This window comes from Corvus cornix, chromosome 3 (assembly GCF_000738735.6).
Source record: "Corvus cornix cornix isolate S_Up_H32 chromosome 3, ASM73873v5, whole genome shotgun sequence".
Classification (NCBI taxonomy): Eukaryota; Metazoa; Chordata; class Aves; order Passeriformes; family Corvidae; genus Corvus; species Corvus cornix.
In genome coordinates, this window is record NC_047056.1 from 51,167,231 (window position 1) to 51,239,319 (window position 72,089).

A 72,089-nucleotide genomic window follows, 5' to 3' on the forward strand; every position below is an offset into this window, starting at 1 on the left:
GAAACAAAAGGATGTAATTTCCCTAGAAAGGTGGTGAGAGGAGATAGAAGTCTGAGATTCAAGTATTCCTTGTGCATCAGTGCAGAAGATCGATTTGATCTTATATTCTCTGTATTCAAAAATAACTGTTAAAATTGGTGGATTTCTGAGATCCCAAGGAGTGAATTTTTTGTTCCCTTTGTTCTGATAGGATTTACAGTGCCTGGCAGAATGCCTGCTTCAGCTGAATTGATGCCTAAACCCCACCCATTTCCTCTGTTTCACTGCTTAGCAGTGTCACATTCAGCCAGCTTTGGGAATCTCTTTAGCTGCATATTAATTGCATGCAAGTATGCCATTAGGCATCAGGGCATGTCTGAGTTAGGCATAGTAACACTTTAGTATCTTTGATATTCTGAGCAGAGTAATACTCTGAGAAAGTAACATCCTCTGTGGATAAAAGAGTACAAAGCAGAAAAAGAGTAAGAAAAAAGGAGTTCATTTTCCTCAGGGAAAAAAATAACCTTTGGAGTATCTCCGGTTCCAACTTACAGGTGGAAGTTGGTCTATTTATTAATGATTTGGAAAATGGAAGACCAATGATGTATTAAATTATAAATATGCTTCAAATTAATTTAATTAAGGTTGAAGAAATGTCAACAAACTTAAGGAGCAAAGCTGGCAGCAAAATTGCCACAATGGAAGGATAAAATATGTGCTAGTTTAAAAGTGGTGATCCCTAATTCATTTTCTGCCAAAGGAATCTTGTCACACCTTCGGTTTTGTCATGGATGGCTTTTAAAAATGTCATTGCAATGAAGACAGCATCTCAAATGAGTAATGAGGTACAGATGATAGAATCAGAAAAATTCTGAAAAAATTCAAGAATTAAATGAGTACTAGTAAAGACATGCACTTTTTTCTCATCAGATTTTTAATGGAGAAATTACAGTACTGTTTGATGTGCTCCTATGGACAGTTCACAACCTAGTTTTCATGGTTTAGCAGAACTCCATGGAAACCACAAGAATTTGGTTTGGAATCTCTTGGCCTAAGAAAGCACTAAATATTGAAAGGTACAATTGTAAGTATTTTTACAATTTAATGGTTTCAAAACCCAGTACCTTGGGAAATTTCTCGTGGAGGTGAAGGCTTTTGTGTAGTAAGTGCAGGTGTTCTGATATTAGGCCCACCTTAAAAAAAAAAAAAATTAATGACCTCTTACAGATCCCAGCAGTTATCCACAGATATCCAGGAATACACAGATGATAGAAACAAAAAAAAAGCCCACTAGATCAATAAGGGTTTCTAAAGGAGCTTTTAGTTGAAAACACTGGTGATTAGGATTAGAGCAATTGTACCTAAGCATGTGATAAAGTGTCTTTTGCATTTCATGCCATAGTTATTTTTAGCATCACTACTTTATGTTTTTCAGTTTGAACACAAGCCCTTTGTTTTCACTGAAGTTGGAAAGGAAGACATTCTGGAGTAATTAGAACAGTATGGATCTTTTCAGCTGTAGTGTTCCCTTTATTCTTACTGTTAAAAAAATCAAACCAGTGGACTTCAGAGCCTTGGTGGGTGCCTGGGCTGGGAGAAGCAGCAGGGAAGCAATACACTTAATGTGGCAAAAGGTGAGATAGCAAACTTTTACGTACCCTGGGTACCGTGTATTAATCTCCTGATAACTGCTTTCACATTTGAACCTTCTGTCTCTTATGTGAGATCCAGCAATCTTTGCTTTTTTCTGTTCTGGGAGCAATTTTCTGAATCATTAATTTTCAGTGGCCAGGCTTCAATTAGCTTAATCAGGCATTGATTAGATTTCTCAAGTCCCTGGCATTTATTTTCCACCTTGCCTATATGGTTCCTTGACTCCATTACCTGATTGTTCACTTACTGCATATAAGGTTGATTCCTCTCCATTAACATTCCCTGATGAGAGGTCTCCTTAGCCATCCAGCTAGCCACTTTCATTAGTGATGGCGGCAATTCATGGTGAAGGCCAGCTTCTACTAACCTTGCAAAACAGGATATTTTCTTCTAAGTTGTGTCACAATATCAGCAATTTACTCTTAGATGAAAGTGCTGCTTATGAGCAATTCTGACCCAAAGGAAAAAGAATTTAATCCAAATTTATCTGGAATATATTTCATACTTTGTTTAGAATGTTGTGAAATTATAGAAAATGAGTGAAGCAAACCACTAATTTTTTCAAAGCATACTTAATGCAAATCTAGGTGTTTTTTTTTTTTATTTCTGCTCTTCTTAGTGTCTAGCCTGACATATTAAAATACATTTCCATAGCCAGTACTCCTGCTTCTGAGAGAGCTTGACATAATTTTATAATCAAGGCTGGCATGAGGCACATGTAGGCTCCAAGTCCCCATAGATAGACCCATTCCCTGTTCCTAGATACCAGTTGCTCAGCAGTAACATCTTGTGTGCAGACTCATTCCTCAGGATACATATTTAGGGGAGGTGTGAGCAAGACAGGTGAAGAATGGGACTGGAAGTGAGGGATTGGACAGAGCTGAAAAATGGGACTTCAGACTCAGGTGAATTTTTCTAGGTTGAAAAGCACTTTCTCATCTCTAAATTCTACTGAGGTTGTCATATTGTCTGTGGTCAGATCTGTTCATTTTGTTTTGTTTTTGCAAATTATGTCTTCCAAAGGCACTGTCCTCTTTTTGAAATTCTCTTTTTAAGTTATGTGCCTACATTGCATTGAACTAGACAGACCTGGATGTAAATGAGCTTTTGCCAAAATCAATAGCAGGGAAGTTCTGACAGTACAGTTTTGATTTTAAGAACTTTGTGTAATATATGCTAATTAAAAACTCTAAAAACCAGTTTTATAACAATAAAACAAAACATGGAATCAGATCTTCAAGCATTTTTTTGCTATAAGTTCTTTGAGTTGGAGAGTTGCCAACATTTCCTTTTCTTTGTAGCCAAACTGATGTTGCTTAACTTTAGTTTTGATGAGTCAACTTTTCTGAAAAAAAAGGTCATTCTGCCAGGTAGCTTCTAACCCACTCCAATCTTCACACACTTATAAAATTAAATATATGATTTGTCTTATCACAGTCCTAGGACATATAGGTGCTTTCTAATTTAAATTATAAAGAATAAAAAGGGATCCTTTCAAGGTTTAACATTTATTTTTTTAGAGATTGTTCTCAGAAATATTTTGAGCATCAGCTTTTGGTTAAAATGTTAGCAGAAAAAATTATAAAAAGCAATTAATGATCCCTTTCTTCTTAACAGCTAGTTGCAACAGTGATTAGATTCAGTGTGAGACTGTTCTGAAGTTAATTTCCTCTTTTTGTACTCTTTGTTTTAAAGATTCATTGTGATTTGCTGGATTTTTAGACAAGGAGAGAGATCTCTTGTTTTTCTTATTCACTTCGTTGTTTATGCTCCATGTCCTTATTATGCCCCAAAACTGTAGACATTTATTTAAGAAATATAAAAGGGGGGGAGGGAGGGTTTAATAGGTTTTCTGTCTTGAAATTATTCTAAAATTACATTTTAGGGGATTAAAATCTCACATATATGAGAAATAATCTTTGACTTTCTTAGAACATCCCCCTTCCCCAATTTGAATCTTCCCCTGCCTTTTGAATCAGAAGTCCCCTTCAGCAAAGAAATTTTCATGTGTCTAAGGTTGTCTTCCTATAGAAACTACGGTCTTCTGTGATGAAAAAACACTTTGAAAATATCTGACAGTTCATCTCTGCAATTAGTAATTTTCAATTACTACATTCAGAATGGCAAGGGGAATTAACATATAACTATCTCAGAAATCACATCCAGTATCATCACTCCTTCAGTTTTGGTCATTTCCTGTCTCTGAGGTTTCTGGGCTTATTGGGACCATTTGGGGGGCACCATCAGTTTGGACCTTTATCTTTTCTAACTACTGAAAGCTGCTGCTGATTCACTGCATTACTTGGGCAGTTAATAATGCTCCATGAAGGACTGCTAGAAAGAGGTATTTTGTCAACTGCAGAGGTAATGATGTGGGGCTTGTGTTGCTCCAGAATTGATGGCACAACTCTGACAATCTTGCCAGCTGTCCAAGCATGTCACATTTTCAGTTTTGCAGCTGGAGGTTATTGATAGAGTATGGGTAAATGGCGTGTTCAACAGAGATTTTTCAGGCGTAGCTTTACATGGTTCACCCAGCTGAACCACCCTAGCACAAAGCAAAGGCGAAAATGGTTGTCCTGAGGTGCTTTTTCTTCCTTCTTGCATGGTCTCGGAGGACATTGTTGGGTGCTATACTTCAGCGCACTTTCTGCAGGGCTATTTAAAGAATCAATGTAGAAATCCCTCAACTCCAACATATGCATAAAATAAGGTGCTTGGTGAGGGGAGAAATTATAGTCCTTGGTGGACGGTGCTTGTTAGACACCTTGCCTAGTTCTGGCTAGTCAGAAAAGCTGCAGCACGTGTCCCCTCATTTGTTTTTCCTGCTGATAAGGCAAACAGGCCTATTTATTTCAGATCTTCACCTTGCAACACCTTTTTACCTTCTGAGTGGTCCATGGAAATGTTCCTCCAACAAGCAATATCTTGAGTTCTCAAAACACAGCTTATAATGGCTGCTTGATTTATTGAAGTGGGTTCTTAAGGAAGTCGTATGACATCCTGTTGCTGAAAGCTCAAAGCTTCTGACTAAAGATAAGTTTTTTTTGTTTTAATCAGAGCTGATCTGGATAGCAGGACCAAAATCATAATAACATTCTCATAAAAGTTAATTTCCATTTTTCATCAGAGATTTCTTTCCAATAAAATTTTTTAAAGGCAGAGATTAGACCTATGTAAAATCAGATGCTTAACTAAGTTGCCCAAGACCAGAGCTTAGTTTTTTTTGGATTCTCTCTGCAGTCAAGGGAGAGATATGGGCAAATCTAAAAGGATTTTAATTCTGGTTTATGTGGGCTGGGTTGCACATTGAAGCAATTTGTCTTTCTCCATTGACTATAGACGACAGATACAAGAGCTGAGTAATTTTGGAGCTTCTGAAAATAAGCTTAGATGAAGTGCAGAAATGCAGAGGGAAGAATCTGGACCTAAGCATCTTTACTGCAATGGGAATGGTTTGGCTAGACCTCCAATTGTCCCATACGATCTGCCTCAGGGAATGGACCTGCCATTGGTAGGGAGGTAGTGATGGAACAAGGAATGTGAGCCATCCTCCCTTCAAAGTTGTATGTTGCAGAAATGACCCAGGAAATATTTATGACTATTAAGCAAACCTGCTTCTGCTAGAGAGACAGTTGTGGCTGAAAGGCTTCATCTAACTTAAAGGGTTAGTTTTTGAGAGTTTTATACCTTAATACTTTTTTCTTTCAAGAGAGAAAGAACAAAAGCCAAGAGCTGGTCAAAATCTTAATACCTCCTTATCCCTAAACATTTTGAAGTACCTTGAACACAAAATTTATTGCTGAAATTCAGTGCTGTATAAAACAAGAGGTTTACAGTGTAAGTGCTTCATATACATTAGTTCTTATTTTGTCTTTAAAATAAAACATGCCAGTAAAGTGTTGTGATAACAATACATGTGAGTATTGTAACTATGAGCATTAATGCTCTGAAATAGAAATTAATGCTTACCTTATTAACTGCTTCAGCTTACATTATGATTAGAAAAAGAAGCCATATATTCTTGCTAGAAATGAAAATAAATGTGATACACTTTGTGCAGGATCTAAATGGAAAAATAATTATCAGTTTTAGACAGTGAAGAGTACAGTTGTATATTTTTTTGTATACACACATAAAGAGAATACGCTATATCATGATAGGTGTTTTTTTCAGTGTGAATTTGGGACAGCCACATTATTAATGATTAAAATACAGTGGGTCATCTCTTGCTGGCATGAACAGTACCCTATAACTTTGCACTTTGTACATGAAATATGATGCATGTATTGTGCCAACAGAAAAAATATTTTCAAAGCAGTTCTATTAAAAAAATTGGAAAAAAAATTACTTTATTCTTGTAAACTCTGGTACTTTCCACTTGTATATCTATCCAAAGCCTTTGAGGGAGCCATAAAAAATAACTTTAAAATATTGTGAGTTTGAAATTTGATATTTCAAGAAGTTTTAAGAGCTAAATTAAATCACAAGGACGTCTTGGGAAAGAAAGGGTCTCTCCTTTCAGTTACCTTTACTACTTTACAAGGCTGGAAAAATTTCAGGCTCTAAGTTATGATTTTTATTAATACACAATTTCTCTGGTATAGATATATATATGTATATTGTCTGCCTTTGTCCTTAGAAGGAATTTGTGGAAGCAGAAAATCAAAGATTTTTGGAATTTCTTATTACCCTAAAATATTAAAATAAGTCCCAGAGAGCAGGATCAATGTTCAGAGGTCAAAGATCCTTGATAAAGGTATTTTATTTACACAGTTAGTTTCTCATGTGGCATTTACTGAATGTGCTATTTTGCCAGGTCACTCTACAAAGACGCTAGGTAAATTTATTGGATGGTGAGTGTAGGAATTTCTGCAGATGGAGGAAACATTTCTCCTGGCCGATTGATTTAAAAAGAAAATGGTTTGTCAGTGTGCAAATGCATTTGGAGGAAGAAGGGTAAAGGAATGAATTAGAGGTCAGTCAGGATAATCATAAGTGAATCACACAAATGTGTATGTGTGCTCAGGCTCTGTAGACCTGACTGAGTAATCGTTGTTCTCATGAATATTATGCTGAACTGGGATTTTCCTGAAGAATATTGGAAAATGTTGATTCAGTGAAGCCAAATATTTTTGTAGACACTTGCTTAGTTTCGCCTGGATTTGGCTGGGAATGTTTTCAGGTATTAGGAGAGAATTAGGGTGGCAGGGGCACACCAGCATTTTCACTGGAACAGTGCACTGGCTGAGGCACCTGGCATGGATGTGGGCAAGAGAGTGCAGAGTTACCCCATGGGCCCACCTGGCTGGAGGAGGTGAACCGCTTGCCTTTGCCTGGGGTAATGCCTTTCCCCACCCTGCTGTCACTGCACAAGGAGGCTGTGCTCACTGTGAGTTTTATAAGTAGGACCACTTTTAACAGATTTATGTGGGGTGTTTGGATTTTTTGTTTGTTTGGTTGGTTGTTTTTGTAATCTGGAAAGATATTCTTGACTCAGAAATTTCAGAGAGAGAAAATTCAAGTTTTTTGCAAGCTATCCTTGAAACCCCATATTTGCCTTTAGTCCCATTGCATATTTAAGCTCCTTCACTTAAGAGAGTACTATTTGATAAGTAAACCTCTACCTATCTTCCTTTCAGTGTGTTGCTGCTTCCTTTTGATTCCTCCTTTTGTTTTCTTGTACTTCTGCATTCTGCCACAGATCCTCTGGACCTCCTTTTCCAATACACCTGATTTCCCTAAAACTCCTGATCCAAACACTCCTTAAAAGTCTTTCCTTCTTTTTTCTTTACCTCACTTGTAATTATTCCCTCACACAGCTTTTCTGCGTTGTACAGATGAGTTCCAGTTTTTGTAGCCAGTTCTTATTCCTCACATTTTTCTTTCAGAGGTGTTCTTTTAAGATATCCGTAAAGTTTTAAAGGTTTAAAGGCCAAACTTGAGAGGAAGATCTGGTAAGGGTGTAAGGGACTTTTCTATTCTTTCCTTTACCCCAATTTTTTCTTCTTAAAATATTTTTTCCATTTGCAGCTTCTCTCCATGAATAGCAGTCAGAAGCCCTGGGGCCTGTTCATCCAGTCACCCCTATTCTTACACATTTAGGGTGAAATAGAACGCACTCCAGATACCATCAGCTCCTGCTGTTGGGTAAAAGTCTGACTAATGTTATTTTGATAAAAACCAAAATCCCTTCCCCCCAAGGGATTCTGCATTCATTTTATGCTTTTAAATTGAACAGAAAGGACCCATCATTTCTTTCAGCATCTCCTCCTTCTAGCTGGTCTTTGGAAGGCTGGGAAAGGTGGGGCGTACTGTTGCAGCACCCCTCTTTTTGCATTACCAATTCCCTGTGTCTCTCTTCCTCCCCAGGCGCAGAGAGGAACACAGGCAAACAGTCTATCTGCAAGCTGGTTACCACTGCGAGCAACTACAGCTTTTTGTTTAACTGTATAATTGCTCTCTCGGTGGGTTGTGGGTTTTCTTTTCCTCATCTCCATTTGTTTTTCTTAATAGCTAAGACCAGTACATTTAAATGGTCCTTTTCCTTTTTTTTTTTTTTTTTAAATTTTTCTTTATTTTTAACAAGCATACTGGATGTAACAAGATATGCAGCTAAAAAAATTGATCATATTAAAACTAATTAAAAACTGAAAAGTTTCTGTGCATTCCAAGCACTGGGGGTGGGAGGGGGCGGGGAGGCCTTTGGTCTGAGCACTGGCGTTTCCTGAGCGCAAGCAAATGCCTGACACATGGACTTTGCCGAATTCCAACATGTAGCAAAACAGTGCCTGCATATTTGGCAGGAATCACCACCAGTTCAGGTCAGTGTCTGTTTCAGCAAAAGACGAAGCTCTGCATGTTAACAGAGGAAAATAATTCAGAGGAAAAGGGGAGGAACAACATGTGACATTTTGTAAGAGCAGCACTTGCGTTACCCAAGGCGCACCACTCTCTGTAAACACTTCCTCCGGTGCCAGTGCCTTAGGACGCATTTTTTTCGGATTGGGGTGGGGGAAGGCAGCAGGAGGGGTGAGGGGGAGGTCAGGGCTTTCAAGCTGTTGGGATATGAATGAGCTAGAGTTTTTTCCCCTTTTTTTTTAAAACTTCTTCTTTTTACATATTGAGCGTGATAAGTGTTTTAAGGAGACACCAGTGAATCTGTGGCTGAAAAGATGGGCAAGAAGTGCTCCAGGACACCAAACCCCAAACCAGTGGGAGCGTGGAGAAGAGAAGAGGCAAGGCTGCAGGGAAGGGGGTGCAAGTGATGGGGCTCTGCAGTGCAATCTCACAACACCAGGTTTAGGGGAGGCCAGCTCCTGGGTGGGTGACCCTCTGAAGCCCCAGCACCTCACCTTGTTTCCACCTTGCTGCTCCATAAGCCTATGCCATGAATCTCAGTCACTGGCCCCCGATGTTGGGGTGGGACAACCCCTGTCCACTTAGGGGCATAGTCTGACTTCCCCAGTATGACTCCCCCAATTAATTTAGACACAAACTCGTCTTTTAACCCCTTTCCCAGTAAAAGCAAGAGTAGGTAATTAAGATTTAAAATACTGGGGCATTTTGGTCATTGTCTTCTTACTTCTTTCTTGAATTTCGGCACCTTAAGCTGCCTTTGTTGTTGAGGAACTTGCTATTTCTTCAGAGATGGGGCTGGATCACTTGTTATTGTAACACTTCTTGGTGATAAAGTTCAGTCTAAAAATTAAGCAGCTGCAATGTTGCAGCACAAATTAGTTTAATGTAAGCAGTCAGGAGCAGCTGTTTGGCTCGGGACTCCGCTCTGCCGGTGGGGGAAGGGCGCTGTGATGCTGACAGTGTTTTTTTCTCTACATAAACATTTTCGGCTGTTGCAGCTTTTGTGCCGATCATGTGACAGTGTCCCTAGGCAGATAATTTATTTCTGTAGCTTTCATGAGCAATCATTAACCTTCAGACACTGAGCTTGCTTTCTGCTTTGTGGCATTTGTTATTTTTTTTTTGTATCCTAACTAGTTTAATTCACAGAGTGTCAGGAGAAAATTACAACCAATTTATAATAGACTGTAATGCATAATACTTATGTTTCTATTAAAACAGACCTTGCTTACAAGACCATTCTTACGGCTTAGCTTGTGTTCATGGATCAGAATAATTATTTTCAGTGATGTAAGTGCAGCTGTCATCATGATACTCCCATAGTGTCTTATTCTGAATGCAAAGCCCTTCAGAGTCCTGATTTGGGACCACCCTTTTGAATTCCCCCTTTGCTGGAGACACTGCGAAGTTTATTGAGATGCAACAGGCTTGGGAGAAAGGGCATAGCATTTATTCTGGTGATTGCTATTCTCCCACCATGACTGGCTGCTGAACAGGTATTGACCGCCATAGAAAGTGGGGCTAGGGGAGAGGCAAGGCATTACTGATAACAATTACAGCTCGAATCTGTGCTAACTTAGTCTGGGGTTTCAGAGCAGACTCAGACGACAGGGCTGGATCACAAAGCAGTTGTGACTGTTAGAAAAAGACTTCATTTTCATTCCTGCCCATTTTGTTACAGTAAGGGAAACAATAAATTAGGTGACTTTGTCAAGGTCACTGAAGAAATAAATGTCAGGATAGGAATTTCCCTTTCCCTGATCCTTTTCCCCAAGTCCTGTGCGTTTGTCTAGGGAAGATGACAAAAGAGTGAAAAATACAGAGTCTTGGGCAAAAGAACTAAAAAGTAAGCAATAAAAAAAGTGGGAGGTGAGTGGGGGCGGGGAAGAGAAATCATAAAAAGAGCTGAAAGCCAGGGTGACTGCTGACTTACTGTGAATATCATTTTCCTTCAGATCTGAATGTGATTTTTGCTTTTGTTCACCACCTCCCTGCCTTATCTTAATTCCTTTTTCTAGCTGGTCATTCACTAGTACTGGCAAGTTCATCTTTTTTGTACCAGAGAGCAAGGTATTATGTCTGTATACACCTCTGAATAGGTGTAATCTAGATATGCGTATTCCTTAGTTTATTTTTTATAGCTTGTACCATAGTGGAATCAGACATTTGTGATAGAAGTGCTCCCCACATAATGTTGCAGATATGATGGACAAGACAGACACAGGGTGGAAGGGGACAGAGATGGAGCAATAAAAAGATATTTCCAATGCCCCAAGGAAAAAAAGGGACTTTATTGTAATCTGGTCAATAAAAGAGCAGTACCATCCAGATAGCTCAACTATTGCTTTATTTCCTTAGGACTCAAATGAAACTTTGTCCATCCTATGATTGCCCATTAATTTAAGAAAAAGGCATGTAACTGGAAGAAGACCAAAATATATGCTTAGTCTGAGATGTGACAGTAGTACATGCTGTATCATCTTGTAAAACATACAAATGGGTGGATGGATTTTTGCTGTCAATGTCGAGAAAAATATTGCTTCCTCATTAGTTAAAAATGATGTCTGAAATTGGTGCTTTACTGATGCTAGGTTTCTGTGTGGAAAGATGAATGAATGAGTAGCTCACTGTTTGAAACCTCCATCTTTCAAAATGTTTAATGAAAATGAAGGCACAACATATGGTAAATGTGGACTGAAATCAGGGATGAAAAAGCAGAAGCCTGGGATGCCCACTGAAGGGCAAACAGGACTATGGAGGTGCTTGGTGTTGTGTTACATAGAGAAGTGGGTTACATTTCTGGATGCATTACAGTGATTTAGGAGTTATCATTCCATTGACTTTTGACTAGAGTCAGGATGTAACCGCCTAAGTCAATTCTGAAAATGGGAATTAGATTTCTAAGTAATTTTAAGGTGCTTTTGAAATTTTTAGCTCTAATCCCAGGTTGATTAATTTGTAACAAGGTGATTCATTCGTATCTTTCTTGTCTTCAGAAGCCTGAATGACACATTAGAGATGCACTCTAAAAGCACAGGTAATAGTCAGAGTGCTACCTCAGCGACTTTAAAAGACAATTGATTAATTTGAATTCATGCTTTTATTCACACTTTTAGAGGATTCTGAAATTAGTAATAGCACTTTGGAGCTGCTTGGTTTGAACCGTCGCTTCCATGCCCTTGCCTTCATAAAGGTTTTCCTATTTTTTTCTTTCTTTTTCCTGAAAAGTGTCCCTATCCCTCCCCATTGCTAACAGCAGTGCAGCCCCTCTGGTCACATCAGAAGCAGGAGTTCTAAGATAGTAGCTGATTTGCTGCATGAAATGGCTGAGTAGGCTTAGACAAAACAGTGTCCCGGAACCTGCTGTGAACTTGTCTCTACTAGTTTGCACTGGGAACTACAGGTACTTTTGCTGGAGCTTTTGCTGGAGCCCTATAGTGAGCAATGTTGGGAGGAAGGGCTGGTCAGATAGTTAGTAAGACAAGACTTTCTTACAGTAAATTCAAGGCACCTAACCTGCTAGTTTGTCCAAAACATAAAATAAAATAAAATAAAATAAAATAAAATAAATAAAACTGATCTCTTTGGTATTTCACTGGATTTTGTTAGAATCTTGCTAAGAACATACTGTAGTGTTTTATGAACTTAATTTTTTTTTTTTTGTTATTACTGTCTTAATCTACTGTTGAAAAGCTGAAACTATAGTAGTACTGGTATAGATTTGGTCAAGATATTATATAAATCTATATATACTGCTGCCTTATGTCAGCAACATTATTGCAAAGGTCAATTTGCATTGCTCCTGTAAGCCTCTGTGTTTTAGGGTGTAACTGATGAGACAAAATCCTTTCTGGAGTGAAAGGAAGACTGCCAAGCCTATCTGTGGGACTTCTCGAAAACATTAGTGCTTACCAGAAGCAAATCTAAATATTTGACTTGACTGTACTTTCAGAATCTAAGGATCTGATGATCACAACAACTTCACTTTCACCCCTGGTACAACTGCAACCAAACACACATCTCAAATTAATTTAGGAGGCAATGGCTGGTATTTACTGTTTGGAGTAAGGAAACATGGGTTTGCTTGCATGTCTTCAAGGAGAAAAGCAGAGTAGAGGGACTGAGTGCAATATAAGTTTGATTTACGGACTAATATCCCCAAATTTTGACTGTGGAAATTATTTTGTGGAATGATTTGTTTCATGCAGTTTCAAAATAATCTCCTGAGAGCTAGGAGGTCGCCTAAGTTTTCTCTGCTGCAGGCTGGAGAGAATCATGGTCCCAGGGAGCCCTCCCGCATTTTCCAGTGTCAGCAGTCTCAACCACTACACATCTTTTGATGTAAGGATTCCGAAAAGTCCAAAGGAATACTGGGAACATCTGAGTACCAGGGAAAACATGCCTCTAAGAGTATACTCTAAAGCTCCCTACTCTCAGTCACACAAGAGTAAGAGAAAGGTAAAGCTTCATCACAGTCTGAGCTGCAGCATCTGGACTTTTTTTTCCTAGTCCCTTGTCTGGAAAAAGTGCTGGACATCATTTGGTCCTTGAGGAATGGAGCACTTTACATTGAGAGCAACCCTTGCAGGCACTTCTGGCTCACACTGTTGTTTAGGACATCAAGCACTAAGTTAATGAGTGACAGAGCTTTCCTTCTCTGTGGCCCAGAACTGTAGAGGGTATATCTAGAAGACCTAAATGCTACTGTGAATTTTACCACCATCAGTTCCCTGAACTTGCTTTTTTAAAAATAAACTGATAAAACATGAATGTATTATATAATACTTAAATATATTCTAAAACAGATCCCAGACTGTGCACCATGCTTTCAGGAGAGAATGATAAAGCAGATTGATTTGTGCAGTAATAGACAGAGCTAGGAAATGGTGACAAACACAGGGTGAGAATGTGTATGGAGGATCGTAAACCTGCTCTTTGAGCACTTGAACTGGTTAGTTTCTTTCCCTTGTATTTTTCATTGCTTAAAGAGGGAAAAAACAACAAACACCATCAAAAGGCAAAACCAGAAGACAAAGCCTAACTCAAAACCCTGCAGAGGAAATGAAACCACAAGAACATTTTTCACACTAGCTAGTTTTGAGGGTCTGCCATATACACAGCAAGCCCAAGAAATTCACAGGTGCACTGTATCATTCTCCAGAATGCATTGGGCTTTTTCTCTCTTGAAATACCCTTGTGTTTTAATGTAGTGTTAACCATTTCTTTATATTCACTTTGATTTTTTACCACCTGTAACCCACGCATTCATTTCACTGCCATGCAGCTGACTAGACCCAGAGGCTTCTTTTGTCCCAGAATGTGTATAATGTAGGCAAAGTTGAGCAGAATGAATTTATTTTCACAAGAACAAGGGACAGTCCTTATTTTCACAAGGACTTGTAATTTACAAATCAGTGTTTCATTTGTATGAACTGCAAAACATAAAAGAAGGGAGGAGTTAGCCAGAAACAGGAAGCAAGGATCTAGAAAAGTATTTTGACAGTTATCCCCCCCTGAAAGTTAGCAACACAGAAAAAACAATGGCTTGCTAACCAGGAGCATTGCAGAAGGCTCTGGGGAGACCTCACTGCGGCCTTCCAGTACTTAAAGGTGGCTTGTAAAATAGAGGGAGAATGACTTTTTACAGAGGCAGGTAGAGACAGGAAAAGGGGGAACAGATTTAAACTAAAAGAGGAGAAATTCAGATTAGTTTTTAGGAAGAAATTCTTCACTCAGAGGATAGGGAGGTACTGGAACAGGTTGCCCAGGGAAGCAGTGGGTGCCCCATCCCTTCAAGTGTTCAAGGCCAGGTTGGATGGGGCTGTGAACAACCTGGTCGAGTGGAAGGTGTCCCTGCCCATGGCAGGGGATTGGAACTAGATGGTCTTTAAGGTTCCTTCCTACCCAAACCATTCTATGATTCTATGATTGGATCTTCTGCATAAATTTTAGTTTCTCTTTAGGGTACCTGGCCACAGGTTTAGGAGTCTGGCTACAGGCATGGATATTTTGTCCTATTTTTTAATTTTTCCTCTGGAGAATGGTTGTCAGCTTGAAAGAAGGTGACGTGGCAAGACCAATATCCTTTTATGGAGAATGTGTTTCAAAGACAAGGATAAATCTCTCAGAGAAACAGCAGGAAACATAATTTCATTAGCTCAATTTAAAGTTAACATTAAGCTTCTGAAATGTGTTTATTCATTTGTTTGCTGGCAGTTTGTTTGCACATTCTCCCTGCTTAACAGTGGCTGGAAAACTTGTATGTTTATTCATGTGTTGTCCTCACTGTTTCCTGAGGTAAAAGAAAAATATTTTTCAATAAAGCTTTCATTTTCTTTCCACGTGATTGAATGTTAAAGGAGTTAGATACCTGAGAATGGGTGAAAATAAAGAGGGGCAACATGCATAGTATGAGTTAACAATTTTATTTAAGTGCCTACACAGTTTTCTCTTGCTTCACTGTCTACTTCACATCATCATTGATAATATTTAATTGGCTCTTCTACAAATGCCTTCTCCCAGAGAGAGTGAAATATCCAAAATATAGATAAATGGAGAAAAATCCTCAAAATTTCCCAATTAGGGAAAGTTTCATAGGGAGGTATAAATAGAGCATAATTGAGACTTAAGTGGTACATACCCTGTTGTGACCTTTTGCAGAGAACACATTCACCCCTAGCTAACTATTTGAGCAAAGATATGCCTGGTACTGGTCGTGTAGTAAATAAAAGACATTCCTTCCCTTTAAATGTGAACTACTATGTGATTTGCAGCTCTAGCATGTCAGTTCAGTTTTCTTGGAGGGGAAGAATCTGGTGTCTGTAAGCTGCTTTTTAAGTGCTTAAGTGGATTTGAGAAGCGGGCAGCCATGTACTTGGGGAAAAAAAAGGTATCCCTGAAGAAAAAAATTGATTTTCAGATTTCCCATTCAGAATTTAAAGGCAATTCTCTTCATGTGCTCAGTATGTAGTAAAAATAGGACCTATTACAGCCAGTTGCTACTCTTGAGTTTACATCCAGTTTCTTCTCCGGACCTCAGATTTAGCCCAGTATCTGCCTTGGTAAAGAAATATGTATGTGAAATGAAATGATGGAACTTGATGTAATACAGAAATAGTCCAACCAAGTACAACTAGAAATAAGGGGATGAAAGTGAACAAAGAAAAATCCATGCTGATAATGAGGAAAAATTTCATAGCAGTGAGGTCTGTTAGTCTGCTGAATGGTCTCCCAAGGGAACAAGTTGAACCCTCATTGCTTTAGTTATTTTTAAAATGAACAAAACAGTCAAAATCCTTGCAAGGAGACACTCTTAATTAACAAGAAGACAGGAAAAATGACCTAATGGGTCTTTTTTTCCATCTCCACTGTTCATGACTATTATTGTAGGCAAAACCAGGTTTGGCAATAAAATTATGGATTTCCAATTTTCACTGCAATTTTGCAGCAGTCTTATTCCATAATAATAGCGGTACTTTCCCACTTTTCATTTCTCTCTATAAACTTTTGTGTCACTTTTCCTTCAAAGAGGGCTATTTTGTGGCCCTCTGACTAAAAACAGCTGTCAGGTAGCCTAATTTACTTTAAATAATACTGCTTGTAAGTATAAGATAAATATTTGGACCTTGTGCCTCCTAATTTTCATCAAGAACTCTTCAGTCAGACCTAAAGTCCAGGGTAGCAGTACTGGGAAAAATGTCACTGCCTGTATCTATGGGTCACCCTATGAAATAAGGGGCTGCATATACAGCCAGGTGTTGGGCTTTTGTTGATTTCCACAAACATAAATTATGAAGGCATGATATGCAGCACATATCTGTGATCAGTAGTTAGGGCTCCTTATGTGATTTCAGCACTTTTCTTCTTTCCATCGAAACCGGTCTTTGACCTGGAGTGTTTTCACACTAGCAAGAGGTCCAGGCAAAGGTGATTCCTGCTCCTCTGTCCAGGCATCTCCAGTACCCATCAACGCCCTTGTTCCCAGAAACCCCACATAGTCTTGTATGGTGAACTGGCTCAAACAACTGGCAACTCAGCAAAAATAACAGGTAAGAAATAGTGCAAGGAGAGTAGCAATTGCACATGGTCCTCTACGGGCTTGCTTCTCAGCAGCTGTTTTTTTTTTTCAGATGATAGTGACACAAATTTCAGTGGTTAATACTGATGTCAAAACTGAAGTAAGGCCATAATGAGTCAGGTCCTGCTTCTTTGAAATGCTGTGCAAATATCTGCCTGTTGCTCTTCCCAGCAGCCAGCAAGCTCTGCAACCTTATTGCTGCTTTATCAGAAGACAGATTGATAGAAAGTGAAATGCAGGAAGATCTGATTGTTATGTTGCAGTCATACAGCAAGGATGGGCAAAGGGCATCAAAGTCCATATTTCATAATCAGCCCCAGGTAAACCTGTGAGTAGTATGACCAAGATGACCAGAGTATAAAATAGAGAGAGACATGGTGCTAATGTATATTTATTAGTGATTTACTGAGATGAACGTTCATCCCAAGAGTTAATCCAGGAATATCCAAACCACTGTAATTATCCCTGCACAAAGGCTCTCTATTATTTGCCTGTTAAGTAACAAAGCCTTTTCATTACCTGGCACTGACATAACTTTAGCTGCAGTGGTAGGTAGGCAGTGAACTAGCTTCCCCTGTTTGTGGGGGATGGGATGTCATGGGATGAAGCCCTCCCCCGTCCCTGCGAGCTCTAGCAGGATACAAACGGGATGGCCAAACTCTTCTTTGAATAAAAATGGCTATCATTGCTAGTATGCCAAGTTTTGTGTACCACAAACAGCTGAAATCTTATGAACTGTACAAAAAGAACAAAGGAGCAAATTCCTGTCACACACAAAAATGAAAACGTAGAAGCACTGCCCACAGGAAAGTAACTGTATTAAAATTGGGAAAGGATCCAAAATCTGTAGTAGCTCTCTAATCTGCAACACAAGAGCAAGGATTTTCATTATGTTTTGCATTCCACATGCGCCTTTGCTTAGGAGCTCTTATGCAATTGTTGATGCAGTAAAACCATTGTGTTCATAATGATTTCAAAGATGTGGATGCTTCCAGGGTTTGACCTATTTTACCACTCATGCATTATACACTGGGTAAAACTACTCTCATAAGGCAGAGTCATTAGTACTTAAAATGTATCTGTCTACTGCTGTCCCTTTTCTCTGCAAGGCTGCTGATTTTTTTACAATTCTAAATCAATTATTCTTTATTAAATAATTTATGTTTACATGCATCAATGGAAACTGCCCGTGCACATTTTAAGGCAGAGCTCAGTGTATAAAAATAAATTAAGGCAGAAATCAGTGTATAAACTGTTACTAGCCCATAGCAAATACTTCTGTTAGGGGTTCTTTAACCAAAGTCTAAATAGTCCTTTTCAATTTGCGGTGTTTTTTACTTTGGAGATAAAAACCCACATACCTGTGGTCATTAGTTCCAGACCAACAGTACAACTCAGGTTTTTGCAGGCTCAGATTGAGCAAAATTCCTAATCCCATGCTTTGCTTTCAGTGGGATGAAGTCTTCCCTAGTTAAGCATGTTTGAGACCTATTAATGTCCACAGGTCTCAAACTTTGCTCTGCAAAGTGAGGTGCAAACAACTTCTTGAACATCAGTTTAATGCTTCAGGATTTTTCCATGTGCCAGACTGCAGAATTTGTGTGCTGTAATCATCATTGCAAGGACAAACCTTCCTGTTTCTTTTTGAAAAAAGAATTAATATCTGATCACCAAGCAGAGGAGTTCATGGCTTATTTTCTTTTGATCCCCTGAGCCATCCTGTCTGGTACTGCCAGCATGCTTGAACTATGAAGACAGCACTGATTTCTCCAGTCTCTATCATGGATTGCCACAGTAAGAACAGGCCCGGGACAAATGTATTCTCCCACTGCTGAAGTGCTACCACAGGTAAGGCATACAGCTTGTATGGGAGATGATCTCCAGAGGTCCCTTCCAACCCTAACAATTCTGTGATTCTGTGAGATGATGGCTAGGCTCAGACCAAACTTTTGTTTGCAGCGGTGGGGGAAGCTGGTGGATACCACCCTTCCCCCCTCCCTCCTCCACAGGGATCTTGTTTTCTGTGGGTCAGTCTTCCCCTTTCTCCACAAAAACTGGATTAATCTCTCTGAAGCAGCTGCACAACAAAAGCTTAAATGTCTGCCCAGAAAATCTTTCCACTGTACCAGCTGCACTAGTGATACTAGGGCAGAGATCTTCCCTTTACCTGCTGGGCAGAGAGAGGCTCGTCACCATCATGTCACTCCTTTTGACTTGTCTGACATTTTTGAAACCATTGTGAGGGAGATGCCAATGCACTGCTGAAGATGACCCATCTGCTGGTTACTTTGGCACTAGCACAGAGACCAGAGCTGCTCCCAGGGGTGAATTCAGGGCAGGACCAAGGGTTTTCCCACTTCCCAATTGTAGTTTTACACCTCGTCTCTGGGCTGAGGTGGATGTTGTTTCTCTGAATCTGGGTTCATGAGTGCTTTGGGGCTGAAGTGTGGTCTCTAATGAGAAGTTAAATGAAACCTTTGCTGTTTCTGTGACCTCCAAAAATAGGAGCAAAGTGAAAACAGAGGCAAGAGTCAATCAGCCAGTGATTACATTAAAGAAAATGGTTCTCTGCGGAAAGCATGAAAGAGAAAACAGACTGGGTGCTGGGATTGAAGTAAGGAAAACAAGACTTGTGGGGTTTTGAGGTCTTTTACTTTACTTTTAATCCTTTCATAGTGTATTTTAAATTCATAAATAATGGAATAAAAAAGACACCAACAAAACTCAGCTAAATGATCTTGAGCCCTCAAGCCTCAATCAAAAAATAAACACTATAATGCTTTTAAAAGGAATTAGTAATGCACAATTATAGTATTCCATGTTTAAAAATAAAGCTGTTGAATAAATGAACAATACCATGGCTGAAAAGTATTTCAGCTGAAGAGTGAAATCCCTGCAGAGAGTGATCTGTGAGATTCTGCAGGAAATCTGCATTACAATACACCATTTCCATTTCCAGGGAGGGACTCACAGAAGGACACATGGAGGAGAAAAAAGAAATGAAAAAGCCCCAGTCCTTTATGCCTAGGTTGTAGGGGGCCTTGGCCCATCATTCTCATGCTAAACAGTTACTTCTTCTACAGGTACCCAACTTAAATGGGAATATTTTTTGAAAGAATAGTGAATGTGAAAAAGGCTAACAGAATTGGTTCTTAGGTTAAAGAAAGCTGTCTCCATAGCTCACTTAGATACAGCAGACATGAGTTTACTTCTCTGTCTTCCTGAAAATTAAGTAAGGAGTGTGTCTGAAGCACTGGGCTACTCTGCTGCTCTTTGTCTTCTGCCCCCCATTCCAACTAGTCCATCTCTTGTTACTAATTAAATATCTTTGCAGTGGAGGAAAGGTTTCAAGCTAGATCATTAGCCCACTAGTCAACCAGCTTATGAGGAATGTGAGATGCCAGGGTCCTAAGGCTGTTCCAGGGACAATCACAATCTGGTGTTGCTCTTCTCCAGTACAGGGGACTACCAATAGTGTCCTTTAGGCTTGGGTCTTCTGTCTAATTTAGCAGCTTGGGAAATGGCCGTGCAGGGACTTGGATACACAAAGTATTATGTCCTGGCTGACTGCCCCATCTGAGGGCTAGGGTGCAATGGGCTAGCCTCACTTGTGTGTGGAAAAATTTACACAAGGCTAGTTTCCTTTTGCTGTAGAGTGGGAAAATTTGTGAAATCTTGGTTAAATTTGTGGGGTAGGAAAAAGGGAAAGCCAGCAAGTGGAAGAAAAAAGAAATAAAATTCCTGGCTTCTAGTCCCCGGGTTACTAAGGCAGCCATAGTAGAGTGTGACTGGGTCACTGGCATTAGCATGTTCACATGGTTACTTTGGTGGAGAGCAGCAGTAAACACACAGTGCTGTCTGCACCATGCCTAGCAGGCAGAGAAAGCGTTTTGGCAGATGGAAAGAATGGCCCCATCAGCTGCCTAAATCTGTTTGTTGCAGTCTGTACTATAACTAATACAATGGGCTGCTATCCTCTTTGTGGCAGATGAAGACAGTCTTGAAGACAAGTAGATGCCATGTGTCTGTCTCCTTAGCATTTCATTACACACAGAGTGTCTTCTGCTTGGGCATATATTGAAAGGAAGAGAAACCAAGAAGCAATCAGCATCTGATTATTTCTGCTAATCAGAAGTTTGTGGTGATTCCAAAGAGACCCAAAATTTGCCCCTGACCTCTACTCCTGGAAAGCATTGACTGTCATCTTTTGCTTATAATTTATTGTGGCTCTGCATTATACTAAAATATAATCTAATTAGGGATAGAATAATTTGAAATTTCTGCATTTGTACAGACACAAATACCTGCCTTCATACATAGATTTAGCCACATTTAATGTATGTGCATTATGTCTATGGATTTGTGTATTTATGTTTACGTGAGTGTGTGTATGAAGGCAAACATTTCAAATACGTGTGTATGTGAGGAGGCAGTTTTAAAAGCATACCTTACATGGTATAAAATATACTGCTACATAAATCACAGGAAGAATTCCATCTCTAAATTAAAGTACACTCCAGAAAGAGCAATTATTGCTTCTAAAATGTTTCTGTTAAATTCATGAGACACCATACAATTTTATTCATGTTATCATCTATGGTTGCCTGAAAGTGTAAAAAAAAAACCTTAGCCACTAGCAGGAAAATGTGCAAAATACTGTCAAAGGAGTGGCAAAGGTCGTTTCTATTGCCTGCCTTTTTATGTGTTCCATTTTTGTCTTTTTTTTTTCTCATTGCAGTTTGTTTGTGTACATTGCAAAACTTTAATGGAAGAAAATATGAGGGGGCAAAATAAATATAAAGAAACAGACTGCTGTTCAACAGTGCTGAGCTGGTATTTCCATGAATGATGTTAGACTCGTGTTTAGAATAGAAATTCGGAAAGTCGACAAACAGAAGGTTGCAGCAATGCTTTTCTCCTTTTCTCCTTTTCTCCTTTTCTCCTTTTCTCCTTTTCTCCTTTTCCCTATCTTTTACAATTGACACATTTTAAAATTAACATGTATTTCTGTGTAGTTTGATAAATGTGTTATCATTAAACACAGCAGTACTGATTCTGTGAAGCACAGAAAGAAGAGGCCATGGAACAGCTGGACCATTTTCTTTGGTTCTGTAGATGGCCCATTGCTCTGTGCCTGGGATTTTGTCTGTGCAGGTTCTAATTCCAAACTCACTTGCTTAACCCCTGCAGCAATAGTGGCTGATTAGGGTTTAACACAGCAATAACAACATTTCCATATGCAGGTGCCTGACATCAGGCATGAAAGCTTCATTTCAGATCCCTAAGAAAAGGTACCATTTTCCAGAGATGGCAGCAAGCATTTGCAGTTTTTGTTGAATTCAGTTGTATCAGGATGTCCTTCATCTCTCTGAGAAGGAGAAGCCCTTAACTCTGGGTAATCAGTTGAAATAATATCTTGATCCTCTCAGCAAAGTGTCTTAAATTCAGACGAGCTTTTCTTGTTCAGAATCAGGAATAGCAAAGTGTATAAATAAATGCTGAGGTAAAAGGCAAGACTGAATATAATCAGATACTTAAGTGCTTTGCAGTATAAGGGCACATCTTAAGTATTTGCTTGAGTCAGTCCCTAATTGTCTGTTATGCCTGCCTTAAAATGAGATTTACAAGTGTTCTGGCAAGGTTTAAACACGGTGTAGTTTCATTTCTATAACTACTTCTTTACTTTTTTTGCTAAAAATTTGCTTTCTCCCTTCTTACTGTAACACTCCTTCAAGCGCTAAAGAAAACTCCGTGTGAAGTATGAGCACAGTCCTTGAATCAACAATTTATTCTTTGAGATAAGGAAAAACATTATAATTAAAATGTGATGGATAAGCTGACCTCTGTAAAAAACCTAAACTGTTCCTGTTTCCACTTAACAATAGGTGATGGTGCAGGTTTTTCACCCCTCACAAGAGTCTGCATAGTTGCAAACCTACAAAAGTGAAAAATGGTGTAGAAACAGTGATATTACAGATAGAGGCTGCACCTCCTGTGCAGATGCAGAAATGACACCAACCAGAGTTTGTGTGAAAACCAGGCAAGTGTTTCTCCAGAGGTCACTGCAGAAGTGGGGTGAAATGGTAGCTGAAACAAGGGTGTTACTGGACAGTGCTTGAGTGCCAGGCAGTCTCAGCTGTACCACCAGGACCACAGCACAGAGAGGTAACAAGGTGTTGTATGCAAATATTTCCATCAAGAAGGTAGAAATTCCTGAAATCTCCATATGTTGAATAATCTTAGGAAAATTCCAGCATAATTTGTCACATCAGAAACTTTAAACTTACAGAGTTTTCAGATGTTTAGACTAACTGGACACTAGGACCTCTAGGCCCCTTTTACAGCCAAGAACAAAACACTGACACTCCAAGCCAGTAATATAAATTGCTTGTCTAGTAACAACAGTGTATTTCAAGCATTTTCGTATTTATTTCACTTACAGAGAAGCTTAGATCTGGGCAGAGAACCTATTCCCAGCCCTTTGAAACTATTTATGGTTGCAATTGTTTTTCCTGTTGGAACAAACCCAACATACTTTTAATTTTTTTCATGGAGAGAAAGCACATCACTGAACTGTTAAGAGCCTGCTCATAGTGAGTTAAATCAGGTACCCTACAGAACTCAGTATGGATTATTTGGGCTGGAATTTGTGTGTTTGAGTTCTGGACAATCCATGTATGAACTTGTGGAACTGATGTATTCTGTCTCCAGTGTTTTTATGATTAAAAAGAGAGGGAGAAAATTATACCTCTGAAAATCACTGTTTGCAAATAATGTCCCAAAATGAGTTGAATCCCTGTAGTGGAGACTACCACATACCACTCAAACTGTTTTGTCTACCCAAATTTCTGGCTTAACTGCCCACCTGCCTAGCCAGCAAATGTGACAGGCACATTTCATCACTGATGTAGAATTAAGGTATCAGAAACTCCACATTTGATTTTACCTGGTCCTGGACTGAGCGCAACTCTGATTTCTGACATGAACAAAGTCCCAGATTCCTTAAATTAACATTGGCTTCTGACTCAGACACTCCTACCTTCTCCCTGACCTGCAAACACTGGCCTAGGCCAGCCAACTCCCCTTCCTACCAATATACCTATAAGCATACATCTAAAAAAAAAAAAAAAAAATTTCTCTGTTTGCCCCCCAGTAAAATAGTTTTGTCAGTCTGCATTTCTCAGGCCTTTATGAAAGGGACTTTCTTTTAACTGTGACTTGTGCAAGCAACTACATGCATAATTTCTGTTCAATGAACGGTAAAAACAATGCTAAAATTAAAACATTCTTTTTGTCAGCATATGTAGCTGGAATGCTGAAGGCTGTTCTGGTAGGGAGAGATCTTGCACACATTTATTTATCTGGTTAAACTTTGTGGCTCATTTTTAAAGCCAGCAACTTCTCAACCCCAAGCAGCAGAGCACAAGTAAAGGCAGATGGTCGAATGAAGCAGAAAGACTGACTATAAAAAGCTCAGCCTTCCAATAATGTTGCTGCCTCCCAGTTTTTTTATACAAATCTCTCCATTTTGCCTTCCAGAGCCTCACAATTAAAATTCTATTCTGCCTGTCTAATCAAGACAGCAAATCTATTGAATTGCATAATGCTGGGGATAATCAAGGAAGGATGTGACATGAATCCATTTTTCTTTACAGGTAGAAAATGAAATATTTTCTCTCTTCCCCTGAAAACAGATGGGTGGCTGAGGAATTTTTATTTGGCCTATCTTCTCCCTCTTGTTCCTTTCTACCTTTGGCACCAGCCATTCACTGCTGAGTAGATCTGCTCATCAGGGACCACCGGCATGGGGGCAAAGAGGTTTAAGTGGTGACAGTGCCTTAGTGGTGTGGGACAGGCACTGCATGTGGCTCTAGATGCAAGTGGATTTAAGTGGCAGTGTTAATCTCCTCGCTGCCCACCCCTTTACTTTAAGGTTATTTTTCCAGTAGCCAGGAGAACTGAATAAAACGTGTATTTGCTCCCTAGTTGCTGTAGCTAAACCCTGTTTATTTATGTACTCTGAAATCCCTCTTGCACCTCCTGTAATTAATGTTTACATCCTTTAGGGCTGGTCTGGGCTCTTGAGAAGAAAACAGGGGCTTGCAGGATTTGATCCTGCAGTCTGTGGGTTCTCACACTTGGTTAAGTGACCAAATGTAACTCTGGAGCGAGGGCACGTCACTCCCTCTCAGCTGTTTGAAGAGGAGCTGTGTGAGCTGTGCAGTGACTGAAATTAGCACGTAGCTTCCTATCCACCAGTAAATCCCTGAGCATCACGGTGAACAGGCAGACTACTTTTGGTGTAAAGTCAGAGAGGGAATCAACCCAACTGAGCTGAATTGGTTTGTAACCCAATCACACTTAATTTGGTTACAGGAAAAACAAGACCCATGGAGTTTCAACCTTGTTCCTGTGCAACATCAGGAATCTGATTTGTGCCGATCTCATAATCAGGCGCAGACAACAAGGAAAACAAGTCCTTGCAGTGGTTTCTTTACTGAGTCTAACAAACCACATCTGATAAGCTATATAATTTGCTACAGCAATTTGTGCCAAAAATAAAAGGCACAGTCCTACAGTGCAGCACGTTTCTGAGAAAAACAGAACCCCACCTCTTGCCTTTGCAGCATCTTTCTCTATCTTTTGCTCTCTCAGTGAGCCTGAGCAGATGCCGTCCATCCTGAATGACTGTCTCTGTGCTGCTGTGGAGTACTTTGGTTGCCCTGGTCCCCAAACTGATTTTGTCTCCTTTCTTCTCTGCAGGATGATCCAAGGTGATAGCACTAGTAGGATTAGGAAATGTTGACAGTACCTTGATGACTTGAACAGAGAAGGTTTTTTTTTCTTGACTGAGTGTCCCTGACTATAGGGAAGGAAGCTGAAGATCTAAATCATCAAGTAATAAACTACACAACTTTTTCTAAAAGAACCCAGGCTTTTTTTGTTGTTGTTGATTTGACAGTTATTCTAATCTTGCAAGAAATGTGTCTCTTTTTAGTTCAGTGACCAGAAAAGGAACTGGTTCTTCATGTATATTTTACATATCAGGCCCCTAATGGAGAAAAAATTCCTATTTTTTTGGGGGGTTTGCTGTTTCTTTGGCCTGTTGCTTGCAGAGAGAGAGAGGGAAAGAAAAAAAAGCAAACAATACAAAGTTCTGAAGAATGCAAGCTGTCAGCTATGCTGTGAAATAACTTGGAGGTTAAATGTGAATCACTGCAGTATGTTTTCTAATTTGGATTTTGCCAAGGTTACCTTAAAAACCTTAATGCTTTTTGCAGTGTTTACAGCAAAAACTGCAGATGTGCTTCTTGGTTATTAAAGGGAAAGCATATGAGAGGGAGGTGGACTAAGAGGAAAGGAGAATGAAAGGTCAATGATTTTAATTCTACCTTGCTGAATTCAAAGTTTGAAGGGATATACTTGCTTGAAAGGTCATGCTATGGAAGGTAAGCACCCTGAAAGTAGTGTGTTTGGGGTTGTACAGTGGAAATAAACAACAAGGTAACTTGCCGGGATGTTTGCGTGTCAAAGGTGACAAAAAAGCTGCCTTTCTTTTCAAAGCCTCTCAGCCCTCTGCAAACTCACTGGGATCAGGACTGGAGTTTAAAGGCAACACACTGGTGTTTGCTTTAACTCCTTAGACTCGATCCAGAAGCCAGAAAGATTTCACTCCTTACTGAAAGCAACTAAAGGAGAAAGCAGCAGGCTTCGTATCAGAGCAGTACTTGAAACTTTCAATGTTTGTGAGTTCAGTGAGTTCACACTATGTTCCCTTAAATATGAAAATTCTAGAAAAACAAATGCTGGGCACGAAGATCTGAAATGCTGACTTCAATCAGGAAAATCCTTCTGATGATAATTTTGAGGCTAAATATATCATACTTTGGTTCTTTGCTTGCCCATAACCTGGCAAAACAGATTCCAAACATGACTATTGCCTCTGAGCACTACTACAACACAACAGTGGATACTGATAATGTTATTTATTCTTCAGTTAAAGTTACCTGGAAGAAGTGAGATCCTTCAAGTCATGTATCAAGAAAGTTTTCCTTTAACAACCACCCCTCCTCTCTGCCCCCCGGCCAATTCTTGCATGGTTCATTAATATATTTTAACTATATAGCAGTACTGGAAGGAAGGAAAGTTCTTACAGGCAAGGACGATGGAGGCGTACAGCAGAATAAGTGACTTATACAAGGTCATTCAGGAAACCTGATGCTGTGCCAAGAACAGAGTGTAAGTTCCTTGAGTTCTAGTTAAGCTCTTTGTCCATTTACCCATCCTCCTGCCTGCTTGCCTAAGCCAAATAAACAGTGACAGCCACACACACACACACACACACACACACGTGCACCTACGTACATGTGCACACATTACAAGACAGTATTCCTGCAAACAAGCTCGAATGTTTGGAAGCAGCAGGCAGAGCGTGCTTGTGCACCTTTAGTTTAAGCAGCCCTGTCTGTACCCATTCTAATGCATGGTGCTTAAACAAACTCAACAGTTTAAAATTGCAGCCCTTTGAGCATATGGACAATGCAATCTTCGAAAGGATTTTCATCTGGCAACATCTTGTGGAATACGGTTCATCCCAGAAATAAAGCGCACGGGGTTTTAAGTTCCTTCCCCCAAGTGCATGGGAAACAAGGGCTTTTGAAGGAATCATCACCAGAGTATTTTAACCTGAGAAACAGCTGATTTAGCCCTTGCCTCATTGTCAGAAATCTTTACTTGAGGCTGAAAAGTACCACGAGCATTGTTAGCCTGAACCATTATAGTCTGGCAGGCACAAGCAATGGTAAACAGGATTGTATAATGGTGTCAGCAGCTTTAGGAGTTAGCTGGTGCTACTCAGTCTATATTTAATCCTGCAGTGAGTCTGACTCTCTGATTAGGCTCTACTTCTGCATCCCAGAAAACAGCTGAAATATTGTCTCCTGCCTTAAATGAGAGGAGGATCAGGCTTTAAAGAAAGGGGCTCTTATTTTTTGCAAAGCTGTACTCAATGAGCATGTTTTGGAAATACATCAGCATGACCTTTCAGCAATGTGCCAAAAAATGGGAAAAAAAGGGAAAGACTTTGGGAACTGCCAACCAGGAAACATTGTTTTGTTTGTTTAAAAAAGAAAACCAGAAACCCGTCCAAGAATTTTTGTGTAAGTTAGAGGCTAAGTCACTCTCCTTTATAATCACTCATCTTTTTCTGGATACTGTATTTTCAGTGAGGGTAGATAAAATCTGGCAACATGCTCATTGGCTCTGTGTTTGGATTCAGTCCCCTTGACACTCATCTGCCTCCATAAACTTTCATCTCCTAAACTCAAAGCAAGTTCACCCAGGAAAGGAAAAAGAGGGAAGGGGGCTGGGGCGAGGGCTGGCGAACGGCACAATAAAAATCCGAATCGCAGCTTTTGCCATTTCTCAATGAAGAAAACATTAGCAATGGCCAAGAAGTGCAATAAAATGCCATAAATCACCCAGCTTTTATTTCCTGTATGGGAGCTCTACATAAAGATGAATTTCTGGCAATTTCTAGATACACACAGGTTTTGCAAGTGTGATTATTTCATCAGGTTGTGTTGCACTGAGTAATTCCATAACATGCTCAGAGAGTGAACTGAAGAGAGACTGAAAGGTGAAAAATTACATACACTACTTCTTCCCCCTGCTCCCTTCCCCCTGTGCTGGCTGTTTTGCAGCATAAGCCTTCCATGCATCATCAGCTCTCTACAAGCAATGGAAACCCCCTCCCTAGAAGTCAGAGGCCTTGCGCAAAGCCATAGGATTTGGCTATCCCAAATGCACTCTGGTGCATTTCTTATTCTCCTCCTCCCCGCTGTTTACATTCCAGCTCATTTCTCATTTTCCATGGGAAAGAAGGAGATACTAGCAGGTATAACAAGGGGCCCTTTAAATGTTTCCTGATTCCTGCTTGCTAATGGGACCCTGAAACTGTGTTTTACAAAGGTTCTCACATAATGTACTTTTGATAGCAGCATAACTTTTATTGAAGTTTTGTTAAAGTGGGGAAAAAAGTTAAAAATAAATTACAAATTCTTTTAATGCTAATTGCTAATGTAAAGTGGAATAATTGCCACTTTGTTAAATATAAGCAAGTGTGACACACCCAGTCTTCCAGTTTTACTTGAAGCTTGGTAATTTTTCTTAGTTGACTGTTCAAAGGGATACTGTCACTTGGTTTAGACCCCAATTTAATTCACTTTAAGGCTTATTTTAATTTCATAGGTAATTAGAGATACTTTTCTTCATGTTAAACATACCTGATCTCACAGAATGATAAAAAAATCCCCAAACAGCCAATGTTTAAATGGGACATATTAAAACACCTCCCCACATTTTATGCCCCTTCTAGCTTCACCAGTTAGCTAGGAAGCACTGAACCAAATTCTGCCTCAGTGACACATATGCAGCTAGCCTCGCCCTGACTTTAATGAGTTTTGTGCCTACATCTAAGGGCAGAATTTGACCCATTTTTTCCCAGGGTGGTAAGGGGCTCAGATGCATCTTCCTTCTCCTATTTTGCTTTGCTGATGGATGAGTGCGGTGCACCAGCACAAACAATCGTGGTATAGATCCTAAACATAAATGCGATGTTAATTTCAAGGTCTATTAGCAACACCACGAAAAAAATAAATGTTTGACAGGACAAAATCTGCAGGGGAAAAGAAAACATTATTCTCAAGCTTCAGGGAGGTTATTATTACAAACAATGGAGAATCGATAAATTATATTTAACACTATTAAAGGCAGTTGACAGTGTTCCTTTGAGTGAGCACATCGAGGTCCTGAACATCGTGTGACTGCTGCCCGAGTGCCCAGAGCTTGCTAACTCACCATCGGGTCACGTTGGGAACACTCTGCACAGCATTTGTGGAAGAGCTGCTGGAAGTGCACTGTGCTGAGCACACACACACACACAGACACACACACAGACACACACACACACACACACACACACACACACATCAATAAGCTGAAACACAGTCTCTTTTTTTCCCCCTGAGCTTGTTATGCTTAATTTCTGAGTTGGTGAAGTGGGCTGGTGCGCACTCTCAGGGTTGTTTTTTGTTTCATTTGAAAGCAAGTGGAAAGGCAAAAGCAAACAGGGTTTTGGCTACGAAAGGATGACCTTCCTTGTAAAGAATTTAAGTCTTTTTAACTTCAGAGGGGAATGAGGCAGGAATGCTGTTTGTATCTGAACACTAACATGGTGAAGGGGAGTGGGGGGAGGGAAGTGGCATCTTCTTCCTATCACTTCGGTGTTTTCAAAGATCCCCATTTCCCAGAAGTACTTCTGTAGCAGGATAATATAATTATTAGCAGCTGTTAAAACAAACAACAAACAAAAACAAAAAGCACAGGCCAGGACTGGCATGTCTGCACATGCCTGAATGCTCTGACCGTTACACTGAGAACTCAAAAGAGGCCCCTTTCCCCACTCCACCGCTCGGATTCAGGCCTGGTGGAGCCGGAGCGTGGAACAGCAGGGCGAAAACTGCAGCCAGAGGCATTTATTTTCATCCATTCATGTTATGAATGCTGAACACTCCTCCATTTGATGAGTGGAGCATTGATTCTTTTGCTTCTCGAACATGCTCTCCCATAAACAAAGGGCAGAAGAGATGACTTATTTCAGATTTAGAGAAACACAGGGAACAAATGAAACAACAGAAGGAACCAATGCAAAAACTGCCATGGTTCTAAAGAGGAATATGGGGAGAGGCGGAGAGACAGAGAGAGAAAGAGGTTAAATGATTGTTTGGTCTGGTGGCTTTAAAATCTGACAAGTGGTAGGATTTCTGATCACATCTTTTGTTGTCATGTGGCTCTTTCCAGGGATTGTGGGGGGTGGGATGCAAATCTTTCTCTCTTTCCCTTTTTAACAAGAGCCTTCAGGGCCTCAAATTCTGGCTAAAAGTTTATAAACGTGATCCTGGGAATCTGTAAAATCCAAAAGCAAATAAAAGCATTCCCATGCGAATTGTTTATTAAAATCACATGATTTTTAAGTAGCTCTCATGATTCCTTGGGCCAGTTTCACGATTCTGAATGATCAAGGCTGGTAGTATAAATTCTACCTGCTTCCTGGGACTACTTTTTCTGATTAGCTGGCTCTAGGCAGGTACTTGGTCTGCAAATTCCTGTTCGGATTCCTCCATTCATTTATTAACAAGGAAGAAGGATACAGGTAGAGTGTCAGCCCTATGAATATGAATGCCCTGCTTGACTGATCCGAGTGGCAGGCACCAAAAGCAGCGACTTACAGCAATTTAAAACGTGACTGCCTCCAACAGTGCGCACCCTCCCTCTCTCCCTCTCTCCCTCTCTCCCTCTCTCCCTCTCTCCCTCTCTCCCTCTCTCCCTCCTTCGAGGAGCCCATGCCCAGAACAGCGATCGGTGTGTTAGTGCAGAGCCGCCCTTTATTTAAGCTGCGGGCTGCAGTGGCTGAGGCACGGGCATATGTTTGGGTTGTGCTGCCGGAGCTCCAGGGGAAGGCAGGCAACATCTGGCCCAGGGGCAGGGCGGGCAGGAGGGTTTGAAACCGCTGTAGCAGAATGCACCGGCTCTCATCCCTCAGTCTGCAGCTAAAATGAAATGCAAAATGGCACATATCGCATGCATGTCCCCTTTGTCTGGGAGGGAGAGATTTCTCTCTTTAAAGGGGCAGTACGCAAAAGCAGCGAGGTTTCTGATGCTGCTAAGCTTGCTGGTATCTTTCCAGGCCGGATAATAATTGGCAAATGTCAAAGTCTTAAACAATATTTAGCGGTAATTAAAAATGTGACTAAACCCTGAAGGTTGGAATTAAATCCAGACAAATCCCTTTAATGTACTGGGCCGGACCTGCTGTAAGTATTTATGAAACTTTGCAGCTTGGACCCCTCTCCACTGATAATGACGGTCAGTCTTGTTATCATGGACCTCTTCCTTTGTCCTTCCCTTGCCTGCCAGGCAAAGAAGCTCTGCCGCTTACATTTTCTTCTTGACCCTCCTTGTCCTTTTCTCAAGTGCCTCTTATGTTGGTTAGATAAAAGGTAGCAGTGTTCTAAAACGCTGCCTCTGTAGTTTTGCTATGTAAAATGACATTCATTCTGAAGAGTGGTAAGAAAATAATGATCTCATTAGACGAGAGTTTAGCTGCGTAGTGGTTCCTCTCTGTAGTGGAGATTAAATAGCAGCTAACTACAAACAATAGGCATTTAAACAAAGAGCCAGCATCAAAGTTATTATCTCTCTTTCTGCCCCTCAAGAACATCATCAGAAATTGATCCTCTCACCACTGCACATTTTCATCAAAGGTCCTGAATTTTAAGCTTGAAACACTAATTGTTTTGTGCATGTGTGTGTGTGCTCATGTGTGTTCTAAACTGGTTCCTCAGGTTGGTGTTCTTAACTAATTATTGGTGACATTTCACTTTTTTGGTCATGAACTTCCTCAATTGTTGTTTTTTTTCCTTTCTTCCTCAGAAAGAAGGAATACAAATCCTGTCTCAAAAAAGAGAGTTGAATGGCAGAAATAAAGGAAATAATAGTGCAAACAGCTTTCTCTCTTCTGCGTATGAGGAATGCTAGGAGCATGTGGCCACTGCACATTTGGGAAATGGAATAGAAGAGACGGTTCAGAGTTGCAAATGCTGCCCAGGCTGTAATCAGAATAAGAGAAGGATGGGAATGATGAACCTGGGATTTCCAGTTTCATGTTGCATCTAGGAGAATGTTAAAGTGGAATTGCAAGACAAGAAGCAAGGAAGCCTTGAAAATAAACAGCCACCCCTCTCTCCTCCGACCCAACACCCTCCACCTCCTCGGGTGGTACATAATTTGTTTCCTTTCTGAAATGAGAACCTACTTTCCTTGGTTGATGTCTGCTCACAGCAGAATATCCTCTCTTTACACTCATGCAGCTTTTGAGCTGTGGAAGTGGAGAAAAGCAAACCATACAGGAACATGTTGTTTGAAACTGGAGCTGTCTGGTTGCTGCTCATGCTGTTGCAATTGCTGCCATGCAACGCCACTGAGGGGCCCCTGTTTCAGGGATGGCAACAAGTAAGGGAGTGGGGTATAGTGATGATTATGATGCTGGTTCATATATGCATACATGCAGCAAACCCCAAGTTGTTTGTTTTGTGGTTGACTCAAGATCAAGCATATATTCTACGTAATTTAGGAAAGAACAGCTTGTGAGAAACGCTCACTGTAGTGCATGAAAATGCTTCATTTTTTCAAACATCTTTGTTCAATGTGAAGAACCAGATTCATGAAGACCCTAAATACAGAGCTGTCACTGTTTTTTTTAAGGGCAGATGTAAGCAGTCACCTACGTTCTTCATGACCTCCAAATGCCAGTTATATCTCTAGGAAATCTGAAAGAAAAATGCCAGGCTTTTTGTTTGAGATTTCCTGTGAAAAGTGAAAACTGAAGCAATAGCTTAGTTAAAGCCTCAGTCTAGTTTGGGTTGGTCTGATCTGAGCTGATTTCTTTTTTGGAACTATTCTCTTTGCCATGGAGAACATTGTAAAGTATGTATTTTTCTTTCCTTGAAAGTACACTTTTATTGAAAGAGACTTTTTTGTCTTTTAAATGAAAAACATTTTGACCAAGTCAGCTAGGGACATAAAAGTGCCCAAATACTAGCGAGTCTAAATTCCTGACCTCTGATCTGGAGAAGTTACTGAATGCATAATGTTGAAGAATAGCAAAAAGGGAAGAAATGTAATAAAAGATAATAGCAGTGACCTCTACTACCCACATGCAATCGAGAAAGAAGTTATCTAAGGACATTGTAACACTCACAGAAGCAGCTAAAAAGAAAGCAGGAAGAAAGAGAAAACAAATTATGATTAAATGGCAAAGTTCAAAATGCTGCTTGAGGTAAGCAAGATCCCCTGGAAAAAGGAGAGAGAGAGCAGGAATGAAGCCAAAAGTAAAGACTGCAAGCTATGATAAGGAAAAAGAAGATGAAAATTCTGAAGAATGGCAATTACTTGGTAATAAGGGTTATTTAAATATGTGAGATACCGTAAGCCTGTCCGTCCACAAGATTTCAAGGATGTGAGGAAAGCAATTAAGGGGAACAGGGTTCTTCCAGAGAGTTTTGACAACTCCTTTGACTGCCAGCAGGGTAGATGGTACAGAGGAATTCAGTGAATTTGTGGAAGAGTCAAATTAATTTCACAGTGGTCTTGTGCAAGAGTGCACAAAAGCATTGCCTTGCACAGCAATGCCAGGCCGTCTGTGTGACCTACCTGCTGTTGTGGCTGGAAACACTTCTTCCAGAGCTGGTGACAACCTGCAGGATGAGGACTTGCGTGGATGGGCTGGATCTGTGGGAGCTGCCTCTGCTATTTCCGAAGGTTTTTTCTCATGCTGTTACAAGCCTCTGGGAGTTCAGCTCCGCTGCTTGCCCTGCCTCTCTGGGGAGCAAAGCAGTCAGGACAGCACTGGCTAATGAACAGAGCACAACAGCAGGAGGCCTTCCACCCAGGTTTATTCATTGTGGCCCCAGGTTTTACTTAGCAAAACTCCTTCACTCACAAAACAAGTTTAATGCTCTCTCTGATACAGTGTATGGCTACTGTACCTTGACTTTCAATTACATTAAATCCTATTATAATCACTTTCTTTATAACAAATCCTCTTTAACACCTGAAAAGCTCAGTTCCCATGGGTGCAGTGCTGTGTTCTTGAAATAAAAAACAGTGGAATTCTAATGGAAATGCATTAACTGGGAGAATACTTTGAAAATGTGCCTGGCATGAAAGGCCTTCAGCACGCAGCTTACATTCAAATAGCAGTGGAGAAAAAAAATTCCCAGAGCCAAGCACTTGTACACCAGCTGCCTTAAGATAGTGTCTGAATCACTGTGTTATCACACTAAAACATCTTGTATGGAAAATCATCACTATCCAAAGACAGGTCAAGTACAGGTTATCTAAGTACTATTATTATAGAACTGAATGTTTTCCATCAAAACAGGAGCAAGAATTTGAAGAGATTTACGGTGATGGCCAAGAGGCTCAGTGATATAGTTGATAAACCATGGAGCTTCTTTGCGACTTTTTTATTTGTTGTTGCTGCTTTTTTTTTCTGGCTGTCAGGAAGGCACCAAGAGTAGTATGCCATGTTCTGTTAACAATTCTTTTCATGGTTCTACACTTCCTGGAAAAATAAAAGATTTTGTGCATGATTCACATGATGTTTTTCTTATTTAAAAGTACCCTGCTGTTTTCTATTAAAATGAGAAATAATGACTCAGTTTCACTTCATTGGGGGAGATAGAGAGAGAGGGAAAGAATATTTCTAATACAGATGCAAAGCTGGTACCTCCATCCAAACAACTGGGTCTTTCTCAAAGCATATTAGATACAGCTTGAAAAGGAAATGCTCACTCAGGGGTTCTAGGGGATAGCAAGTGACATGAATGATGTGAATAATTCATGTCTTTAGGGTACCATACACATCTTGGTCTGTTTCCCATGTTAGTGCAGTTTGCTGAGAGGACCTGAAAACCTGAACTACATCTTTATGCTTACAAGCTACATATGGGGTTCTCTCACGCACACTGGCCAAACACTGAAGAATAGACAACACCTCTGCATACAGTTTTTTGCAGTAGAAAAATCCTCGACCCTGTTCTTATTCTGAGTACTGGTTCATACCTTTGCTTTCTTGGTACTCTCCCTAAGTGGGGAATACATTGCAGAGACACTGTTTGTAGTAAATGTTTCCTTGTGTAGATCTTGCTTGTGAAATAATTTAACTTGCACTTTAACTTACATGACTCCTCTTGGTACATACATACCTTCTTTAAACGCCACCAGATCTGGTTGCATTTTGACCAAAATTCTAGCAGTGGTGCTGGTAAATGCTGTTCTGAGCAGGGAGGACTACTCACATGGTCCTTCTAGACCACATCAGCAGCAAAAAATGGAATAATGATCATGGTTTTCCAGTGTAGGTAGCTGCCTTCTGAACTAGAACTCTGTTTTGGTGATAGTGGGGCCCTATGTCAGGTTATGATGCCTGTGAGCCTGCACCCTGAGGGGTTGGAGTCTGTCATTAAGCATGTGCACAATCTTCTCCTTTATTTTCAAGCTCGGGACACAACAGTGTATACAGGCAGGTTCTGCTGCTAGAATATGGCAAAATATGATGGCTTTGTTGAATGGTGAATGTGCACTGACATAAGGCAATACTCTCTTCCAAAGGAAAAAAAGCCATTATTTTTTTCTGTATAGAAATCTTTTTATATATTATTGTGTGTATAATTCTCCAGAAGTACCATACTTCTTCTTGCAAAGTGGGGCTAAAAAATTGTCTGAATTTTGTGGAAATGTTATGTAACTGTACTCTTTCTTTAAATAGTACATTTTATTCATACTGCTTACTTTCTCATCAGTAGGAAAAAAAATATTTTCCTAGCACAAAAGGTAATTTCCAAAGGACTGTAATTAGTTCATGAAAACTCTTCCTTTTGTCATGTCTCCTCAGCTGAAATGGAAAAAAGGATGGACCTTTTTCTTTGTTAAAACAAAAACATAGCATATGAGGTAAGGGAGCCTAAAGGAATCATATGACAATTTATGTCTTAGGTCTACAGAAAATGATATTGCAGCAGTACTGTAGATTCATGACTTCTCACTTTGATTGCCAACTTTTGGAAAACCTAGAAGTGGCAACTGTCATCTATTTCTTTGCTCATCTCTCCTGAGAGAGAGCCTGGAGCCTTATGAAAAAGAGGTATAGTTCAAGTGCTAATGGGGAGATAAGAAGGAAGCTATAAAAGCCCTAATACTGCAAGGTGACTCTAGCACAGTCACATACACTTTTGATCTCTGAGGATCACCTGAGCTCACCATCTTTTTTTGGTCCCAATCAGGAGGAAAGGGATACTAACATAAGGAAAAAGACTGGCAGAGATTTGGGTAAAATGAAAGGAGAGAGATGAGGAAAGAAGAAAATAGAAAAGGTAGACATTGAAGGCAGTGGATAATAAAGAATGGCACCTAAATAGAATGGTCTGACAGAAAGCATATTTACAAAAATAATTGTGATAATTTCATTTTGGGTGGTGTTTTTTACACTGTGTAAAAAGTTCATAAATTTTAGCAATAGTCAAATACAAGAAGAAAAGAAAGAAATGATGGGAATAAGCGGAATTAAAATCTTCTCACCCTCTCACACTCATCTTTCTTGTGTGTTCTTATTATGAAGCACTGCCAATAAGTGATTTATAATAATAATAAACACATGATGCAACCATTTCTGCTGCATCCCATAGATTATGGTCATGGACGAAGAAGGGAGAAAAATCTTCTGAACAAAGGTTCTTATTTACTTAAAGATATAGCTAATCCTGAAGTCATAAAAAATGATACTGTAAATAAATTTGGGGCCTATAAATAGAATGCAATTTTAAAGGCTTACTTAAATAGGCTCAAACCACAAAATAGAAGTTTATTGAAATATGGTTTTAAGTAGAAGTTTATTTGAGTAGGCACAAGCCATAAATTTCAAATCCAGATTTAGAAACCCCCAAATTTTAGGAGTGTTTGGAGCTATGGTTTTTGTTTCATCCCATTGTACTGGAGGTTACTTTTCATTTCGATTTGGGTTCACATTTCACATGCATCCAAAATCTGGAGCTTGATTATGTGCTCTGGTTAAAAACTATAACTAAAGAATGAACAAGAACCTCTCTATTTTTGCCTCTATTCTAATCAAATACTATGATTTTCTTTTGTAGTTCTGTTGTTCTGTTAACAAGCATTTTTAACCTGAGGTTTTTCAATGAGCGTAAAGACATTGACCATTAAGTTAATGAAACTAGTGAAACAATAAAAAACAATATAAGGTATTACTAAACGTGCATCTAAGTAGACTGAGAATACTGTATGGTTTATTACTTGAGGAGCAACGTGGGATACTGTAACTAAAATCTGTTTCATAATTCATATACACAAGAGGATAGACTTAGGGTTGCAAATGGTGTAACTCAGCATAAATTTAATGGAACTATGCCAATTTATAGCAGGAGGCTCTCTGCATCTCAGAGGGGTTGACTTTTGCTTCTGGAAAAAATTATCAATGCGGTACCAGTGTCTCCCACTGCAGCTGGCACGGAGGGGCTAGGTGGCAAAAAGCTGGCGTTGCCCCTGGTGGGAGCTGGCTCTGACAGCGAGCAATGGCCATTCTTTGACTAAAGGGTTGTCCCTGTGGGTCTAGAGAAGAGATGGGGTTTGATATTCTCTGAAGTAAGAAAGGCAAGAAAGATGCTGCTAGATAAGCGTGTTGCCAAAGGTGCAGCACCCCAGCATTGGTCTGCCTGGTTTCTTGGCTGGGAAGATGGGCACAGCGAAGAAACAGTGGTGTAAGGAGGGTAAGGTAAATGTAGAAGTAAGCGGCAAAGTGATGTGTGACTGGAGCTTTCCTGGCTTTCCTGATGAATCATGATGCTTTGGGGAAGCAGAACAGCCCATGTGAAATATAGGATCATGTTCACAGGGAACTGCAAGTGCCTTTCCGGCTGCAAAACAGGCGGCTGCTCTAGCAAGTAAAGAAATGCCTCTTAAGAAATGACACCAGGTTGCTCTTTGGACTCAGTTCTGGTTTGCAGCAGCAAAGTGTGCTACAGGGTCCTTAAGTGAAAGCCTGACTGTGGTGAAACCCATGAGTTTTTTGTTATGACCTGCAGCATAGCGGGGATTTTAGCCTTTGGACAAACATGCTCTGAAAAAGTAATGTTAAAAAAAATAAAGTCTAGGTCCTCTGAGATTGGAAGTGCTTAAATACCCTTACTAAGATTACACTATTCTGCCCTTTGAATACTTTGCTTACAGCTTTGTAGGTGGCCTGACTACACATGAGAGTTGGAAATCAGAGTGGAGGGCAGACAGTATTAGCAGGTATTTGTTGATTATAACAAAATAAACTAAGGGAAATGCAGAAAAATATCTTAATTTTTCTCAAACTACATGGCCATCCTTACTGGACTTCTCATAGACTCCTTGAAATTTTACTTGTGTAGTTCAGTATTTAGCCATGTCTGTCTTCAAGTCAAGAAGAGTAAAAAGATCTTTTTCTTACCGTTCCATTAATTCTTTAACACCTGCTCAAATGCATGATTCTCCAGGCTGTAGCATGCTCAGAGATGAGAGCCTGCAGGATAAATACTAGCTAATACACTAGAAATAATGCAGTATCCCTGTGGAAGCAGAATTAAGTATTTGATTTTGGCTGGGTGTATAGTGAGGCTGTTAGGAAGAAAAAAAGAAGAAAAAAAAAGGGGATTGCAGAACAGTGATATAGTGTTTAGAAATTTTATATACCTTCTTGTGTAGCTTCTGTAGGGCTGCTGGAGACCTAAAGGAAGCTCAGTTCAATTAATACAAGGCGGCCAAATCTTTTCAAACAGCAGATAGCCTTTGAGTTTCAGAAATGTATCTTATGCTTTTGGCAAAGGTTGATGAGCCATATATATTCCTTGTGTGTTCAACATGAGGATCAGGCTAAAATTAACCCCATTCTGAGGCAGAAGGTAGGCAACTTGACACTGTGATCCATTATGCTAAAGAGAAATGTTTCTGTCTAAACCCAGAGGTAAACTGCACAGACAAGGAGTCATTGAAATGAATTATGTGGCCAATCTTTTTAGGCCTAGGTCAGAAGCAGAGATATCTCTCTCTATTTCTGTTCCTCCACCTCCTAAGTACATTTAGCCTTTACACTATTAGACTTCCCTGGGCCCTTTTTTGAAAATGTCACCTGCTCCACAAATTCCAGCATTTTGTATTTTTAGATGCTGGGGTCAGGATGAGTGCAAAAATAATGACATTTCTGCCCTTACAAGTAATTCCTTCATTTTATTGCTTGTAGGAATGAGCCATAATGCAGAGTGAAGGAAAACTGCTTAACCATTTTAACCTCTCACAGTCTGAGAGAGAAATTACAAAGAAAAGGATACTCTTCCTAACCTCGTAATCCTCCTTGTACCTACCACCTTCATGAAGAAGTCCCTTCCTGATGTGCTTTTGAAGCTACTTGCATGGTGGACAATGGGAGACTGTATTGTAAGGTATTTTGTTTCTCTAACCATTCTGGGAAGCAGCTTTGCCAGAAACTCAGCTGATCTGATACTCTTATTTCTCCAATCACAATTTTTTTTTGTTTTAAATTTCATTTAGCTCTTACTATTTTTTCCCTTCAGAGCAAGGTCAAATGCTTGTTCTAGGCTCTCTTTCTGTCTTTGAATTAAGATCCTTTTCTCCCCCTCTGCCCCCCTTAATGTGCAAGGCTATGTCACCACTCCTGAACAAGGACGTGAAGCTGTTTTACGTGGAATCGATTATCACTGGCAGACCCCAACACACCATTTTCAAATGGGAAGATCTGGCTAAAATTTTTTTTCTTTCAGGACAAGTCCTGCTGCTGAGTCCACAGTAATTTCCATTTTATGTGGGGGGATATTTTCTCAAATTAACATCAACTTTCAAAACATAAATAAAAAACCCCCTTAACAACCCATTTTTCACTTTTTAACTAGAAGGTCCATTATATTTGAGACCCGGCCATAAGTGTGATAAGAGCTTCTCAGTGTAGTCACATTTTAAGGTTTGGGCTGTAACACTGCTAACACCTCCTCTTACACACTTCAAGGCAAATCATCCAATTTCCGTTCTGTTAAGTGTGAAGAATTTTACACGTCCAGAGATAGAAACAAAGGTATTGAATGCAACATATACATGCTCCTTAAAAAAAAAAAATTCTCATTAATTCTGGTCTTCAGTGCTTAATTGTCTCAAAATGGTGTTTTCTCTTCCTGCCTTTCACCAGCTGAGATTGCTTTGAAATACAAAGAGCAAGACTATCAAAGGGAAAAGACAATCTCACAGAGGTATTCTCAGAAACAGTGTATTAAACTGAATCTTCTGGGAATGCATTTTTAAAAGAGGATCTGATTTACCATAAGGCTGCCTTGCAGTGGTTAGACTGGTGTAGTTTTCCTCAGGGGAATACATTCAAGTGTGGTGGTGGGGTAAAGAAAAGCATGTGTTTTTTATTAAGAACTTTTAGCCCTTTACCATTTCTGTAAGGAAACACCACCACAGATGATAACTGAGCAAAGGAAAGATCGTATTTTAAGTGAATTCCTATGCAATCAGTGATGATTTTTCATGCCTTTTCATCACTTTTATTAGTATTTTAGAGGAGCAATAAAGAATATATAGCTATTAAATCCATGAAACCCTCCACAAACCCTCTGATGCAAAAAAGAAAGAAAAACAATCTAAACCATTCATTATAATTTCAACGTTTGTCAAAAACATGATTTAAAAATAGAAAGGAAGGAGAAATTACGTGTTGATCTATATTTAGTGTAATCAGGCTTTTGAATGAAGTTTTGAGGCCCATATTTTCATAATTGTGTGTGTGCAACTGATTGGAATTTTATGGCAGGCAAGCTTTCCTTGAGGGAGGGAGATAGATTACTGAGTCAATATTTGAGGACTCTTTTGTTTTGCTTTGTTTTAATGTTATTGAAAAGTCTGGGTGGCAGCCATGATAAGTGCTTTACAGCTCACAGATTATAAAAAAAAAAAAGAACTAATTATAAAAAAAAGAAAAAGCAATCAATTGATTGCACATGGCTGGTAGAGGAGAGCAGCGGTTTAAAATATTTGTCGTGTGTGCTTTACATCCATGGAAATACCATATGAAGCTGTACTAATGATCAGGATAATTTACTTGAGAAGAGACTTCTGGATCAAGTTAGTTTGTATTAGAAATTCAGACCTCCTTTGAATGCTACCTGTGAGCCATTCAGTGAAATGAAGAGGCAGGGGAAGAAGGCTGTTGTGCTGTCTGCTAAATACTAATAAACAACAAAGCAGAAAGTTTTGCTCAGCACTTAAAAGATTTTAAAGTATACTTCTCCTGTGCTAAAAACATCCTTGGTATCTCAACAGCTTTGTGTAATTCTTAAGAATCTATTGAAAAAAAGAGAGAGTATATCTTTATGTATCATTACCCACTTCTATCCGTATATAGGTAAGTTTATTCCAGCAGGATGCAGGTGACCCTTAGACCACTACTGCCTACATACAATATTTTCAGAATTCTGGGAAACACATTAAGAACTTACACTTCTGGAAACAATACTCCTCTGTCAAATCTCGTAAAGCAATACAAACCTGAGAGATTCCATAAACTTTGCAAGTTTTGTACAGCCATGCTTCTTGAAAAAGGCAACTCCCCTGTTGCTCTTGGCTCTGAGTAAACTTTTTGACTTGTCTTTTGCCATGCACTTGGAATAAAATGAATCCTTCAGCTTAATGAGATATTGTCAGTTAAAGAGACTAGATTTTATTCTTTTTTTATTTCTTCTAAATGCTTTGCAGAACCAAACATTAATTAAAGTATGTGGATGCACATATGTGCCCACATATACACGCACACACTTATGCAGGTGTAGTCCTAAAATGGAGCAGCATTTTATCTCTAAAATATCAACTAAGTATTTTTTTTTTTAATATATGTAAAATGAATCCACCTACTATTTGAAAAACTTGACTTCAAATGTTGTGTTTGATATTTTTGGTGTTTCCAACCCTCTGTGTTTCCCAGAGTGGAGTTGTGTAATCTCACTAGAGAAAACATAAAAGACATACAAACTGGACTTCATAAGTATGAAGTAGCCTAAATCAATTGGTGCTTTAAGAAAAGTAGCCTTATTACCTTGTTGTTTCTCTGTCCTCTCATACAAAACAATTTTGTGCCAGACTGAACACTGGATAATTTGTGTTAAAAATTTTTGCAGAGTCATAATTTCTGGTTTATTCTCATGTTAGTTTAAGCTATTCATAATATTAATATCAATACTATCTAGATCTTTTTTGAATCCTTAATTGAAGGGTCTGAGAGATCATAAAAAAGAAGAGAAAATGCTAAGCATATGTGTTCCTGATTTTAAAGCTAGGAAGCAGAGACAAAGTAGAGAAAAGTCATTTTCTCGGTGTCTCTCATGAGGCCAGTGGCAGAAAGGGGTACAAAATCCAGATTTGCCAAGAACCAATATGACATGGTATCCACTTTTCAGAGATTAAAAAGCATTCTCTCCTATCATGGGTGATACCATAAACACTCTTCCTCAGGCTACTTGTCTGCCAAGCATGCACAAGAATGATTTTTCTCTTGTTTATTATCACTCAATCTATTTTTGCCCCTGAAAGTAAGCACAAGAGACCCATGCTAAATTTCACATCTCAGAATCAGACATTTTTGCACGAGCTGTGTTACCACCTTTTTTTATTTTTACAGTGAGACTATATCCTTTGTTCTTCCATTCCTCATAAAACTGACAAAAACATTTCCATCAGAATTTCTTTTTAAGAATTGCCTGAGGCACAATATAATAATGAAAAATTGAAAGTAGCCATAAGACTGAATGTTTGGAGAAATCGTATCGACGACACTGGTGTCTTAAATGCAACATGCCTAGACATGGTTGGTTTTGGGGGCCACTTAGGAAGGCAGTCAAATTCATGGCCAAGAGCAGTGTTAGGGATACCCTGCAGTATTCCCAACAGCCTGTGTCCGAGGTGCAGCTGGCTGAGGTTTTCTCCCCAATAACAGGATGTTTCTTCTGGTCTTATTTCTTGATAGCTGCCCTGCATCTCATGGTTAAGGACTTACATGAATTAAGAACTGAAAATATATAGGTGGACAGCACTTTAATTTCATTGGGGCAGGTGGCAGATCACTTGAGAATTACGCTGAGATGGTAACTGCTACCATTAAACCAGACTATTGGAGGTAATAATGATCCAGCAATAAAGTGCTGACTGTAACAAAAAATCCAAAAACCCCCAAAACAAATAAAAAACTCTGTGACTGTTACATCTTTTAAAGGTCCATGTGGTTTTCTTTGTCAGATATCTGTGAAATAGAGCAGATATGGCATGATGTCTTGGCAGCAAGCTTTGGTGTGGTCTAGGGAAAAGATGGAACTGGAATTTTGGCATCAAAGAAGTTTTGCCTGTATAGTGGAAGAGCTTGCTTTCTCCTCTTCAGCTTTTGGAGATGACTGGAAGAGTGAGAAGGTTACAAACACTTCACCTGTGTTTCTCTGGCTGTGGAGTAACAGCAAGGGGAATCTGGACTTGATGTCTTATATCTTCATGTTTTTCTTACTTTTTTCAGGGCAAATTCAGTTCCAGTGGTGTCATCACCTGGCTTAATGATGACTTTGCAGTCATCTGACTTGTTACATTCGGATAAAATTCACCGCCCTTCCAGCCGTATCCTGCCATGAGCTGCATGCCATTGACTTCAATGGGAATTCCGTATATGAAACAATGACTGGAAATGCCTGTAGAATTGCATATAGTGACACTATATCCCATGAAAGCAGCACAGAACAATAGCCAAAGTTCTTCCTAGGCAATAAAATTATATCTAATTTCTTTACTTTTTCTCCTCCCCGCATCCTGGGAAGCTTCCACAGCATGAGATGTAAATTTTGGGGCTGTTAATTTCTGACATCCCTTTTCGTTGAACAAGATCTTAAAAATATGCCACGACTTAACCATTCTACTGACAAAGTATCCAGTGAAGAAGCTTTTCATAAAAAAAATAGAGACAACTGACATTTGGTTCTGTAATTTTTTTATTGTAAAAAAGGAAATTAAACAGTTTTCTTTTACTAAAATTAAACAATGAGCCCTAACAACAGGAATGATACTGGCCTTGATCCAACGCCCTCTGAAGTTAATGCAGAAGCTTGCATTGGTTCCAGTGGTCTTTGGGTCAGACCAATTTTGAATTAAAGACAAAACATTAGCTTTGTTACAGAAGTGTATGTATCCTCATTTTCTGGGTATCACACACCTGCTGTTCACATAGTGCACCTATTTTTACCTGTTTAATCTTCTTCAGGTGAGACACAATTGGAATAAAAGAAACACCTGAACCTCCACACATAGCATGTATGAATATTATACCAAAGATCAAAGAATTAACAAATTTAATGCTTCCTTAGATGTTTCTTAGCTATGTAAAGCGATTATTTTTCTTGTTCTGGGTAGGGGATTTCCCGCTTCTGCAAGTACCTGGGCAGGGATTTCTCCCTAAAAGTTCTTGTAGGATAAAGAGGTGTCTCCCTCCAATTGCCCCCTTTTTCTCCCACATACTCTCAAGCCCAAGGCCTTATCTGAGGAACCAGAGTATTTTTAGCCATTTTCTTAGCCAGCCCCAAGCTGCCCATGACAAACAGGACTCCTAAGACTGGTATATTGCTCACAAATGTGTCAGCAAAGTGCTCATTTACAGACTCCAGAATTTTTTCATTAATATGCCCACTTATTTGGGAAGGGTTTTCAAAATATTTGTTCCCTTTACAATGAGTGTGGCACTGTGAGATGACAGTTTCCTCCACATAAGTTCAGATCAAATTACCCCACCCAAATAAACCAATAGCAAATGTGACTCCAACAGCCAAAACAGGTTTTCCTCTCTCATAGGGGAAAGCATCCATATTTTAAGTTTGCATTGCATCCTATCAGATAATGTTAGACCTTATAATCTAATGCAGTACTTACAATACCCATAAATCACTCAATCTGACATAAATGCAGAGAATATTCATTCTTTTCTTTGAGCAGAATGCAATCATGCCTTCATACTGCCTTAAAACCAGTGAGGAATCATATCCAATAACTATCCCAATTATCTCTCAGCACAATGTTTTCCACCTGCAAGGAATGATTATGTGTCAGTAATGATGATAAAGTCCTTAAAGAGATGTTGATGCCTCATGGAAAAATTTGAAAGACATATTGTTTAGAGAGTTCTGCTTACAGACTGCATCACATCTATCTGATGTATTTCTTTTCCCTATTTTTTATTACTAAGGACATATGCATAAAGAGATATTGTGTGTCAGGGAAATAATCATTATATAGCTAAAGTAGAAACTGGCAATCATGTGTGTTCTATTCTTGTTTTGACAGAGACTTCACAATGACCTTGGGGAAGTTTTGTAACTGTTCTCTGTCCTACTCCAGTGTGGAGACAATGCCTGTATGAGGCTGAATGTTAAGTCATGGCAAGATGTTCCATACTGTTAGATGGAATGTGCCAGGAAAGGGTTAGAGCATGTTCTTGCCATTTATACCACAAGTCATAGTTCTCTTCCTATTGAGCCTAAATGCAGAAAGGAACCTGTCCATTACTGTTTTAGGTGCCATAATAGAAAATGTACTGAAAAAATTGCAATTTAAGTAGTAAAAATCAAGGAAAAAAGGGACGGAGAAGACAGTGATGTTGAGAGGGGACAGTCTTTTATCGAAGTTACAATAGTTTTATGTATCAAAATATGGAAAAGAATCTGTATTTCATGTTTTGGTTGTTATCTCTATATGGGCAGATAGAAATAGGGCTGTCCTAATCCCACTGAGGCTCCACCCTGCCAGAAATGTTAGATTATTGCACTTGGTGGAGCCTGGTGCTATGTGAATGTGGCTGGATGGCTTTTAGACAGGAGCTATCAGAGGAGCTTTGGTCTCTCTGTGTGAACAATTCTGGGTCTCACAACAAAAAGTGTTTGCTAAATCACAGTCCCTCTGACTGCGGGAGGTGGTGAACGTGCTTGTGTTGCAGAATTCAACTGATTTGCAGACCTCACCAACATTCACTCAAAATCTGCTTTCCTAGCAGCAGCATTCTGAGTGTGTTTTAATGAGCTGTACCTCCTGAAAAACAAGAAAAGTACCAGAAACATATTGCTTTCAATTTCCTCCCTCTTTTCCTCCCTGTGTTTTTTTTCTCTCTCTCTCCTGGATCTCTTTGAAGAAACTCTCATCTTGTTATTGAAGCGTTTTCTAAAACACAGGCTCCAAATTTCAGGGTTCTCTTCATCTGTTTCCATCTTTAAAGCAACACGAACATCTTTATACTAAATATCAGTTTTCACGATGACCAAATGCTAATATCCACAAACAAAATTTTCAGAAGCCAGACTCTCACAGAAAAAAGTTTTAACCACCTACAGATCCCAGTAAATTTATCAGGGTTAACAGTGACTGCCATTTCTATACAGAAAATCACCTCTCTGCACAGGTCTGTGTTTGAGTTTGCAGGACCTGCTGTGGGCAGACAGGGGAAAGTTATGGTTCGTTGCAGAGTCCCTTCAGCTTGTTATTGACAGTCCGACAAGTGAACCACAAAGGTTTACATAATCACTTGGACTTTTAATTACATCCCTGTACTGAATTAGCTTCCCTAATTTTTGCATTTATCTATCTCGTTTTAATTGACAGTGCTTCTTGATCTGGCTGTCATCATGCAAACTGTGTTGTTAAATGGTTTTAATAACTTCCTGCATGTGCAGCAAGTAGTATCTAGCATACGTTAAGGGACACATGTCAATCATAATTGACTTACACTTAGATTTCATTGCCTGTGTGGGTTTCAATCAGATCCTTAATGCTACTTGAGTTTTTTTTTTTTTGTGGTTACACTTTAATGCTTTTTTCTAAACCTTCCAGAACAATGTCCTTTCCTGGCGGGTGATACATCGAAACCACAAGTGCCAGAGGGTAAAAACCTGCCATTGAAAAGCATGAAGATATGAATGACAGATTGTTCGCTCAACTTGCACATTCAAAAATATCTAATTTGTCCTTACCAGAGTGAAATGGTTGCTTTGATATAATTGTGGTCTCTTGTAAGATGTTAATCCATAGTGTTGAAGCCATTATAATTCTAGTTCAGATGTGCATATTTTTAAAAAGAATTATTAAAAAAGGTCATTTTAAATACTCAGGCACTGCCTTTTTTATGTTAATAATGTTTGGTTTAATTTCGAAAAAATGTAGGAATATGTCACTATAGGAAACTTTTGGATTTAGTAAATCTGCTAGCTACAAAATTCCTTTTTAAAGAAGTAAAATTCCTTGTAATCCAACTCTAGCAAACTTGTTATTTTCCAGAGGATGTTAGCATTCATGAAATGTATTGGATTTACAATTCTAGAACATCTGTTTGCTCAAAAGAAAGCATTAGTGTAAACAGTAAAGAGGTCTTCATATTGCTCTGCTAATATTTTGGCCTCAGTTTGAAGTAACTGTCTAGTTTCAATTTGCTCATGTCCACTGTCTGCTTAAACTCCCAGATGCAATTAATTGTTATTTTCATTATTTATGATCTTTATACCTGTTCATTAGGAGATGTAGGGAGTCACAATCAAATTTATGTTGTTCAGTCATTCTTTTAGACAAACAAAGACCAGCAATCCAGTTTCATCTGCAGCCAAAGCATTTCCTGTCTGTTAACCCTATTTCATTATCAATCCCCTTCTGCACAGCATCATGTGTTTATTCTCAAAGCTTTCTGAGCACTCGTATGAAATATAAATATCTAACATCAATTTTCAAGTAATGTGAAAATGTTAGAAGGACTATTAAAAATGTTGGGAATAATATTTGAAGAAATTGATCCTCTGTCTTCTCCAGTGTCCATCTTCCTAACATCATAGGGCCTAATTTTTTTCTCACCTGTTAGAAACTATTTAAAAGGTATAGCCCACTACAAATGTTATCACCAAGAAAAAACCAGAAATTTTAACACTTTATAGAGGAAGCACAAATCAACACTTTAAATGTGAATATGTATCATGGTAATGATAAAACTCCAGAGGTTTGAACTGAGATCTGTTAGGATTGCTCCAGCTTCAATAAGCAGAGAAACTGAAAGCATCTTTCCAACACATATTGAACAAATGCCAGAGGAAGGAGGTCCCACACCAAGCTGGGAAAGCACTCAAATGTTTATCTTCAGGACATCAAAACTCTCAGCCTAAGTACTGTCTGTAAGAAATTATGTGATAACGTTTGCATTGCTCAATAGTACTGAAGGAAATCAGACAAACTGTTGAACCTTAAAAATGGATAAACTGTGAGGGAAGGATGCTTTAATTTTACATTATCTTAGTCAGAATCTGAAGATGCAATACATTAACATCTGATTGTGGAAGCAGGCAAAAGCAAAGAGAAATATGATTTGTCCTACATTTGAATCGGTCTCAGAAACGGGGTGGAAAAGTTGCCAACAACATTTTATGTTATATGTATTGATGTACACCAGAGAAGCTGCCTGTCAGGCAGTGCACAATGTAAATAAAAACAAGGGCAACAGGCGTATTCAGAAAGATGAAGTAAAAGAAGACAAGAAAGGAATGATGCTATAATGCTGAGAATTATAATTTCAGCATACCAGCAAACTAGTTCCTCAAAATCTATTTGTAGGATGAAAAAATTTTTAAGATGAGCTGGTATGAGAGCAGACTTTCTGGGTGTTTAGGAAAACTCCTTCCAAACTTGAGGGGAACCTTGGGTGCAGCACTCAGAGCCAAGGATGGCAAGGAAGAGCCTTGAGAAGAATAAAGAAATACTTTCTATTGCAGCAACAGAGAAGATGCTGTTGAAAAGATACAAAAAAGAAATTAGTATTTGGCAGAATCAGTTGATTAGGATGGTCCATGTGTACAGACAAAAGATGATGTGTATGGAGAAGAGATCTACACAGGAAATGCTACTTGGGAGCTGTGGAACACCACATTGGGATGTCTAGAGAAAGGTGCATGACATGGATCTTTCTTAGAGTACACAGGAATAAAAAATTGTGATATTTGGGATTAGAAAGAAGAATACATACCAAAGGTGACATAAAGCTAAATAAGGAGCACGTTAAAAGATAGAAAAGGGAGGCTGTTCTGGCTTGAGTCAAGCACACTGCTATTAGGGGGTGGCTCTGCTCTCTGCGTTCAACCTAAGGAGTGATACACTCCTCTCTTCTTGCACATTATATAGGAGCCCAGCTACACTTCAGACCAGTCTTTCCTTTTAGGTCAGTTCTTAGCTTGCTTTCTGAGTAAATGCTTTGCTAGCAACAGGCCAAGTTGAATCTGAGAATTGGATCCAGCACATATTGTATGTAAGGTTAATACCTGTTATGAGATTTCTACTGTACAAAAAAGGAGTAATAATAACAATAATAATAAAAAACCCCAAATGCCACCAAACTGAGCAGTATGATAACCTTAACTCTAAAATAGCTTCATACTGTGGCCTTAGGCAAAATGCTGAAATTTAGATTCCTCTATTTTCATATGTCAAACACGAATTCAGGTAAAATAGACTTTGTACATATTCAAGATATTAGAATCATAAACTCACCATGAAACAGTGAACAAGTTTCACTACCTTAGAAGTATACTGACTGACAGGATATAATCCAAATATACATTTTACTCTGTGTGCTCTAATTGTTACTGTAAACTTATGGCATTAATGTATTGAGAGCACTGTGTACTGCATTTCCCATGCTAAGTATGCAATCATGTAACTTAGGTATGAGATTCGCATGTGTCTTCTGAAATCACTTAAGAAATTGTAAACTAATCATATATTTTCTCTTTAACTGAAGCAGCACCATTCAAAATCTTTGGAAAACGGTGTGGTGACTTATAACTGACTCCCATTCTTATTTTTTTTGAAATAAAGCAGTAACACTAATTCCTCAAGGAAGCTAGCAATCAAGTACGTTGCAGAAACAACGTCCTAAAGACTATGATGTTTCTGTCTGCTCAGAATTTGCACCACAGAATTTATGCTACTGCAGAAAAGTTTGTGTTTATGATAGGTTGAAAACAAATTTCTGATGTTTGAAAGTGCAGCTGTGACCTGGGACCTTGGCTTAAATGAGGACGAGTCTCAGCTTCAAAACATGGAACATATCTTAGATTTAGATACAGGAGAGATTTCCAGAAATTCAGATCTTAGCCTCTAGAACTAGCAAATGGAACAGATGGATCCATGCTTTAAGTCAGTGTTTGGGAGAATACAGCATCGGTTATCACAGAGGACAACACAGGGTCACTGGTTCCCTCAAAGTTTATAAGTGTTATATCCTTAAAGGATATAGATATATTTCTTTTCTCAATGGCTCCCTTACCTGCAACATTTATAGTTCAAAAAAAAGTAGAGTGGGTTTTTTTAGGTAATGAAACAATTCAGAGGGTGCATTTGTATGAGCAGCATGTTTTTCAATCAATTAATTAGCAGTTAATTAGAGGTAGGAAAAGATACAAAGGAAAGAAATGATCAAAGGCAGGAGGGAGGTCAGTATAGCCAAAGGGAGCCAGTATGGAAAAATTCTGAGCATCACTAAACCAGCATCACTAGGACAGCTGGTCCCTGGTTGTTTTATTTACTCACTGACCACTTATTTTGTTAAATTTTCCTATGGATTCTTCAGATTGATGAAAAATTGACCACAGTTGTGCCTGTCATGTCTATCTCAGAACTAGCTCACATCTGCAAGCTCTTCTTGGTTTATGCAGACTGAGTTAAATTACTTTTTCAATTGTATTTCAATGAGAAGTTTTTTCTTTCAAGTCAGTGCTCAACAGTGATTGATGGAAGGATGTAGGGAAACATTGGCTTTTCTCAGGATATACTGTAGATGACCTTATATCCTATGTCCTTGTTTCATTTGAAAAGAATAATTACTAATCAATAGTGAAGGGTTAGGTGACACAGTAGGTTAATTTACTAGCCTTTTGCCTCTGGAGAGGTGAATTCTGGCTTAGGTCACTTGTAAAATGGGTTTGGTGGTTTCAGCCTTGTCCCTGGTGGATGTCTGGCTATATCACAGAAAACAAGCTTGAGTTTGATATGTGTTAGGTGCCTGGCAGTTTCTGCTTAGGGAGATCTCAGGGCTCAAGCTGTGGGATCCAGGTGTGGGCAGGACAGGCACAGGCTGACATCTGCAAGAGGAAATGCAGCCCAATGCCGCAGTCCACCTGAGGCAGAGTTTCCAATCCTCCAGCAGAGTTTGGGGCATGACTCCCACTGCAGCCAGGTACATGCATACTTCTAAAGACATGAGCTTCTCTCTCTCCCTGTAGCTGCTGGAGTCTTACAGGGAATGCCTTTCAGGACATGCCTTTATAAAACCATGCTCGCAGTTACCTTTTTCTCAAAATTACCCATCCAAGAAGCTGCTTTCAGTTTGTGCTTCAGGAAAGTTCATTATGAGAGTTTTATGAGTAAAAATATCTTATCTGTTTATAAATTGGGAAAATAATATTGTTTCAGCCATTTTGTAAAAAATATTACATGTCTTTGCTCAGCAGCTCCAGATCTTTCATTATTTGAATGAGCATCTTGACATTTTGCAGGAGGCTACCCTGGTTGCTTACATTATATAAAACCTTATATGATTCTTAGTATGAGGGCTGCTTTAACCTTGATAGCCTGTTGAAACTTATTTTTTTCTTAAAGTGTAACTTTGATTGCAGTCTTTAGTATAATTTAGATTTTTAATGCTCATACTTGGTCTGTCAGTGAAGTGTCTGATTTCACAGAGGGTTCAGAAGGGGAGCTGAGAAAGATTCTGTGGTTTTTTGCTGTGCTCAGAGTGCTCACCTTATTTTAGTGATCTGGCCCATTGAACTGCAGAAGGTGGGAAAGGAAGAGTGAAGGAGGTTAGGAACTGCAGGCAGAGAAGAGGCCTCTTGTTCAGCACTCACAGTTGCATTTAGAGTTGAGTAGAACTATAATTTCAGTATATAAAGAACTGTAAAATACATGATGTATTGATGGTTCATGTTGGGCACAGAAAACTAATGGACAATTTTGACAATTTTGGACTTCCTCTCCTTTTTCTTCTGCTGTAAGACAGACTCTTAATACTCATTCTTCCCTTCAGGACATTGTAAAGATTGGTGCTTGAGAAGGATTTAGACATGACTGCGAGTAACCTAATGAGGAATTGGAAGGGATGAATAATTTTATAATCACTGCAGGTTTTGATAGGCATTAAATAAGTTCAAATAACCAATAAGGAAGCTGAAATGAAAATTTGAATAATCACCCATTTAGAGACTGTGCCAGGGGAGGTCTCATGGGGAGTAAAGTGTGTGAACATGAGTGAAGACAATCATACTACATATACAAAAGAGGATAATGAAGGCTGGGTAGACAGTCTTAATTCTGGCATTCCCTAATCCATGTAAGAGTAAATGTGGAGTCCTTTCACATAGCTTTTTTGTTTAATAATATTGGCATGATGCATAATAGTCCAGACATAGCTGGTGCTGTGTGTCTAGGTTGAGTTACCAATTGTCATCTGAATTTTCTTGTTACCTCCCCAAAGAAAGAGGCTGACTGTAGCACACAGTAATGCTATCACTGCCTATATCTGCCCTGGTGGGAGCTGCTTGTGTAGGCACAACACCCTGCTGGAACCTGTACACTGAATTAGTCTTTCCATGGGAATGAGGAGGCAACTTGGAAAATAATTTCTTAAAGGGCTAAATGCCTCAGGCTTCATGGAGATGTTCCAAAGGGACTTCCCCACTGACACCATTTTGATTTGACCCCATGGTTCATTTTCTAAGCTACGAAGGCTTTTTAAAAAGTAAATTTCTAACACATATTTCCAATTTGTAATATATACTTATTAGGTTTGCCATGTCATGCATTTTAATTGTGAGTTCTAACTGACTGGTTTAACGATACTTCGCAAAGTAAACTCAACGTGTAGGTCATAAGTTCAGAATGAATGAATCCCTGGATGTTTACCAAACACCAAAATTAAATTACATTCTTAATTGTTTTGCAAATACTTTGGCCTAACTAATTAAATAGGAATGACTTTCTGTGTTGCTATAGTGCAAGGAATATTAAAGTCTTTAGGACTCATTTCAAATTAGCAAACTCAACTACTTTCATTGTACACTATGTAGTCAACTAGCACTTCAAAAATAGCAAACCCCGTATCCTCCCAGAACAGACAAACTAAAAAACCAATAATATGTTACAACTTCAGTTGTAAGAAATACCTCTTGAGGACAATTATTAGACTGAGCATTTTCAGTGTTACTAAATTTCCACCTTTCCTACTTTCCCTAAGAATTTTTAGGGAGTTTTCCAGAGTATCCTAATGAGTTCCTAGACTAGGAAGAATATGTGTTAAGAAGTATTTTCTCTTTGTCTTGCTCCCTGATTCTTTACCAAATCAGTGAGACATAGACCTTGGAACACATGGGTGGGAAGGTAATTCAAAAAATAAGTCTAGCAGTTTGTGCTGGAACAGCTGAGGTTGTATTGTGTCTTGATCTCTTCCAGACATGAACTTCAGCTTCATGTACTAGTTCCCTGTCCAAGAAATGTGTTTCTCTCTCAAGACTAACAGTTTCTTTGCTCTGGGGTAATAAGGACAGGGCTGTGAACAGGGATACTCATGTAGGTGAGCCAGGCTATTCTGCAAAGGTTTCTGAAACCTTGAATTGGACTGTGCTCATCAGAGAGCAAGAACAACAAGAGCTGTGTATTCTCTGTGAGCTGCGATGCTGAGCAAGTGGACTTCTCCTTCTCAACTCTGTATAGCCTTTTGGTAGAAGACTCGTTCAATCCCTTGCTTATTGCAAGGGATTGCAATAAGCCAAGGAAATATGAAAGTTTGGGTTACACAGCAGCTGTGGATAGAAAGGACAGATTAAGACTTGGATGTCTTAACCTTGTGTACACCCTTGTATCTGCCATAAACCCATGTGTATCCAGTGTATTCTTGCAAGAGGATGATATAGAGACATCAAGGATTTTAAGGGTCCTTCTGGCTCTTCAACAGAATCATTTACCCTTCAGGAGATATCTTTATCCATTTGCTGTTTTCTTCCAGGCCCTTGCAGTCAGTGCTGATGGTGTCTAACAAGACTGTTATGAGCCATGGAATGCACTGACAAATGTAACCTCTTTTTGGAACTGAAGGAGAAAATTCTAACTGAGATTGTTTGCATATACTTTGCTACTGGGATAAACATGGCCTCTGCAGGTCAGGATAATACCCTTGAGTCCTGCCTGGGTCATTTACCGACTTATTCTGCAAAGCAAATTAAAAATGCAGAAGATAAAGAAAAAATATACAGTGTTTTGCATTGTTCTCAGAGATAACCATTATTAAATGTTAGTCCTGAACAGCCATTAAGCTGTGCTGGGAAAAAAAAAAAACAACTTGTGACCCTTTTGACCTCTCTGCTAGTGTTCAGAAGTGGTTATGTGTAAAGCAGCTGATGACATCAACCATTAAAGTAGAAAATGTTTCTTCTACAGATATCTGAACCAGAAAAATACCCCAGTCTGCTAAAACTTCTCAGTTTTAAGGGATTGTGCACTAGCTGATGTTTCAGAGAGTGGCTGGGATGCTGATACAGGAAGCTGGACCCACATGTAATGTTTCCCAGGTTTTTTTAATGTTTTTCTCTGTTTATAAGACCTGGTTGAGCACTTACAGGAAACTACATAAAATTCTTAAATATTAAATTATGGCAAAGTCCTAGCTATTTCAACAAGCAAGCAAGCAAGCAACTAGTACATATATTCCAAGTATAAATGTCTGAATAAGAGGATTTTAAGGAAGATGTTCAGTATCTGAATTTCCACCACAAGTTTAGGTTTAGGAAGTTTTTTCTAGTATTATGATTTTACTTTTACCTTAGAATACAACCAAATAATCTTCAAAATAATGTCATCTTTCCAGAAAGGCAAAAAAATCCGCCCCCAAACCAAATGAGGACAACAAGTGTCTTTCAAAGTAAATTTTTAACTCTGTAAGAATAACAGTTTTGCTAAGGAATGAAGTGTTTGTGCAGTAATACACGCATCAGAGGTAATTGTGCTTGTAAGAATGTTTGTGCATGCTGCAACACTCTGACAAGTGCATATTCAATATCCTAAATTGGGATGGGCTGCAGAAAATTTAAGCTCAAAGCTACCATTTTTGAAATTGTGTGTAAAATAATGGATTTCGCTGTTATGAAATTCATTAAAGATCAGTGAAATTAATCTCTCAGGAGAGGAACATAGCAACAAAACCAAACAAAAATGTACACAAGATAATAGTGTTGTGAAATGGAAATAGAGCTTAAGCAACTTTTGTATTTTGAAGGAAGGAAAACATAGCCCTTTTCAGAGAAATTATACCTCTCAGCTGATTTTACTTAGAAAATGAAGAAGGGTTTATTTGCTGTGTAGACTTCTTCTCATTGAAGAGAATGTATTTTCAGGTTTGTGTTAATGATTTTGAGTAATCACTTCCTGTTTCTACTAGCAGCTCTCAAACAAAGAGATTTCTTGAGTGATAGCTAAAGAAATGCCATATTCAGCCTTTCTGAGAATGTTCACAGTAAACAAAACTTTGTGGTTTATGGGTGTCAGTTGGGAAAGGGGCTCTTTGCTCCTGTTGCTCATTGTATTTCTATTGTTTACCACAGCTCTTAGTTTTACTGCGCTAATTACTCGATGAGAGACTACATTTTGTATATGTGGAACAACAGTTTCAGTGCTTGATATTATACTTTTTTTTGGTGGTAGAGCCCCACCTTGTTTTTCACTTACCATAGTATGGCATGAATTTTTCTGTTCAAAGGTCCTTTGTAGAGAGGCTGGGATCAAACACCTTGAAAAATATAATTTGCTTCAAGTAAATGCACTATTTTATAAGAAAAGCATATCTGTTTTCATGTCACATATCTTTTGGAACAATTTTTTGCCAGTATTTTTGAGCAGTGCTTACTCTATTTTTTTCCAGAATGAAACCTGATATGACCCTGAAGAGAGTTCCTATTTCAAAGTTTATAACAAAAACATTTAACTTTGTTAATAAAGGCCACAAAAATGATTGAGATTGTCAAAGAGATACAAGAGAAAATATAATTTCAAAGTCCAGTCATATTTTAGGTGGAAAAAAAGTGAAACAGAGTCCTAATTTGGGTCTGACTGCCTGGTAATCTACACCACTTTACAGACTGTCAACACTGAGAATTGGAATCACATTTGCAAATTACAACCTTTTTTTCCCTAGGTGCTGTTTATCTCTAAATTTCCTTTTATTGACAAGGTAAACATATACAGTACTTAGAAGTGTGCAATATACAGTACTTAGAAATAAATTTCTGCTTTCTTTATTTGAATAACCTCAGAGTTCCAAGGCTCACAGCAGAAGAAACTCAGAGGAATAATATTTTTAGTGATTTTTTTTCTTCCAAGGGCAGAGTATTCTGTGAGGCATACAATGACAGGAATTACTATGCACAGCTTTTTGAGAAGGGTAGTGATTTAAAATACTAAAATGACTAACCATTTTTAATAGTGTATTCTAATTGCAGTAGCCTCTTTCTCTGAGCAGGCTCTACTAAGAGATAATTGACCTCTGCATCTGTTAAGCACTCTCACATTTGGCTTGGGAAGCATAATTCACATCACAGCCAATTACCTTGTGATATAGCCTACACAAAACCCCTCAACTATTGGCATAGCCCTGCCATTTCTTTCCTTTTCTGTCTTCCTTTCGTCGTTCCTTCCTGGCTGTAATATTTGGGTTGTCATATTTGTCAGATGCCCTCTTTGTTCTCTTCGATCTGTTCTTTACTGTAGAAATCCAAACAGGAGAAAATAACATGCTCAGAATGGCTCTGCCGTTTCAGTGCATAAAGCTGAACAGTGATTTACAGTGACATAGAAAATAACTCTCTGTTAAATATTGCTTTTAGTTAGTTTTGTATATAAAGCCTTTCAAACTAGATGCTGAGCTGTGTGTGATAAGGAAATCTGATAACAGAGATTCTGTGTTGCTTGCTGCTGTAGAATTGTCTGTTATTGCGCCAGGTACTTTTTAATAAAGATTTAAGCAAAGCCATTCAATTATTCATGGTTCCTTAATTGTTTCTTTCAGATCTGCTATACTGACCATCGTGTTGGCACCTGGGCAACTTACATAAATTAAAACAGTGTATAACAAAATATGACTCCTTTGGGAATAAAAGTCTCACTAACTGGACCTCTGCCTCTGTTACTAAAAATGGCCTCGAGGTCAACTGAAAATCAGAGTGATTAATAGATCTAGCAGAGTCTTGCAGACCGCCAGAGTCTGGTTCCCTACTGGAAATCCTTAACTATTGGACCAGGCTGATCATAACACAAGAAATGACTGCAAAAGATGATCTGACTGGTAAATGGGTCTCAGTCCTACCTCAATAGTTTGTAATCAAAACCTGAAGCTGCTTTGCCATAAGTGGCTGTACTTGCTTAAGCAGGCAGAAAAGTTGTACTTTCACAGTCATTACAAATATGTCTGAAAAGCACCAGTTGAATTTCTACTGACATTATCTTATCTAGGCTGACTCTAGTTGCTGCTGTCCCTGTTCCTGAATTGGTAAACCACAGAAATACCAACACTGGGTAATACTGGATACTGAATTTTCTGGATGCTGCAAGAGTTGTAACTCATGACTTTGTTAAATCATAGATTGCCAAAAGCATTGAAATTTAGATAATCTGATTTTCAAAGATGCATCTCACACTGTAGAATCAGTACTGCATACCAGGGACCTGTCAGAACCTCAGTCAAAATCGCCAGAAGTAAAATACTTGTCATATTTCTGGAAAATAATAACTTTCTATGAGCCAGATTTTTCTTTGCCTTAACACCTCCTTGAAAATAGGAACTTAATGAACAACTTGGACTGGATGATAGGTTTATGAAGCAATCTTCTATACCCTGGTGTGTCAGGTTAAAAGCATAAGATGCAGTGCTATTTTGCAGAGTAGAATTTCTGAAGTTCTTTCCAAGAATGCATTGATAATATTCTGTGACTGAATACACTTGCTAAGTCTTTAATTTGCTTAATATCTGTGACAAGATAGTTAATAGAGGTTTGAATTTAAAAGGTGGTGTAATATATATTGTATATACTGTACTTATATTATACTAATCCCATGCTTCAGGGCTTCCTGTGATTACTTTTGGGGCTAGAAAGAATTTTCCTTCTTTGATCCATAATGGGAGGTCTTTTTTTCACCTGCCTCTGGGCAATGGAGGTAGAGCTGTATAAAGTATTTTTAGTGGCATTAAATTCATACGTCTGATTGGTATATATAGCTTGCACACTCAGGATTAAACCAGTGACCAGACTCGGGGTCAGGAAGTGTTTTTCCTGTGGCTAAGATTGACTACCTAAGTGGTATTTTTTAAACCTTCTACCATACCATGGAACATCATGTGCTTCCCAGCATTTTGTTGAAATTTTATTTGAAAAATTCCTTTCTGCCAGGTACTGGAAAAAAACCCCTCTTTACTTTGTGGCACAATATATTCATGCTCCTTTCCTTTTTATGAAATAACTCAAGTTTGCTGCACAGTTTTGGTAGCTGGCTGTATGTGCCATAGGTGTGCCCTGAAATATAGATATTTGAAGGAGTAGTCTAGATGATAGGCAAAAAGACATTTCTAATAGAGTAGCCCCAGACTGCAGTTGTGGACGTACTGCTGGGTGTATACCCTTCAATTCCTATTTTCTTGTGTTTCCAACAGTCACATCAGAGATGGGCTGGAAGTGATTTTGATGTCTGGCACCAGGTTTTCAGCTCCAATCTTTCCTTTAGTTTTGTAGAGAGAAAATCAGGCAATGAATGGTAAGATGGGAGTTATGGGGGTGGAAATCCAGTGGCGGACTGCCTGTGTGCAGCAGTGTTTGGAAGAGACACTGAGTACAGCTTGCTGTGTGGAGAGCAAATTGGCTGGAAAGGTATAGAAGGTTTTGTTTGTTTCCATTTCTGTTTTGCGTTGAAGAAAATGGCCCCAGTTGCTTCTAGGTTACACACAGTGCTTGCAGTCCCGAGCCTGATGCCTCTTCTGTTTTTTCCTTTCTTCTACTAAAGCTAATAGTAGTGTAAATGTGGGAAATTGTAGATATGTTTCTGATTTAAATAGAGAGTACAATGTGAACCTATTAGATTAATAGTTATAATGAAACCTGCATGCATTTTTCTTGGCAGTCATTTCAATCACTTCATTGTAAGCAATCCAACTTTCCTGTGTTTCCTCAGTGAAGCATATTTCTAGAGAATTCAGTCTTTCCAAGTGCATTGTCAAGTGCTGATAAATTTTTATGAGCTTCAGCTAGTGGGTGACAGCCACCACGGATATCAGAAATTATAGGAAAGTGCTTAATGTGTTCTAGTCCTCCTCTGGAGTACATCTGCTTCAAGTGTCAAATCATGACTGGTATAATCTTTACTTTTTTTGCCTTGGTTGTTGGAATAATAACTAAAACTCTCCCTAGAAAACCCAAACAAGGTTTCATTAGGATAGTAGACATTTCATGCTAATATCATAAAATCCAGCAAAAGCAGGGATGGTCTGCGGTAACAGACCACTGCACCTTTGCTTACCTGTTCCTTGGTCAGAGCATAAGGCAGTGAAACAAGCTAAGACCTAAACCATTCTTAAGTGACTGTCTCTTTTGCTGAGCTGGAACATGTTACAAAGATTACACCTGTCACGATAGGATTGGCTATCCACTGAGGCCAAAATTAATTTTATCTCCCTTTAGACAACTGAGGTTTGTAAGTTGGAAACAGAGAGGCCTTGCTATACGTAGTGAAGGAGAAAAGATATTTCAACACCCAAGAGACCTATATTTACACTAATATGCTTTTAAATGAGAAAAAATCTATGCATTTCTAGGCTAATGTAGGTATTGAAAGCAAGGAACATGAGAAAAGCAGAATATAATGACAGGTTCTGGCTTGATTATTTTTTACATACTAAGCTATGAACTGGTAAGCACCCCAAAGGAAATTAGCTGTCTTATAATATTTATCATCCTGAGAACTCAAAGTGCTTTGTCAAAATAGTGAATTTAAAGCGGAGATAAAATGGCTTGCCTAAATATCATACAAAAGAGAGACAAATGTCCTGGTCTATACTCTAGTAAACCATCTAAAAGATTGTATCATATTAGAAGTCCCAAAAATGCGCTAGTTATAACTTCTGGAGCAATAGCTCTGAATTTTTGATATCGAGATGCTTAAACACTCTGTATGGAGAGTCCAGCAGTAACGAGTGGATAACGGGAAGGGGAGGAGAGGGACAGGAATGCCTGGATAGAGCTTGCACAGAAGGTGCTGTGGTACTCAGTCAATGCACACCCCTGTGTTCACAAAACAGAAAGGAAGCTCCTTCAATAAAGTTTAAAGAAGGTCTACCGAGCTGGAAAGAAGGAAGAGGTTCTAGTGGTGCATGGCAAGAAGGCACAGAGAAGGGGTGATAAACAGAGATGGTGAACTGGAATATATAATCAAGAATTAGGGGTGGAGTGGGGGGAAATGTGATAATTAGTTAATAGTGGCAGAAGCAGTTTCTGTATAAAAATATTTGACTTATTTCTGTGGAATACACAGTAGAGTTGAAATATCCACTGACACTAAAGTATTTTGACTTCCATGAAGTGAATTCTGTAGCAGCTAAGGGTTTTGTCATATCCCTTGATATAATCCTTGCAGATTTGAGCACTGTTCACTTAATTTTTGACATATTTAGTTAGAGTATAATGAGCATGTAAAGAAAATAAAACACCATTATATGTAACACAGATGTACCAGATTTTATTTTTACATTCCTCTGAGTTATAACACTTACATTGCAGTACCATCTGTAATCCCTGGCAGAGATGAGGCATTCTACAGATATATAAGAAATGACAGGTACCCTATGACAAACAGCTTACTGCCTAGCACACTGAGCAAGCTGATGAAAGAAAGAAGGTACAGAATATGAGCGAACAGGCTGAGTGAGCTAGCGAGGGAGGTAACAAAAAATAGAAAATTAAATTTACATAGGCACGCAAGTCATCTAGGAATCTAACTCAGAAGTCAGTAGGTTTCAAAACTGGATTGTGCATCATTGTTTTCCAGCAGATGTTAGTTTATTGAACACCACACTCTCTTCAAAATGAGATGTTGGTTCTCATACCAGTCACCCCTTTGTGGTCTATGGAGCACACCAAAGAAGACGCAAGAGATCCTGGGAAAGCATGGGAAGACATGAGAAATAACAAGTTCAACTTTATGTCCATACATTACTTACATCACTGAGTATTAAACCCCACTACCTGCCAAGTCACGTGTACCTTCAGTGTCTCAAAGTATATTTTTATAAAACCTTAATAAAGTAAAATATTAGGCTCCCTAAGTAACATGGGCTGCTAATTTGAATTAATTTAAAGGGACAATCTCAGGTTCTTACTAGGCTATTTATGTGCTCTGCACTTCCATTTACATTGCAAGAGAAGCCCAGGACATGGCTTACCTGAAAAAAAGCTCATTGTGCTTTTTCATAAGAGAGGTATCAGAGTCCACAGTAGTATGGAAACAATTAATCGAATGCATAACACTACAGTTAAGGCACTGCAAGATCCCTTGCTTCTGTAGGAGTACCACAATGCAAGAGGTGACTAAATATTTCCTTTTCTGGGAGACTACACTTAGTAGCTTTTGTTCGGTTTAAGAGGACTTCCACTTTGCTTTGATTATGGTATTTCATTACTGTCCACTTACTGAAAAAAATTTATTGATGATGTAAGCTTGGTGCATGATGTATGCAATCAAAAACCACCAATGAATAACCATGAAATAAAGGCCATGAACATAGAAAAGGCACCAGTCAAACGATGCTTCTGTGCTATTAAGTAATGTGTTTCTGTCAGCATCCAGCCCTCCCTGAGGGGATTACTGAGTCTACCTCAAGTTTTTTCCTCAAGATGTCTCAAAGCAAAGAATTACGTGGCCATATTTATATACATTTAAATAGAATCCCCAGTTCTAGAAGTGTAGGCATTTACTGTTGGTGGAAAGCCTCAAGGATTTATATATTTTTTGGCATTCTTCCCACAGTGACAAATTGTCCTTTATTCAGGGATTCATTATTTCAGGTGGTGAACTCTTGCCAAAATTTTCAAGCTCAAGTAACTAAAACTAGATACCCAGAGAAAAGGTTCCCAAATTGTTCACATATAGTTCCAATTCCTGAACACAAATGAGATAAATTAAGGAGTGTTGCACATGTGAAGCAATTTTGGAAAGAATTTTATTAAGTCATTTAGATGACAGAATGTGGTTGCTAAAGTATTGAAATGCCCGCAGATTTTACCTGAAAAAGCAAAATCCATAAAAGATACACACAGGGAGGACAAGTGAATAAATTAAATGTTTTAATAAGCTGGAGAGTGATATGGCAAGGAAAAAAAAGTAAGTGGTAAATGATTTATCATTTTTAGGTAGCACATTTTTTTACGGTTCATTTCCTCCCCAATGTGAAATCTATAAAAAGAATCTTCAAGGAAGTTGTGCAGAGTGTGGGGTTTCATTAACATATTACAATTACCCTGTGGCCATTCGTTGCTGTTAATCACAAGACCACAACAACTTCTAAAAATACAAACCCACAAAAGGATAACTGTTATGAACAGATTTCTCCCCTCACCACAAAAAATCTTGGACTTTAAGAAAAGAACCCAGACTCTCCATCATAAGTAGGATTTAATTTCTGTCCACACTGTGTGCTTCTCACTTCTGTAGCCTCAGAATTTGTGACTGAATAGCACTGTTTGGGCAGTCTATTGCCTACTTGAAGATGTCAGAAGCAATTACTTTCACAGATTTAAGATTTTATCATACAAACCAGACAACACAAGTGAGGCTATTTGTTAAGCATTTAATCATATTTTATCAATTGTCCAGAGTTTACATCTCACCACAGATTATATCTCAGTTTGAATGTGAACAGCAAATGGAGGAGAACCTTAACTAAATGGAGTTGTCTCTGATTGGTATTTGAATGGTTTTCTTGAAAACTGACTGCTTGCCTGAGGCGGGGAAGGCAAGGAGATGAGGGTGAGACCTGGGATGTTGAGCAATGATTAAAACATTCATAGCTCACACAAAGCTCCTTCAGGGGGAAAGACTTCAAATGAGCCACAGAACAATGAATCTGGTGAAGTGTCTGGAGCACAAGTCCTATGAGGAACAGCTGAGGAGTTGGGGTGTTTAGCCTGGAGAAAAGGAGGCTTGGGGTGACCTTATCACTCTGCAACTCCCTGAAAGGAGGGTGTGGCCAGATGGGGGTCAGCCTCTTCTCCCAGGTAAAAGCGATAAGAAAACTGCCTCAGCTTGTACCAGGGGAAGCTTAGATTGAATATTAGGAGAAACTTCCCTGACAAGGTTGTCAGGGAACATGCTGCCCAGGGAAATGGTTGAGCTGCCATCCTTGGAGGTATTTAAAAGACATGTAAATGTGATGCTGGGGGACGTGGTTTAGTGGCGGACTTGGCAGTGCTGGGTTATTGGCTGGACTTTGATGCCCAATGCACTTTGTCTGATCTTAGAGGACCTTTCCAGCTGAAATGATTCTATGATTCTATGTACGAGAGGTAAATTATGGCCAGATTTTCATACCAGGAACTGAAGTGGGGTTCGTTTCATATGCAGATGTTGGGTAGCACTGTTTGCAGGTTTTTAGGTAATGGATTTGGAAGAAGGGCTAACAAAGGAGAACTGGTCTCAACTATGTCTTCAACAGAAGCTGGTGTTATTAAGATTTTAATTTAGATGAGAAATGCTAAAAAGGATTACTAAAAAGTAGGGAAAAATTTACTCATGGCATCTCATCCAATGTCACTTTTAACTTCATCTCTCTAGAAAAGTCTCTGTGATTGTTGCAGTTATACTGGTGGCACTGGTACTAGTCCAGGGGCAGCTTCTGTTCCATCTTTACCCCTCCATGCTAATTTCAAAGCGAATACAGAGTAATCTCTATTAGGACCAGCAAGCTCGTTATGTGTGAGCTAGTAGGTTAAAGTCAATGTTTCCTTATAAACTGAAGCCGTGTTCTGTAAGCTAATTTTCAGCAATAATTCCTAACACTGCATCATGATATTATTATAGAAACAATATTTTTTGCCATTAAATTGTTTTGTATTAATATTGTACATATTTTAATATCTTTGAACAGTAGGATGGACATTGTGGCTTATTAAGATTTCCTCCAGTTTCTCTATTTAAAATTTCTATTTCTATATATCAGAATATTGCTTTTCTTATTTACCTTTAGGTCTGGATAATTATAATTCATTAAAATATTAAAGCACTTGGTTAGTAAGTCATTTTTAGCATATATATTTTCCCCCAATTATAGTACAATTTGTCCATTTTTGTCTGTCAGTAATATCACACATTTACATGTATTCAGAAGGCATCTTCTTCACACCTTTTCCATGAACAGAGATATTTTATAACATATTTTTCTTTGCTAAGGTGTTCTATGAGAACAAATTTCAGCCTCAGACTGAAAGAAAGGGTTTGTAGTAACAGTAGATATAAATGTTTGATTTTTTTTGTTCTTGCTGTTCTATTTTGTGGCGGAGGGCCTAATCTTCATATTCCTGACTTACACCGTAATAAGTTTTGTTTAGTATGGCTAACAAATGGGTGATTAATTATTAACTAGCAATCCCATTGCCTGAAAGCCTTGTACTTGGCATCCCGAGTATTGGTTTTGTTAATTTTATTCTTATCTGATAAATCTTACCCAATGTCATTATACTTAAGAAAACACTGAAAGACCCAAAGCTAAAAGCAAGCCTCTGCTTGGACAAAAACATACTTATGCTAAAGCCATTTGTTTAAAAAACATTTAAACTTATGAGTTCAATCATAATAAACTGAAGTCCTTCAGAAAGTCATTGAAGTTCTCCACGGTTACACAAACAGCGTAGACTGATTCTGCGATCAGATGTACATCTGCTTAAAGGAACATTGACTTCAAGCAGTGTTTATGGGGCTTTCTCAAATACTTGCCAGTGGTTTTACTAAACTTCTCCTGCAGATGTAAATTATGTATATCACAGTGGATAATACACCTAATTTCACCATTTCATAATGTCCTCCAAAATTTATTCTGTCCCTCCTCAATACCTCTTTGCCTGCCTCACTTTAAAAGTGAAAACATCAATCTCTCACCTCAAATCTTGCTACTTTTTGCTGCAGAAATTTCATCTTTCTCTGTGGATCCATCTATCCTTTTTTTTAGGTCTGAGGAATCACTGCAGTCTGGGTGTGTGGAGATGGCATCTATCCGTACAAAAGGCGGAGGTGCCTCCTGAACCAGCAACATGTACAGCCCAACCAATGTAATTTCTCCTAAATACACTATGGATTAACCTCAGATAATCTTTGTTTGGTTTTTGGTTTTTTTAAGCTACCAAAAGTATTAGGAGTAAGAGTTAACATGGAAGAGGAAGAAGGGAAAAAGAAAGGACTGGCTCTTGCAATGGGGCATAGGTGAGGCTGCTACTGAAGACAGGACAGCAGGGCAGACTCCTCGGAGCATAACCCTGGCACTGCACATATTGGAGAATGCTCCAAGGCCGTGGCCAGGGAGGAAGTGCTAGTGCTTAGCTAACAGGTCCAGTCCTTGTAAACATTTTCTGTAAAAGCTCCTACACAGACCCCATTGCTTCAGTTTTTCTGATTTGTATTAGATTGGGTGGATTTCTTTGTTGCTTTTAGTTTATGGTCTCATGTGAAGCAACATTTTAGGTATAAAGGGATGGAAGGAGAGGTAACATTACTATCCTTAAAAAGGATAAATATTAGTAAAACAGGTCCTCGGGGGGCATTCCAACCATCCCGATGCCTGTTGGAGGGACAACACAGCAGAGCACAAGCAATCCTTGAATGTGTCAATGCCAGCATCCTTACACAAGTGATTGAGGCGGCAACAAGGAGAGGTGCCATGCTGGACCTTGTGCTCACCAACAGGGAGGAGCTGGTAGGGAATGTGGTGCTCCAAGGCAGCCTTGGTTGCAGTGACTACGATATGGTAGAGTTTGAGATTCTCAGGGCAGTGAGCAGGGCAATTAGCAAGCTCTCCTCTGCTCTGGACTTCAGGAGAGCAGAGTTTGGCCTCTTCAAATACCTGCTTGGTAGGGGATGATGGAATAAAACCCTGGACAGCAGAGGGGCCCAAGGATGATGACTTATATCCTAGGATCTCCTCCTCCAAGATCACAAACAATGCATCCCAACAAGGGGGAAATTGGAAAAAAATGCCAGGAGGCCTCCAAGGATGGATAAGCAGCTGCTGAGTGAAGTCAGCAGAACAAAAAGGAAGCTTTCAGGAAGTGGAAACAAGGACAGTTGGCCTGAGAGAAATACAGGGAAATTGTATGGGAAGATAGGGACAAGGTTAGGGAAGCCAAAGCCCAGATAGAATTGAGTCTGACCAGGAATATTAAGGATAACAAGAAGGGCTTCTATAGATATGTTGCCAGCAAGGGAAAGACTAAGAATAATATGGGCCCTGTCCATAATGAAATGGGAGACCTGGCTACCCTGGACAAAGAGAAGGCTGAGGTTCTCAATTCTATGCCTCAGTCTTCAACAGCACGTGCTCCAGCCATGCTGTCCAAATTGAGAAAGGCAACTGCAGGGAATGAAGACCCTAAGCCCTCTGTAGGAGAGGATTAGGCTTGAGACCATCTAAGGAACATGAATGTGCACAAGTCCGTGGGATGATGAGACTCATCTGTGGGTCCTGAGGGAGATGGCAGATCAAGTTGCTAAGCCACTATCCACAATTTTTGAAAAATTGTGGCAGTCAGGTGAAGTCCCTGATGACTGGTAAAAGTGAAATATAACCCCTATTTTTAAAAAGGGGAAAACAGAAGACCTGGGGAACTACAGACCAGTCAGGCACATGGAAAACAAAGACCTGATTGGTAACAGTCAAACATGGGTTTAGAAAGGGGAAATCATGCCAGAAAAATTTGGTTACCTTCTATGAGGAGGCTACAATATTGGTGAATAGGGGCAGAGCAACTAACATTATCTGCCCGGACTTATGCAAAGTGCTTGAGACTGTCCCACACCAGCGTCCTTGCCTCCAAATTGGAGAGATATAGATTTGATGCACGGACCACTCGATGGATAAAGAACTGGCTGGATGGCTGCAAACAAAGAATTGTGGTTAACAGCTCATTGCCCACGTGGAGACCAGTGACAAGTTGTGTCCCTCAGGAGTCGGTATCTGGGCCAATGCTGTTCAACATCTTTGTTGTCAACATGGATATTGGAACCCAGAAAGCCAATGGAATCCTTGGCCACATGGCCAGCAGGTCAGGAGGTGATTCTGCCCTTCTATTCTGCTCTTGTAAGACCCCATGCAGAATGCTGCATCCAGTTCTGGTGTCCCTAACATAAGAAGGACATCAGCTGTTGGAGCAAGTCTAGAGGAGGAGCACAAAGTTGGTAAGAGGACTGGAGCACCTTCCCTATGAAAACAGGCTGAGAAAGTTCTACCTGGAGAAAAGAAGGTTGTGTGTAGACCTCATACAAATCTTCCAGTATCTGAAGGGGGCTGCATGGAAGCTGGAGAGGGACTCTTCGTCGGGATAGGAAAAGGAGCAATGGGTAAAAACTGAAAGAGGGAAAATTGAGGTTAGGTATTAGGAAAAAATGTTTTACTGTGAGGGTGGTGAGACACTGGAACAGGTTGCCCAGGACAGTTGGGGATGCCCCGACCCTGGCAGTGTTCAAAGACAGGTTGGATAAGGCTTTGAGCAACTTGGTCAAGTGAGAGGTATTCCTGCCCATGGCAGGCGAGTTGAGACTAGGTTGTCTTTAAGTCCATCCCAATCCTTTAACTGTTTATGATTCCATGACTCTATGTATGTACAAATTTATTTGCTAACCAAAGTGCAAGCAGAATTCCTGCCCTAAGCTGTCATGCTAAATTCAGGTTTTCGCTTTTTCTGATTTCTTTTCTCATACTTAACATATACCAGAAGGAACCACCCATGGGTGGTTCACTGAGGCATCTTTAAAGACAGAAATTACTCATCATCATCCACCCTAAAGAATTAAAGTAATTCTTTTCTATTCTCTCTATTAGATTTGCATATGCTGCAAAGCTAACCAACTTTAACAGCAGGCAATAATAATAAATAATTCCCTTTCCTTCAGCAAAACAACTTAATTTAATTTGACCAGCCACAGGGAAAAAAAAAAGCCAACCCAAAGAAATAATCCCTTCAAGAAAAACATCACTCTTCTGCCAACTGCATTTCCCAAAGTGTCACAGACTGAAAGCCAAAGTTAACACTGCCTTCTCAGTCATATAACGGCAAAGCAGGGAGTCCAGGTTGCATACTGGTCATTCAGCATAAGAAACAGCTTCTCATCTCACTTGCTCACACTGCTGCATGACAAACATGCAATATTTAAATGGAAAATGCAATATTTAAATGGGAAGCCAGATAATGCATCCCTCTTGTTATGATTACATTTTGACCTTTTCTGAGTTGCATAACATTAGAGTAATTGTATAATCGGTCTCATTTCTTCTTTGCTCTCCCTTGAAAGTACCCAACCAGCAATGATTCTCACCCTCTTGTAGGCAAAAGCGATTTCAAACCACCCACCTATCAGTTTTTATCACCTTCTCTCACACTCAATTGGTTCATGCCCTTATTGGATATAATACACCTTCCTCCCCTATGGCAAATTGATGTTACTTAAATTGTCTTTTGCTGAATGCTGTGAATATAGTATGCAGCAGTTATGAAATAGTTGAAAGAACTGGATCACTAAATCTTTAAAAATTATTCCTGATTAGCAGGTAACATGCTTCAGAGTAACTTTCTCTTTCTATTGCTGCTCCATTTCTTTGAACAGTTGAATTTTTTGGCAAGTTATGATGTAATGACCATCCATATCATGATTTGACCTAGTGGTTAATCAAATTGTGTGTAATGAAACCGCATGTTTTTTTGTTTACTTCCTGCAATGCTGTTTGCTTTGAATTCTATGTTTTTAATATTTGTGTTGTAGCTTGGCTACGGCTCTGTTATAATTATTTCAGATGTTCAGTTAGCCATTTGAGAGATAGGCTGTTACCAACAGGAATATTGTCAAGGACACTTCTAAAGCAAATAACTAAACAGGACTTCTTAGGTGCTTTGATGTCCTTTGTTTTTCAAACATTTGCACTGACATATTTTCCTATATAATTATCACAATCACAAACAAGATTTGATCAAAGCATTCTTCTGCTTATGAAGGTTGAAACTTTTAACTTTTCATTTTTGGTTTTAGAGATCTTGTGCTTATGGTTTTAAAAGCATCTGGGGAAGCCCTAGTTGGCAGGTGCGTATAGATCTGGGTGTCTCTGATACAGTCATTTTTTGTGATTTTATGTGCAGAGAAAGTACTGGATCTACCTTCCAAGTTGATGGTACTGCACTGCAGTGTAAATACTAACAAGCCAAAGCATTGTATTACATGAAATCACTAAGAAGGAAAGCTGTATCAGAGCTGAATACAGTGATAATTTCTTCTGACTTATTCTACACTAGATGTAAATTTCATACATGATTGACATAGATCTACTGGCATGCAGAAGTAAGAAAACACAGTGCACGAAAGCGGTTTCCATCCCCATGGTCAGATAACCCGTGTACTTTGTTCCTGTACTGGGGAGGGTTGCAGGTGTGAGGGACGGTGGGCTGACACACCATCTCAATAGGCTTCAGATACCTCACAGGCCATGAGCTGAACACATGCCCACAGGAGTTCAGGAAGCAGTCTTCTGGCCAGCCTGCCCACAGCTCTCTCTCATCAGCTGCTTGACTGCATTACCTGTATTCAGAACTATGGTAATCTGTGGAACCAGTCCTGCAACTACATGAATGTGAACACTTAGGCTGTGCTGCGGTAGGGCGAACAGGAGGGTGATCTCATCATGTGGCCTGTCCTTGTCAAACCATTTGTGTTATTGGCATTGCTACCACTCTTCCTGTTATCATGACTGTTTCGCTACTTTCTCCACTCTTCAAATAGTTACCCTTTGTTGATCTTCATTGAAGCTTCCCATCTTTCTTCTGCTTCCAGCTTTGCTTTTAATATGTTTCATAACAAACACAGAAGAAGAAACAAACCTGTCATTTATTTTTGTGCCCATATACATTGTTGCCCATCCTCTTAAGAGTATTCTTTCAATGAAATTTAATTTCGCTGCTGCAGCTGTGCTTGTTGCTTAAAATAAATATATTAAGAGGTGTGGAAAATGGTCAGGTATTCAAGGAAAGTGCTTGTGCTTATGCTTGTTGCTGACATTTGCAGTGCTCTTTAAGAGGCCTGAGCTGTTGCGATATGTTTCTGCAGGATAAAATGACTTATGATTCTCTTTCAGTCTCTAATTTCTATCATTAAATGAACATCTCTGGTAACGCTGAGATGGAACTTCAAGTTTCCAATGCATTTTCCAAAAGGAATAGGAGATAACCCAAGTGTCTTAAGCAATGTTAGAGTCACAACATCAGGACTGGAGATGAGCCAACACGGTCTGTGTGGCAGCTGTCTCAACCTAACCAAGCTAACTTAATGCTCAGCAGGCTGATGTTTAAGAGAACGGATTTAAAAGAACAACTTTCCATGTGACTTTCATGGAACGATTGAGATGCTTTAAGAAAGGCACATAACTAGAAGTTTGCAATATTTTTTTTTTAAATTTGTACCTTTTGAGTTGTGCTGGACATTTGGCTCCACATTGTGTTTTCTTGCTTTGTAGATGTAGCACATTGCATAGTTCTAGAGTTAAAATAAATTGCTGGTTTTCAGTGTTGGAGTAAAAAGCAGATAAAAAAATGTGGGGAAAGAAGTGATTTGCTCTGGATAGACAGCCAAATGATACACATAGAGAATTATTATGTTTGAAGCTTAGCATGACAAAGTAGAGAAAGATATTTCATACTGCCCTATTGTATGTGGGGAAGTGTAATCCATCAACTACTTTGATAAGCTTTACCATTTTTTTGGAAGTTGCTGTGCAATGATCTCATGAGCTGAATCAATATAGACATTCCAAACAAATGTCTTTTAAAATGCCCACATGATGTATATGAAGAAACAATTTTTATGTTTGTGTCTAGAGATCAACGCATTTTTCTTCATTTGCATTATGCTCTGACACTGCTGTAGCTTCTGGAGTTGCATTTCAGTAGGACTTGCTGCTGATTTATTTTTAATTTGATCTTAATCAGCTCTGTGTTTTTATCCTCTTTCCTTTTGTCATTTTATTTACTTAAGTATCAGCACAGTTCCTCAGTAAGAGGCTTGGAAAGAGAAAGCTCACATTGTCTGGCTTCAGTAACCATCAGCTGTATTACCACATGCACATCTATCAAGATTAGTTACTTTTCCAGTACATAAAATCCATTTATGTAACAAGAAAATCAAATAAACACCGCTGTGTTTTCTTAAAATCTCTAGTGTCCATGCCTTTCTTTGGCCACATAAAAATGATTTCTGGGAATTTAACAGCATAAGGTTTAGTTGTTATGTTAAAGTCTCAAGTGAACTGAATAAAAAACCTGGACCTGTCAATATCCTATCTGAAAGGAGAAAATAGGTGAGGTTGCCTTTTGTTTGAACAATGAGAATTTAAGTAAATGCTTTGTTATTTCAATATCATTTTACATCTGGTACATAGACACTTGCCTGGCTCTCTCACCAATGAAAACACATTAGTCTCCTTCAATTG

General features: G+C 39.1%; 1 long non-coding RNA gene across 1 annotated transcript; it reads left to right on the forward strand.

Moving 5' to 3' along the window:
* Positions 1-8,370: 8,370 nt before the first annotated feature.
* LOC120411592 lies at positions 8,371-34,786 on the forward strand. Its single transcript, XR_005604019.1, has 2 exons — positions 8,371-8,456; positions 32,063-34,786. It is a non-coding gene; the product is annotated as an uncharacterized LOC120411592 (long non-coding RNA).
* Positions 34,787-72,089: the final 37,303 nt, after the last annotated feature.